Below are 72089 nucleotides of genomic sequence, written 5' to 3' on the forward strand. Positions count from 1 at the left end.
ATGGGGTCCATATCATGTTTTAACTCATTTTGGGCATAGATATTTTCTAACCCTTGTTGATGATTATATGCGTTTTACATGGGTGTTTCTTATGAGGCAGAAATCTGATGCTAGGGTCATCATTCCAAATTTTTTCTCTATGGTTGAAACTCAATTTAATAAGGTGACCAAGAAGTTTAGATCTGATAATGCTCTTGAATTGATGTTTACTGATTATTTTGCTTCCAAATGTGTTATTCACCAGTTTTCTTATGTAGAAAGACCAAAACAAAACTTGGTAGTTGAACGTAAGCATTAACATCTTCTTCATGTGGCTAGGGCTTTATATTTTCAATCTCGAGTACCTATTAAATTTTGGGGTGAATGTGTGCAGACTGTCACTTTTCTAATTAATTGGACACCAACACCAATTTTACATAATCAATCTCCATATGAAAGGTTGTGTCATACCCCTATGAATTATGCCTATTTTAGGGTTTTTGGGTGCTTATTTTTTGCCTATATTTTACCATCACATAGAAACAAATTTCATCCTAGAGCAAAGCCTGTGTTTTCATTAGGTATTCTCCAAGCATCAAAGGGTATAAGCTTTATGATCTTACTACTAAAATGACTGCACTCTCACCCTGCAATTAAAACACAATAAAAACAAATCATAATAAAACTTTTATATTTTTTTTATTTTAGTGAGAGGTATATACTCGCCAGTGTACGAGTGCAGTTGTAGTCCAAATTTAAATTTATATTTTCTGGATGAATCCAGGTCGTCCACTGAGAGATTTATTTATGGCAAAAGAAAAAGAATGTCACACACACGCACACGCATTTGGACAAATTGACAACAAGATTTTTTATGGTTTTGTTTTTAGACAACAGATACTAGAAAATAAAGTAAAACATTAAACGTAAAAATATGAATTTGGATAGTGCTTGAGTTAAGACAATTTCAGTACCAACCCGTTGATTCCCAAATTTTAGCATATAAGATTAGCAACATTAATTTAATTTCAGATATGAGGGTTTGTTATTAAATGCAATTAGAGATGATGATAGTTCTAGGTTAAGCAATCCTCATACATGATATGCGGGATTCTAATTTAAGCAACTACCATAAATCCAATTACAATTAATATACAAAACAACTAAATTAATCATCCGAGTTTGGGTATGATAGCGTTTCCAGTTCTAGTAACTCTCATACATGGCATGAAAGCTCTAAGTTAGGTTTACGCTCCAATCCAAACCTAGTGATTTTTTAATAATTAATACACACTCATACTGAAATTTAAATTAATGTTACTTATTTAAAGCGCAGCTTTCTTTGGGAATCATTGGCATTGGACACTGTCCTTGCCTTAACCCAAGATTAGATTTAACTACTCATTTTTATTTGAAAGTTAATTGACAGAAATTTAAATGACGTAATTTAAATAACAGAATTTAAATGACAAGAAATTTAAAAGCATAAACTAACCGGCCATTTAGGCGGTGGATAATTAAATGACAAGAATTAAAATTGCAAAAATTTAAAGTCATAAACTAACCGGCCATTTAGGCGGTGAATAATTAAATGACAAGAATTAAAATTACAGAAATTTAAAGGCACAAATTAACCGGCCATTTAGGCGGTGAATAATAAAGTAATAATAAATGACATAAGAATTTAAAAGAAGAAAGAAAAAAAGTAAGATTATAAGAGAAAGTACTAAAGAAAATGAGAAAGAATAAGAACAATTCTCAAAGAGAGAATTATAAGGAAACAACTAAACTTTTATTCAAGAATAATAATCACACTTACAAATGCAATCAAGTGAGCTATTTATAGGCCACAAGATGCAATACAAACCACACAATTTCAATTATTCAATTAGACATAATTATATCTAATGGGCACTCACACACTTAAAGTTAAATGGATTTTAGCTATAATACACACCTAATATTAAATGGATTTTAGCTAAAATACATACCTAATAAAGCACTCATAAAGTTAAATGGATTTTAGCTATAATATCCACCTAATAGTTAAATGGATTTTAGCTAAAAAACACACCTAATAAAGCTCTCACATAAAAAATAAAAATAGATTTCTATAAATTGGTTTTTAATCTTCATTAGGATTAAAAATAATCCTTGGGCCTTCTCCAAATAATATTTTCCATGGGTTGCTCAAATTGGGCCTTAATTCTTCATGGGCTTGAATTCTTCATGGACTTTAATTTTTCATGGGTTTGATTTCTTCATGGACTTGATTTCTCCATGGCTTTGATTTCTTCATGGACTTGAATTCTTCATGGACTTTAAGTCTTCATGGGCTTGAATTCTTCATGCCTAAAAAAAAATAAAAATAATTTAATGTTATTAATAAATTATATATTATATATATGTATTACACATGGCACATATATATATTAGATTATATTATATATATATTACATGCATGCATATAATGATATATATGTATTATATATAATTTTATATATTATTATTATTTATTTTAGAACTTCATTTCATTCATCTTTCAATTTAAATTTACATATAACCATAAAATATATATTAATATCTAATTTAAACCATATTTAAGATCGAAAGAAGGGTATAATTATAACAAAATTTTTACAAAATTAACCACTAATCATAAAACCATGTTCATCTCTCGGGATGTTGTCTTTCATGAGCATCTCTTCCCTTTTCATTCAGTTACTCTAGTTGACGAAGTGTTGGGATCCTTTCCCTGATCTTATTTTACCTAACTATGGTTTGTCACCTCATGACCCTTCTTCTGATATCATCCTTGATTCTTTTCCTAGCAATCCTAAATTTGTATCTTCTATTGGTCTTTCTGACCTTCTAATCCTGTCCGCAGGTCTGTTAGAGTCACAAAACCTCCTTCATATCTTCCCGATTTTCATTGTAATCTCTTTACAAATCAGTTTTCTTCACTCGCTAGAATACCTTATCCACTGGATCATTACATATCTTATGATAAACTCTCTACATCCCATAGTTCTTTCCTCCTTATCGATCCTCTACACTTGAACCCCAACATTACCATTAGGCTGTCCAATATCCTCATTGGCAGGCTACTATGGATGCTGAACTTGAGGCTATGCAGCAAAACAAAACTTAGTCTGTGATCACTCTTCTACCTACTAAACATTCTCTTGGTTGTAAGTGGGTTTACAAAATTAAATATAAGTCAGATGGGACTATAGAATGTTACAAGGCTCGTTTAGTGTCAAAGGATATACTCAACAAGAAGGATTGGATTTTTTTGACACATTTTCTGCGGTTGCTAAAATGGTTATTGTTAAGGTTTTACTTACACTTGCTGCCATTAATAATTGGTCCCTCATCCACCTTGATGTTAATAATGCATTTCTTAATGAAGATTTTTTTGAGGAGATGTATATGGATCTTCTTCCTGGTTATAAGCCTCAAAGTCGTGTTTTAGCTCAGGGAGAGAGGTTAGTATGCAAACTCCACAAGTCAATATATGGCCTAAAACAGGCTTCTCGGCAGTGGTTTTCTAAATTTTCTTCTATACTTGTCAAGAATGGTTTTCATCAATTTTTATCAGATTATTCCTTTTTTACTAAGGGCACTGACAGTTCATTTGTGGCACTTCTTGTTTACGTTGATGATACAATTCTTACTGGTCCTAATGTTGCAGCCATAGAGTCTTTAAAGGTATTTCTTCATAACCATTTTAAATTGAAGAATTTTGATCGATTGAAATATTTTATGAGATCGGAGATAACACAGTCTTCTAAATGTATTTTTCTATCTCAAAGGCATTATGCACTGCAACTTCTTGAAGATACCGGATTTCTTGCTTGTAAGCCAGCTTCTTTACCTATGCTTCCTAATTCTAAGCTATGTGCTTTTGATGGAGAATTATTACCTAATCCTTCTATTTATAGAAGACGGTAGGTTGTTGTATCTTATTGTGTCTCGACCTGATATTACCTTTGTTGTACATAAGTTGAGTCAATTTGTATCTCAGCCTAGACAACCTCATTTAGATGCGGCACATCATCTTCTCCAATATCTTAAGTCATCCCCAGGTCAAGGATTATTGTTTTCATCTTATTCTTCTCTTTAACTTAAAGCCTTTTCTGATTCTGACTGGGGTTCTTGTTTGGACTCACGAAAGTCTACTACTAGATTCTACATTTTCTTTGGAGATTCATTGGTTTCTTGGAGAGCTAAAAAGCATAGCACCGTCTCTCACTCCTCACCTGAAGCTGAATACCGGGCTTTAGCTACTACTGCAAGTGAGCTTGTATGACTCACTCAGTTGTTGCTAGAATTTCCTTTTAATTATACTGATCATGCCCTTCTTTTATGTGATAATCGACAATTCACATCGCCACTAATCCCGCCTTCCATGAGCACACAAAACACATTGAGTTAGATTGTCATTTTGTTTGCGAGAAGATTACTGCTGGTACAATTAAATTGATGTCTATAGTTGATCTATTTACTAAACCATTGCCTGCAGCTCAACTATTTCCGCTATTATCCAAGATGGCCATTCTTAACATACATGATCCATCTTGAGGGGGTGTATTAGACTGTATTGATATTTTGTATTGTTATTAGTTAGTTTGCTGTTGTTGTTTGTATTGTTGTTAGTTAGCTTGTTATATTGTGTGCTGTTATTGTGAACCAAGGGTATTTCTATAATTAAACAATGTAATAGTTTTAGGGTATTTAAGGTTGAGATCTGATTAATGAAGAGATCAATGAAGTTATTATTTCTCTAACTTCCCTCTCGTGTTTTTACTGTCTAAGAATAAGTTTAACTTAGTACCACACTTTTATCAATATATAAATAACAACCATATTAAAATACGTAAAACAATTTATCCATTTATTAAAGTTTTAGTACTAATGTTTATGGGGTAGTCTTTCTTTTATAAGTACTATAGGTATAGTTCACTAGTTAGTTTGCTTCAATGGTCTTCTTTTAGCTGACCTAAAGCATTGCAGTGCTCCAAGCCATCAGAGTTGGTCCAGTGAATGCTAGAAGCAGAAGCAGCCGCAGCAGTTATTTCCCAGCAAGGATTACAGGTTTTTTCTTCTGGTTCATCTTAATTTTCACTGAGCTACGTCCATCTCAATCGACATTGTCACTTGGTTTCACACAGCTGCTGCAACTCCATCTAATCAACCAGCCCGTAGCAATGCATCCTTCGAGTAAAAGGTGATTTAAGAACAATAACGAGAGCCTGAGGAGAGATCGGCCTTGGAGCTACGTTCGAACGAATCCATATTTGTACACTGGATATATCGGTCGCATCTACTCTTGACTAAATCTAACAATTGACATGAATGCTACACGGAAAATCGCATAAATTAATATCCACAATTACAAGCTTAAAGACCATTCATTTGTCATTCCAGTTTTACAATTCTAGACTCAATGTTTTGAGTAAACTTTATAGAAAGGATTCGGATAAAAATTGAGAGGTGTCACTTGCATTCAAAATGCATGCATGTATAATATGTGTAAAATATTTATATGTATGTATGTATAAATATAAATATATCAACATAATATATATATAAAGATGAACTTATGTTAAGGCTCCAAAAGTCATGACTTCTCTTATATTTTTAAAACCCCCTTTATTCTATACTAATAAAAATTTGAAAGTTTATTAATATTGGCTCACTAGATTTAAAAAAAAAAATCCCATTTAGTATATAATAAAAATAAAAAATAAGAATAATATTATTATTGACTCTTAATAACATATTATGAGAATCTAAGACATAAATATTCTAATTTTGACATTCTGGCCCTCCAACCTTCCATCTTGCACTTTCCCATGCACACAGGCGTGCGTATATATATATATATATGCACATATACTTACACACCCACATATATATTTCAAGACGAGCTAAAAGTCGTGACAATTGATGATAAATCACCATCTATGACAAAACTAATGAAGGAAGAATCCCTACAAAAACAAAAAAAAAGAACTTAAATCCTAGGGTTCTTCAAAAATAAAAATAAATCATATGTGAATTTTAAGCAAATGACATAACTCCAATAAGAGGCCTATACCCACTTTACCCTTCTTATATATATATAATATATATATATATATTATGTATGTATGTATACATATACATGAAGAACTTTAGTATGGAAAAAAATGAAACAAAGATAAAACATATTGTTTTTTGTGTAAAACACTTTGCATTAAAAAATATTTTCTGATGTAAGATGTCTTACATAGAAACAAACTGAACCATAGTGTGACAAATAGTTTTCGTCACTAGAGTTCAATAGACCAATGTCGCGAAGGCCATAGGAAAAGGTGAACACTTTACACAAACATTTTATTACCTCTATGTAGACACCTTGCTTAAGGTTTGAATAGCCACATCTCTTTACAAGGAGAAAATGAAATTATACATTCCAAATTCCCCCAGTGAGTTGAGTAAGCATGGTAAAAGCTGCTAATCACATCCACTCCACTCACCATTTAGTCGATTGACATTTAGCAGCTTGTCGCCCTTCAGCTAAGTATGGCCTAAATGTTCGAATAACTTCCTCATATGTCGGCCTCTTGTAGTCCACTGCCTGTAAACAGTTGCATCCAAGCTCCACAAAGCCTTTCTAACTAGAATACCAATAAATTTAGAATTATTCGTCAAGGAACTTTGCAGCATACCTGCTCAATGACTTCTTCGGGGCTAGCCCATTTCCAATCGGAGAACTCTGGGTCTGCTTCACCACTAGCTAAGTTGACCTCACTATCATCTTTTGTCAATCTCATAAGGAACCTGTCAATTGACAAATTGAGAATCTAATGTTCAGGAATTCTTTATGCTTCTTTTTCTGATTTCAGAACTGATGAGCTATGCACAGTGTAACACCCGGTGTAACCGGTGTTAAGAGAATAGGAAAGGAAGTAAGAAAACTTTCAAAAATACCCTTGAAAAGGTGATGGATCCTTGAGATTGAGAGTGCCCATGAGAGGGGTATTTTGATAATTTGGATAGAGAAGTCCAATAAAAGGTATTTTGATAAATTAAAAATAATTCCTATGTGGTCACAAAGGGTATTTTGAAAATTTTGAAATTTATTTCCATAAAGGAATTTAATTATGGAAAATAGGGAAAATGGAGAATATGAAATTATTGGAGGAAATAATTATTTTTCCCTAAATTAGTGAATAAATGTGGTAATGCCATATGGATGGAGGAGATTAGAACTTGGAAGCCAAGGTTAGTGTCTTGTTATGACACTTTGACATTTTGTGGTCCAAGTTAAATGAAGAGATTAAATTAAATGCAAAAGAAATGCTAATTGGCCTTTCAAGCATTTAATGAGAGGCATTATTATATGGATTAAAGAAAATGGTAAATGGTCACCATTAATGCCTGAAAAAATATGAGAGTTATTTAAATACATAAGAAAGTATTTATGTCTCTCAAATGTGATGGGGTGAAAATAGTCCCATTAATTTAAATGGAAAAAAAATGAAAAATTGGAAGGATAGATTGATTCTTAGAATTGGAAATGATCTAAGGGCCACCATTTAGTCTTGAAAGTTGGCAAGGGTTGCCAACATATTAATGATTTAATTTAAAAACTAATTTTGGATGGCTAAGATGAATTCTTTGAAAGGCATATGGATTGTGTTTCCTTTTAAGGGTGGAGATTAAGTCTTGTAAAGGCAAAAGTAATCCAATGGGTGAGATTTAAAGGGAGGAAATGGCATGGATTGTGTTTCTTCCAAGAGAGATGTATTTAATCTAAAGAGATGGATGGTTGGGATTTTCTCTCAAAAAGCAAATGGAAATCAAAGGCTAAGATGAAGTCTTGAAATGGAGATTTCAAGACGAGTAGTATTTAAAGGGAAAGTAAGCTTTTGTCTCAAATTTTGCCATTTCAAAGAGAGAAAGAAAGTGAGAGGAAGGAAAGAATTGTCTTCCAAGGAGAAGAAAAGAGAGAAGAAGATGAAGGAATCAAAGTAAGTTTATTTCTTCCTTCTCTTTACTTTAATATGTTAGTATGTAAAGTAAGTGGCATGTTGGAATGTCATCCTAGATGGGAGAAGAGGATGGGGGAGCTCTCTTGAAAAGAGGATTTAAAGCTTCAAAGAGAAGAATGTTAAAGTAAGGGATGGCCCCATGTGGTAGAGGCCTTGCATTGTATTGTAAGTAGGTTGCATAAATTTTTTATGTATCTCTTTGCATGCTTTACTTGTACACGAGACCTATGGCCATGGGGGTGGGAAAGAAGCGGTAGGTTGATGCCTCAAATCATGTTGGGTTGTAAGGATGGAATAACCTAACCATGCTTGCATGCATTTGCCATTACATAGAGTTGTTATGCTTGTATTTACTTTGCATATGCACCCTTACTGAGCTTTTGAGCTCATGAGATTTTATCCTCCCCTTGTAGGTTCTTATGTCAAAAGTCAAAAGAAAAAAGGGAAAGTGGCAAGCTTGTGGTAGGAAGCTCTTGGTGAATATTTCTTTGTTTGTTGTAAAGTTATGGCTTAAAGAAACCTAGGTTTGTGGTATTTAATTTGTGGCTTGATGGCTTAGGGAAGTTTATTTATTGTAAGTGCTTCATATGATGTAATTTAATAGTTTGCAATGGCTTGTGAAGGCCTAAAACCATGGATGTAATTTATTTGGAATAAATCATGAGGTTGGAGAAAATGATTTTGTTGGAAAATAGAGACAAAATTTGGATGAAAGTGAAGTATTTTATTTATTTTATTTTTCTGGAAAATATGGGTTTAAAAGCCCAAAGAAAAAAAAGAAAAGAAAAGAAGTGAAGAGGTAGCAAGCAGCAGCCCTGCGCGTGCAGGCAGGGCCGCGTGCAGGTGAGCGGCAGCGGCTGCGCGCGAGCAGCGCCCAGCAAGCCAAATTTTTTTAAAAATTTTGAAATTTGGGGATTTTGGGGGCAATTCTTATTTGATTTTGGGCCTGGAGGAATTTTCAAAATAAAAGGGATTTTTTCGGGCATTTTTTGAGAATAATGCCGAATTTTTGGAAAATTGAAAATTATGCGTTTTTTCTCCAAATTTGGTAATCAATCAATGAATTGATTTTAATGGTGATTTATGGAGTCCGGTAAAATTCTTGGTCGGAAAAAGAATTTAAAATAATTGAGAAAATGGCGATTGGGCGTCTGAATGAGATTTTCTTTATAGCCAATGCGGTGTGGTTAAAGCCCAATTCTGCTAGTGAATCTTGGAATTCAAGGAAGGGAAGGACGAGCCTAGTTTCCACCTAGGGCATTTCTTCTTGAAACATAGTCCACCCTTCACCTAAGACTGGGCAGGTGGACAATTTGGGTAATTGTTCACGAGTAACACCCGTAAGTGGGAGCGGGGCGTTACACACAAGCATGTGATCAGCATAGAGTTGAACAAGACATGCAAATGAACATTTAGAAATGACATTAACAAATTAACCTACATTTTCCAATTATGGGAATGCAAATGAACCATCAGAGATATGAACTTTCTTGCTAGGCAAAAGTACGAGCCCTTAAGAGAGGTATTAGTTGAAACTGAACCAGAAGTATGAAGATGTATAAATGCTGTCAACGGGGCCAACTCAAAATAGGTGCTGTCGTTGATCAGTGTCCCAAGTTACATAATGTTCTATAATACTTTCATGTACTAAATTTCTGAAATCAACAACAATCATATCTCCAAATTGACTTAAAATTTGATATAGGTCACCATTTTTTACTTAAAATTCAGCTAACGCTTTGATATGTGATCAAGTCCAACTTCATCTTACTGAGAAAATCTAGAAAATTCTACATTTGATTGCCTAAAGATACAAGTTTCTCTAAATTCCATGTAAACAGAAGTTATCCAGCAAAAAAATCAGCAGCACTGCGCAGTTAATGTGATGTAAGATAAAACTTGATAATGAATCTCAAGCCCTAAAATGTTATTGAAAATGAATCTTAAAACCTAACACTAAGAACAAACCTCTATTTGAGAACAAGACTCTATCAATTCAGTAATCAATACAAAGTTATTTTCAGAACACAACAAGAAATGTGTACATGGGGTGTCAACAGATCCTATTTAAGAAAATAAAGCAATTAAAATTAGGTAGTAGAACTAATCAAGATATACAATCAAATTTCAATCTACTAATTTCCTAATTTATGCCTCGATTTAATTTTTCCTAACATCAAGATTCAAGAGTTGACTGTCTTAAAAATCTCAAATCCCTAGATTTTGGTCCTCCACCATTCTCTCCTAGCTGAAAAGAATTCAACTCTAGTGGGTCGGAAGGCGAGTACCTCCCTGAAATCCTAGATGTCAAAAGTTTGTTGTAATGAACCAAACGACATATAAATCCAAACGGCCTTTCCAGTTGACTAAGAACCGCTACCATGAGAAGAAGCAATAATTTCATCATTGAGCACAAACTTTAATGACATCCTTGTGCAGAAGCAAGGATCTAAGAGTTTGATGGCCTGTAGGAATACAAGTAGGCAAAAAATGAACAATGCTACATAAAGCACTCGAGGATTACTCTTGCTTTGGCTACATAAAAGGATAATTAGCAACTAATTGCCAGACAAATGTCAGGTGGTCAATAAATGTAAAAGGACAACCTTAATTTTCATATTTCTGGGAATGTATATAATAATCAGACTATATTTCTCATCTTATGTTTCATAACATATCAGAATATTAGTATATTATGTTTTCAGTTCCCTCAAGTTGAGTAAACAATTTATTGCAAAAGAAGGTACATCATATATTCATATCTCAAGGAAGCCAGGGATAAAGATCAATTGATAAGACTTATCAAAGAAAAAGATAAATAAAGAAATAAAGAAAAATAGGCTGAAGGGATTCAAGAGGTTTAAAGAAGCATATGAAAAAGGAGAATCAGAACTAGCCAAAAAAAAAAAACAAGAAAAGTAGGATGAGAAGAAAGACAAAAGGAAAAAAAACAAACAGAAAAGGAGCAATAAATTATATGCATTTCATGCTATTAACTGAGATTGAGAAGACTATTTTGTCTTCTTCGGTAACAAAGACAATATTTTGTTTACTACCATCAGATGAGTAATGGAATTTTAATGCCATCATTCAAGAATAAACTGGCCATGGCACATTAGCTTTTACACAACTAGCATATCTAGAAAGTAAAAGGAAAAACAAATATATACTGCTCACCATTTTTGTGCCTGCCCATGCCATTCACCTCTCCACAGACGATTCACTTTGGTCTTCACAGCAGGTGGGAAGTCATAAGTCAACCATTTTGGAACCTGTCAGTTTAAACTTTCTGATGTATTTTTCATAGAAAAAAACAATCCTCTTTGTGTAGGTCTAAGAATTCTGGAAACCAACACTAATAGACCAGATTAATTGCTTTGGACAATATTCCTCACATCTACTACAGTTCATTTTTCCCTCCCCACCCACCTAAACCACCACCCTCTTAACTTTAACAGTGATTTAAGGAGCACATTGACTCAGAAATAACCAATTTATCTGTTAAATTAATTCTATTCTTCTCTCTCTCCCCCCCCCCCCCCCCCCCCCCCCCTCCAAAGTAAATAACACAACTTTGAATTCATACTATATAATTCAGTATATACGCAAACAAATGTACAGCAGTCTTAATTTCTGTGCCATCATTTGCCAAACCATTCACAGATATTTTTCTGATTTTTCCTTCTCATACCTTTTAGGGTTGATTACAAAAAAGTACTGAACTTTCACCAAGCTTTCAGTTGCGGACTGTATGAGAAAGTAAAAGCAGCATATGAGAAAGTATGTTGTAGGGGGGTTGTACCAAGTTTGTTGCTGCATTAGCAGCTGATACATTCCCAGCACATGTAGGCGGTTAACCACACATGGGGGAGGTTAGGATCAGCTATAAAAATCGCTGACCTCCTTCCACGGATGTTATGAAATTCTCAAGTAAATTCTGAATTTCTCTTTTGCCATGGCCGATGGAATAAGGATGAAACAAATGGAGTCCCCGTTGCAGCAGGTTATTGTCGCGATGGTGGAGATGCAAACAAGGATGGGGACTCTAGAATCCTCTATCAGAGCAGGGGTGGATACCCGGATTAACCTGGCGATGGAGAGTTGGCGTGAGGAGAACCAGGAACAAAGTGCTCTGCTAAGAGAACAAGTGATGGAGCAAGTTCACCAGTTCATGAGGATGTTTGCATCCCAACAACCAGTAAGACTCTCAGCTGAATTTCCTCCTAGGGAGAAGTCGAAGCCAATCCTTCCCGGAGTGGGAGTGGAGAACCGACTAGTAGGGTCGTTGAAATTTGAATTTGAATCGGAAATGGTAGGGGAGAATACATGGGAAATGAGGCCAGGAGCTTAGGCTAATCGTAATCAACTGAGCTTCCCTGTGCCAAAATTGGAGATTCCACTTTTTGATGGGGAGAATCCGAGATGGTGGATAAGGAGGTGTGAGAGGATGTTCTCCCTATACCAAGTATAGGAACAACAGAAGATCACTCTGGCTTCTACTTACCTGAATGATATAGGAGACGCTTGGTTTCAAGGGTGGATTACTGTTAAAGAAGGAAGTTCATGGAATGTATTTGCTGACGATCCCTGTGAGAGATTTGGGGATAGGAACATGAGGGATGTAATTGAAGAGTTTAACAAACTCAAGCTAGAAGGAACACTGCAGGCCTATTAGCTCAAGTTTGAAGAGCTAAGGTCCTTAATGATAGTACACAATCCCCATTTGTCCGAGGAGTATTTTTTTGTCGAGTTTCATTAGTGGCTTAGGGGATGAAGTGAGGCTAATGGTGAAGATGATGCAGCCTCAGATAGTTAAGCAGGCTGTTGAGAGTGCGAGGTTACAAGAATTGACCATTGAGGCTTTGATGAAAAAACGGAGGGGTAAGGCGAAGGGAGTAATCACAGGGGGTTGGCAGGCTGAAAACAAAGTGTTGGGAAAGGATATGGGGCACAATGGTAAGGGTGTATTAGCCCTGCCCTCTACTACCCCTATTCCTACAAATGGAGGGAAATTAATGGAACAAAGGCGTCAAGCTGGGCCATGCTATAGATGTGGAGACAAGTATTTTCCAGGGCATAGGTGCAAAAGGCAGTTCATATTGCTAGGAGGAGAAGATGATGAAGAAGAGGAAGGAGGAGAGCCTTCTAAGATTGATGGGGAAGATAGGGGAGAAATCTCGTTGCATGCCTTAAAAGGAGAGGCCAACAACAAGATTATCAAGGTGGAGGGAAGAGCAAACAATTGCCCTATAATGGTATTCATTGCCAGCGAGAGTACCCATAGCTTCTTGGATGAAGCTATGGCAAAGAGATTGGGGTGTGAGATCACTCAATCTCAACCCCTATCGGTAACAGTCGCTAATGGTAGCAAAGTCTTAAAGTCAATCCTCGTGCAAGGGGTTATGTTGGGAGATGAATGGAGGGGATTTCACAGTTGACTTGAGGTTGCTCAAGTTAGGGGGTTGTGATGTGGTGCTTGGTGTTGATAGGATGAAGGGGGTAACAATTAACTTCGATTTTAATAAAATGGAGGTAACTTTTGAGAAAGATGGGAGAAGAAGGACCCTAACGGGTAATCGTGAGGTGGGGGTAAGCAAGATGATTTCTGGGAAGAAACTCCAAATAATGTTCAAGAATAAGTTCTCCAAAGTGGCACAACTATTCTCCATTCAAGCCATGGAACCTACAGGGGATAGTTCAGAACAAGAAAGAGAAATAGCATTGACTGTGAGCAGCCACTCTCAGGCCCAAAGAAAGGTACAAGAGACTGACTCTCTTAATATGCTTTTAATTGAGTTTAGGGACCTCTTTATGGAACCCAATTCCCTTTCACTCGAGAGACCTTTTGACCACACTATAAATCTTAAGCTAAATATAGAGCTTGCCAATGTAAAGTCCCACTGTTACCCACCAAGGCAAAAACTGAAATTGAAAGACTCATTAAAGACATGTAACACAAGTCTATTATCCAACCAAGCCACAACCCTTTTGTTGCACCTGTATTACTTGTCAAAAAGAAAGATGGTTCATGCCATAACCATCAAAGACAAGTTCCCAATACCTATTGTGGAAGCCTTGCTTAATGAGCTCAAATATGCTATTGTTTTTACCAAACTAGACCTTAGGTCAGGCTATCATCAAATTCGAATGAGGCCTAAAGACATTCACAAAATAGCCTTTAAGACCCACTAAGGGCACTATGAATTCCTAGTTATGCCCTTCGGTCTCACCAATGCCCTAGCTACTTTTCAAGCGTTGATGAATCGGATATTTGAGCCCTATTTGCGCAAATTTATCCTAGAGTTTTTTGATGATATCCTTATCTACAACCCATCATTTGCTAAACATCTTGACCACCTAAAAACTACTTTTGAGGTCCTTAGGCTCAATCAATTGTATATCAAGGAGTCAAAATGTGCCTTTGCATAGGGACAAGTGGAGTACTTAGGCCACATTATATCTAATGTAGGGGTAAGTACTAACCCTAACAAGGTGGCAACAATGGTTAATTGGCCAAGACCTCAAAATGTCAAAGGTCTTAGGGGATTCTTAGGACTAACTGGTTACTATCGTTGATTTGTTAAGAATTATGGCATTATCAACCAACCCCTAACGAATTTGTTAAAGAAAGATGGGTTCCATTGGGATTCGAAGGCAGAGGAGGCTTTTTGTGAGCTCAATAAAGTTATGAGTGAGGTACCAACCCTAGAGCTGCTAGACTTCAATAAGCTATTCATCCTTGAGACAAATGCTAGTGCTAATGGAATTGGGGTTGTGTTAGTTCAGGAGGGTAGACTATTGGCTTTTCTTAGTGGGGCACTAGCCCCTAAGCATTTGGCATTGAGCATCTACGAAAAAGAACTATTGGCAGTGTTGGTGATTGTGGACAAACGATGCCATTATTTGGAGGAAGGTAAATTTGTGATTAAAACAGACCGTGAAAGTTTGAAATTCTTGCTATAGCAAATGTTGCATACTCAATTGCAATAGAAGGGGATGACAAAGCTAATGGGGCTGGATTATACAATACAATTTAATATAGGAAGGGAAGAGAAAACCTAGCAGCAGATGCACTGTCCAGATGTTATGAGGAGGGCAATTCTGCTGCAATAACCACAATAATCCTAGATTGGTGTCAAGAAATAGTTTCAAGTTATGAGGCAGATGAGGAAACCAAGGAGCTTATGCAACAATTGGTGGTGGATCCAACTTCAAGGCCTAGGTATATACTGACTAATGGCTTCATCAAATATCAAGGAAAGCCAGTTATGGGGGATGATGAGGGAGATGATGAGGGATTGAGGGGAAAGATAATAGAATCCCTACATAGCTCTCCCATAGGTAGACATTTGGGTATTGTGAACACCTACCACAAGGTCAAGCAACTCTTCCATTGGCCAGGGCTAAAAAAGTATGTAATGGAATTTGTGTTGGGATGTGATACTTGCAAGAGGTGCAAGTCAGAGAATGTAGCTCTTCCAGGGCTATTACAACCTCGAGAAATTAAAAGAGGACCTTGGGAGAGCATATCAATGGACTTCATTGAAGGGCTTCCAAAATTAGAAGGGAGAGATTGCATCATGGTTGTAGTGGACAGATTCATCAAATACGACCATTTTATTGGATTAACTCATCCCTACACTGCCCAGGAAATAGCTAAGGTATATTTGGATCAAATAGTGAAGTTGCATGGGGTACCTAAAACTATAATATCTGACAGAGACAAAATTTTCACTAGCCTACTATGGAAAGAGCTGATGCAGTTATTGGGGGTCAAGCTTAACATATCCACTGCCTACCACCCTGAATCGGACGGCCAAACCAAAAGAGTTAACTAGTATGTGGAAATGTACTTGAGGTGTTCTTGTTTTCTACAACCCAAGACTTGGCACAAATGGCTTGCTACGGCTCAATGGTGGTACAACTCCAACCACCATAGCTCCATAAAGAGATCTCTTTTTGAAGGCTCTTTATGGCTACAAGTCTCCTTTGCTACCAGCCTTGGGAGACTCTTCGACAGTTGCAGCCCTCGATGCCTATTTACAACAAAGGCAACAAGCCCTACAAGTACTTAAGATAGAATTGGCCAACTCCAAGAATCGTATGAAGCAGTTTGCAGACAAAAGGAGGAGTGAAAGAGAATTTCAAGTGGGGGAGGTGGTGTACTTGAAGCTTAAACCAGGCCATTTGAGGTCCCTACTCCAGAACCCTAACTCAAAGTTAAACCCAAAGTTCTATCGGCCATTTTCCATTACAACAAAGGTGGGAAATGTGGCCTACCGGTTGCAACTAATAGAAGGCTCTAATATCCACTCGGTATTCCATGTCTCACTTCTCCAGAAGTCAATAGGAGCACAACCAATGAGCTTAGAGATAGAGTAAAAGAACCTACAACTATCGTGGATAGAAGGGTACTCTACAAGCAAGGGGCTCCCCTCACTCAAGTCCTCATCCAATGGTCTAATCTTCACTAGGATAATAATACCTAGGAATATCTTCTAGATATCCTCAAGCAATTTCCTAGAGTGACAAGCTTCCTTAACATTTCTAGAGGAAAATAAAATATGAGAAAGTATGTTGTTGTAGGGGGGTTGTACCAAGTTTGTTGCTGCATTAGCAACTAGTACATTCCCAGCACATGTAGGCGGTTAACCGCACATGGGGAAGGTTAGATTCAACTATAAAAATAGCTAACTTCCTTCCACGGATGTCATGAAAATTCTCAAGTAAATTCTGAATTTCTCTCTCTCTCTCTGCATTTTTTTCTCCCTAACTTCTCTCTCGATTTCTCTCTTTCTCTCGATCCATCTATTGATCGAGAACTACTTGTCAAATCCTTAGGGAGATAACACGGACGGACTTTTAATTTTTCCAATAGTAGTGATGTAGGACAGTAAAATTTGCAGAAAGTAGGAAAAAAGAGAGAAGTGATTATGAAGACGACAAAGAAGAAGAAGCTTGAGAAGAAGAAAAAGCAAGAGTGAGAAAAGAAACAAAGAAGAAGAGAAATCTTCAAAGAGGGGAGGTCAATAATATTCAATCATCAAGTCTGCAAAAAAAAGGTTACAATGTGTTGCCTATTTTTAGGCAATTAAAAAGATAACCTATCTAGAAGATAACATCTAATCAAAATAAAAAATAGCCGTATCTAATCCATAAATCCAATAAAATTCTATCATCTAAACAACTATGATAAATCAAAATAGAGCAAGATAAAACCTAATCTAACTCTTATTTTAAAATCAAAATCAAAATAAAATATCCTTATCAAGTAGTATTCTACTTCTATTTAGTTTCAATTAAGGACCGCCTTCTATCCCCGTTAAATTTGACCATTAGAATATAGCATGGCACGCTTTGCCACATCATTTCTCTCCCTTTTCTTTCCTCTCCTCTCATCCTTTCCCCACCTGCCACCTCTGCCCCTTTGCTGGAAGCCACCATTTCCAACGAAGACACCCTCCATCACATCTTGAATCTCCCTCTCCAAAATAAAAATAAAATATTCTTCCTCCAATCCACCTGTCACTTGATCTTTCAACTTCACATAAACCCTTTTTGGTTTCTCTTTCTAAGCGTTTACACAGAAATTTCTCAATATTCTTCCAAGCCAATGCACAATTCCAACCAGGAATTGTAACTCTCAATTTCTATGTTCTCAACTTACCAAGCTGAATACTAAATTCAAAAGAGTTGGCAACAACAATTACCTCAGCTAGATTTACAGAAAAGAAAAAACGATTACCTCAGCTAGATTTCCCGATAGCTTTTCTAGAAAATCTTGAATCACCTCTTGCACTCCAGCGGCTAGTTAAACAAATCTTTGATCAATGATTAAGATTTTCCACATGGCAATGCTCGTGGTAGTGAAGTGGCTGGAGGGCAACGAGACAAAGAGGTGGGGATTAGGTGGAGATGAGATGCAGAAAGGACGGTAAACCCTAAACCCCAATTGAATAACTTGCAGACAGTTTGGTATCAGATGATCTGAGTCATCTGACAGAGAGGGAGGTTTGAGAAGATATGATAGAGGGTGCCTTGCGGCAGATGGAAAATCGGCAACACGTCTTATTGCTGCTGACTGGTCATTTAAGTTTGCCCCCTAAGCATTTAATGGTCAAATTTAAGGGAGATGGACTACTACTTTTAAAAAAAAATTAAAGTTCTGTCCGCAATTGAAAACTAGGTGAAAGTTCAGTATTTTTTTTTGTAATTAACTTAAATCCCTTAAAAGTATGTGGAAAAATATCAAAATTTATGACGTAAAAGTTATGATAAATTTATATCATACAATTAACTGACTATTAGACCTTAGTATTTTTTCACAAGTCACACGTACAGAGAACATCTTACACATTTCATGTCCCTCTAGCTTAGCCAGCAATTCAATACCGTGAGATCACAAGTTAAGAAGTAATTTATACCAAACCTCAGCAATTATTTCAGCAGAAGCTATCCCAGTTTCTTCTCGCAGTTCCCTTATTGCTGCTGACATAGGTTCTTCACCTTCTTCGATACCTCCCTAACATAAAGGCAATAGAGCATTCAAGTTAGCCAAAATAAGTTGTCCAAAGAAATGAGTATGTGATGCAGGAACATATTCTTTGATTTATTAGTGTGCTTATTTTTCTTATTTGTGTAGCTTGTGGTCAGTATTTTCATCGTTAGTAGCATGTGAGTTTTCAGTAAAGATGAATAGCTAGGTATCATGACCCCAAGGATACAATAGTAATTGTAGTTTAATTGCAATTATTATTTACAATTAGGAGCAATTATTTGTATTGGAGCAATTATGAAGTAGTGTCGAGTTCAGGAATGAATTGTCAAGAAGTTATTAAAGTCTCTCATTTCCCCCTATTGTTCTCTCTATTTCTCCTTACTTTCTGTCAGCTTTTCTCTCATTTATGTTTGATTCTCCCTATTATTTTGTCTGTTTCTCCCTCAATTCTTCTCATTTCTCTCTCAATTCCAATTCTATCTTCAAAGAAAACATTAGTTAGGACTGGATCATCAAACCCATCAAACAGAATTGGTTGAGATGGAACATATATGATAGGGATAAGTTTCCTATTTCGGTTTTAGATATTAGATTTAGATTAAGATTTATTTTGTTATCTTGTTATTTTGACTTGTTTCCATTTTTGTTAGATGGTTACAGATATTATAGGATTTGGATTGGGATCATATTAGAATTTAGATTCCTAATCATACTATAGTTACGGTTCAGTTTTGGCCTATAAATAAGGCTGATGATATAACCTTTTATTCAGTTCTTGATATTAAATTTCTCTCTTGGCTATTCTTTCTCTTCTCTTCTTCTTTTGGAATATGGAATGGAATGGAATTAAAACCCTTTTGCAATTTAGGAGTCCAAGACTAAATCCATACTCAAATTGATAAGCAAAGGAACATGCAACCCTAAGTTTTGCAATCTTCATTTCCCAAATTGGTAAGGTGGACACCTTCTCTACTATATGTCCACATCTTAAAACATATTTGGCCAATAATTATGATCAACCACCACCACCACCATCATCATATCCATTACCATGAAGCTCCCTAATAACCCGTTCACCTAAAGATCCCTCTGGAATGCAAAACTGATTAACCTTTGAATAAAATAGCCATCACCTAACCTGTAGGGAACCATTTCTACATTGAACAATCCTCATAAATCATCAGCAATACAAGTAATTAGGGTAGGCCAGCATTGAATTTCAACTCTTTGAAGCTCGTAACTTGCATGCTCATCACCATTAAGAGTAAACATTGCTTGCTCAAAACATCAGCCATAATATTAAACTCCTAAGATTCATATTTCAATGAAAAATTAAACTCATCCAGAAAGGAACTCCCAACTACCATGACTCTCATCAAGCTTTTATGGGACTGTAAATATGACAATACTTGATGATTCAAACAAATTGCTAAGTCCGAGTAGGCCAAATAATGTTGTCAATTGTTGGATCAGATAACTTGATGAGGTCTAGCCTCTTTCAATTAGAATTTATAGTATGAATGTACAAAAGATATTCCTGAAATTAAGGCTAAAGGTACTCCTAGAATTAAGGTCTAGTTGTCTACTTGTTTACTAATCATAGCTAGTCTAATAGCTAATTGACAACTAATCAAACATTTATTCCAACACTCCCTCTCAAGCTGGAGCACATAGATCATATGCACCAACCATGTTACAAATAAAACCAATATGAGGACCCCAAAGAGACTTACTGAAGACGTCTATCAGTTGATCGATTGAATTGACAAATCTAGTAGCAATACATCCAGATAAAATCTTTTCTCTGATGAAATGACAATCAATTTCTATGCGTTTGATCCTCTCATGAAAAACAGGATTAGAGGCTATATGTAAGGCGGCTTAATTATCACAGATTAATTTCATTTGTGTCACCTTGCCATATTTTAATTCTTGAAGTAGTTGTTTCAACCATATAAGTTCACATGTTGCTAAGGCCATAGCACGGTATTCTGCTTCGTCACTAAACCTAGCAACCACATCTTGCTTCTTACTCTTCCAAGATACCAAGTTCCCACCAATTAGAACACGGTACCCGGAAGTAGAGCGTCTATCAGAAGGAGATCCTGCTCAATCAGCATCAGAATACCCAATCACCTAAGTATGACCCTTATCTTCATATATGATATAACAATCCCTAACCTGGTGTGCCTTTGATATATCTGAGAATGCAAATGGCAGCATCCCAATGATTATCACATGGAGACTATAGAAACTGACTAACTACACTTACAGCAAAAGAGATGTCTGGTCGAGTGATGGTGAGGTAGTTTAGCTTTTCGACAAGTCGGCGATATCTATCAGGGTTAGATAATAGCTCCCCCTGTCCTAGTAAAAGCTTGATATTTGGGTCCATGGGAGTATCAATGGGTCTACAATCAAACAAACCAACCTCCTCAAGAATGTCTAAGACATATTTCCTTTGTGAAATAACTATGCCGCTTTTGGACTAAGCTACTTCAATGCCAAGAAAATATTTCAACTTACCCAAATCTTTAGTCTAAAAACGATTGAAGAGATGTGTCTTTAGTTGAAAAATACCATCTTGATCACTTCTAGTGATGACAATATCATCCACATAAACCACTAGATAAATGTATTGACCATTTGATGAGTGGCGATAAAAGACAGAGTGGTCGGCCTCATTGCGATTCATACCAAATTCTTGAAAAACTGTACTAAACCGTCCAAACCAAACTCGCGGAGATTGTTTCAACCCATAAAGAGAGCAACAAAGTTTGTAGACTAATTCAGACTCCCCTGAGCAACAAAACCAGGCGGTTGCTCCATATAGACTTCCTCCTGAAGATCCCCATGAAGAAAAAAATTCTTAATATCCAACTGATAGAGAGGCCAATGATTCATTGCAGCAATGGATAAAAACAAATGCATGGAGGCAATCTTAGCTATCTGAGAAAAAGTGTCATCGTAATCCAAGCCAAAAATTTGAGTGTAGCCTTTGGTGACCATACTTGCCTTAAGGCGATTGACCTTCCCATCTGGACCAACCTTAACATTATATACTCAGCGACAACCAACAGTAGATTTACTCGAAGGAAGAAAAATCAACTCCCAAGTGCCACTAGAATATAGAGCATCTATCTCATCAACCATGGCCTGACACCACCCTGGATCTAAAAATGCCTCACTGGTAGTTTTAGGGACATTAATCGAAGATAAAGTGGACACAAAAGTATAATAGGGTGAAGCCAAGAGATGATAGCTAAGGAAGGTGTAGATGGGATAAGGGTTACCAATAGAGTATATCTTTTCGAGTGGCAATACTTGATGATTCAAATAAACTACTAAGTCTGAGTAGGCCAAATAATGTTGTCAATGATGAATTGCTCATGGCGAAGCATAAAACTCCAAGTCATAAGTAAAGTACTATTGTTTAGACTCAGATAACTTCTCAGTAAAAAATCTTATTGGCTTCCCATCTTGACTAAGAACTATGCCAATAATTGTACCCAATGCATCACATTCAATGACAAACAACTGTCCAGAATTTGGTACTGCAAGCACCAATAAGTCATAAACGCTTTGATTTTATCAAAGGTCTCATTAGGCCGAATTTGGGCACTCAGAATCATTCTCCTTCAAGCATGGAGTAATAGGACACAACTTCGGGCTGCCAAAAGGTGAACTTCTACAGGCTTATTATAAAGTTGCTCCATGCGGAGTACTTTTAATACATAATACAAGTTATTCAAATACTCCTTTAAGTGTGACTGTAGATCAACATGCCATCAAAATACATGGACTTTTGTTGTCTCACACTAAACCCTTAGCAAGCAACTCCTCAACTGGTTTATGTGTGCCAACTCATTGAATAGAAGGCGTTTATAGGCTAGATATTTGGGAAATGGTGCTCCTATGACTGATATGTGTTTCTTATTTTAATTTGTGATTATTTATTTATTAGATTTTAAATAATTTTACTGCAGCTCTTTATCACTTTCAGTAGTTAGAAGATTTTGAATTATGTTAACCTAGTGTTAAGGGGGATTAATCTCCTGTTATTTTGTTAGGAGTGGATAATGATTCCTGTAGCTTATTTCTTATTTTTGTGGTAGTTAGCTGTTAATGTACTGCAGACCTCTATAAATCTAGGGAAGTTATGAATAAAAGATATGGATTAATATGTCTTCAACACTTGTGTTGACCTCTATAAATCTAGAGGTCATGGATCCATAATCAACCTAAATTTTTTTTACTGTTCAATTTTCATTTGTCTATCACAATTGGTTCCAGCAAGCTAAAGAGGAACAATCCTTTGTGTTGGTTTTAGACAGAAAAACTCCTCATTTTATTATTTGGATTGGAAAAATTTATACACAAATGGTAACTGTTCACATGGTGGCAGTTACACAAAAAAAAAAAACTGCCATTTAGAAAATTAATAAATGTATAATAAATAAAAAATTGTCCTTATAGTTTGCCTAACTATCTAACTATCTCTATTTCTTGTACACGATTTTTTACATGCCCCCTTAAGCTGGGTTGTAAATATTAAGGAAGTCCAGCTTGGATCTTTATATCTTCAAACTGAGTCTTCGGTAGGTAGTCTTCAATAGATCCTTGGTATGTAAGAAATTCACCTTCAATTTTTCTTTTTATGAAGTACCTATCTATTTAGGTCACTTTGAACATGTCGAGTTGCTGCCAATATTTTAGTTAGACAACTAAAGTCTAACTAAAATATTGGGCGTTTAAGAGATCTCCTTGACAATGCCTCTATTGTGTCTTTAATCTTGATATACTTCTCCTTTGCGACATCCCAGATTTCTTGTGCCATCTCACGAAGGATGAAATTTACTCTAATTTGATGTGTCTTTAAGGTTGGAATACTTTTTCTTTGTGGCATTCTCTTGTGTCATCTTGTGGAGGATGAAACTTACTTCCACTTCATTAGTCATGGAATTGACAAGCCATAACATTACCATATTGTTTTCTTCCCTCCATTTCTTGTACTTAAATCTGTTGAATTCGATTTTATTTTATTTTTTTATTTTTATTTTTTTTAACATAGGAATCGGAGGAAGCCTTGATAGATAAGCCTTTGGCAGAGACCATTACCGATACATAAGCCTGGTAGAGACCGTCACCTTCTCCCCTATAACCTATGGGCCCAGCCCAAACCGGGCAATCAGGTTGGTCCAAGGCAAGTCCAGGTCGAGACCCGTGCCCGTGGCCCCCCGTGTAGATAGGCAATACCTACCGCATTGGCCAGGATTCGAACACACAACTTTGGCATACCCAGCACTGGAAACCCATGCGGTCAACCACTTGAGCTACCCCGGGGGGTGTGAATTCAATTTAGGGGCTTCACAATTAAGATAATCATCTTTTCCTCTATTGTTTTAAGAGCATCATAACTGAATACCCGTTAGAACTGGGAACAACAGGTACTTGAGAGGACGAAGAAAAGACTGTTGTGGTGAAGGACGCCATTGGGGCGATGGAGGAATTTTCTAATCAGAAATACTTTCATACCATGTTGATTTTAGACAGAAAAACTCCTCACTTTATTATTTGAATTGGACAAATTTATACACAAATGGTAACTGTTCATATGGTGACAGTTACACACAGAAAACACTGCCACTTAGAAAATAAATACATGTGTAATGAATAAAAAATTGTTCCTATAGTTTGTCTAACTACCTAACTGTCTCTATTTCTTATACATGGTTTTCTACACTTTGTATATACCAAGGACCAACCAATGGCATGTTGGAAATTGGATGCTCCTCATACGTTGCATCCTCACTAACTAATTCTGCAAACTCCTTAAATAATTTCCGAATTTCAAAAAGGATATTGAGGCTGTAGTGGAATAAATTATTCTATATTTCTCAATGTATAATACAAGATATGTATACAAGAGTATATTAAGTACCCTAATTACATTAATACCTTTACTTATAGATTTCTACACTTCAACACTCTCCCTCAAGGTAGAGCATATATATCGAGCATGTCCAACTTGGTACAAATGTCACTCACATGAGGACCTCTAAGTGACTTAGTGAGTAAATTGGCCAATTGATCATTGGAGCTGTCAAATGTTGTAACATCATCCCTAGAAAGTACATTTTCTCTAATAAAGTGACAATCAATTTCAATGTACTTGGTTCTCTCAAGGAACACAAGATTAGAAACAATGTGCATGGTAGCCTGATTGTCACAATTCAACTGCATAGACTTAAATTGACTTTTCACTTCCTCAATTAATTGTTTCAACCACACTAACTCACAAGTTGTTAGGGCCATTGCTGTATATTCAGCAACTGTAACACCCCGCCTAACAGGGCATTAATATATGCTAGGATTTTTTTTTTTTTATATCAAACATAAACCAACAATAAATCCTCAGCATAACCTTTATACATTAACACTCCCAAACATGGTGAAGGAGTGATACACTTTAAACATAAGCGGAAGCAAGATCAGAACCTGCAAGAAACCTTGAAAACATACATACGTGGGTACATACACATCGTTCACCCAACCTAATATTACAAATATTGCTAAAACCTTAAACAATGCAACTGAATGAAATAGATGGTCCTAGCCCCACATGGGGGCCACAAATTTCCGTCAAGCTCATGCCTCCATCACTTCCTTGCCCTTCCGGCTGCTTGTCTCGTCTGGAATGTGGAATATTCCAGGGACATAGTCCAATATTAGAAGATGAAATCTTCTAAGTGAGGGTTAATAAGTATGAATGAATGAATGATGCATGGACATTTATAAACAAATACCCTAGTGTAACTTCCCTAGCCCACTAGCCCGGCACGAAACCCTAGGCAGAATCCTGAACCTTTGCAGGATAATCCTAACGTTGTTCCATCAATTGCCCTTGGGGAATTACGGCTACACTCTTAGGATGACATCCCAATCCCATGTACGAGTTTTAATATGACAATAATATTATGTCATGCATACCTCACGACTTTTCATACAACAATATATGAAAATGATCATAACATACGTAGATATCATGCATAGAAAGGTAATCATATCGTATATGAGTTATAGGGACAAAACCACTCACCTTAAAACAAAAATTCGACTTGCCTCGATTTGCGTGTCAACCTCAAAAATATTACAAATTGTCAAGATCCTTGGCCAAATCACTTCCTGGCCAATAATTTTCAAGAAAAATTAATAATCTAATTTTTCTAGACTATTCCTTATTTTTTCTATTTTTCCTCTATTTTTTTATAGCCATAAATTCTTCCAAAATTACTAATAAAGTATTTTCTTCAATTTTTTCCTCATGAAAATTCATACAATAAAATTTATAATCTCCATAAATTGTTTTGGAATTTTTCAAAACCTCTTCCTATTTTTTTCTAAATAAGTTTTCTTTCGAAAATTCAAAATAATTCTTTTATCACGAAATTTCCAAAATAAAAATTCATAAAAGTAAACTATTCTTTTTTCCTGTATTTCTGGATATTTTTTTCCATAATTTTATCCATCTTATTTCTATTTTTACTCTATTTTTCTTTATTTTCAGCATTTAAAAATAATAAAAATTATCTCCGGTCATCTTCTCCAGCGCCAGCACACCAGAAAATTAAACTGACTATACCGAAAGATAGCTTACCTTGAGTTGATCACTCTGACCAAATTTGAGGTTGAAACAACACTTGGAAGACCTCCCTCCGAGCAAAAATCAGTCCGGCTCCGGCAAGATTCAATTTTTCCGGTGAAGCTCCGATCACTCCTTAAATGAACTCCAAAATTCCTCAAACTTTCCAGAAATGATCCTCACCTCATGGGCAACAAAAGCCCTATGGTTTGGTGCCTCAATTTGTTCAAAAATAAGGTCGATTTGAATCTCAAATCTTATAAAACTCTAGGCCACCATATCCTCTATTTATAGGCGATTTCGGGCCCATAAATGACAGATCTCGCTTCAATCAAGGCCTCTGATGTCCCCTTTTGCCCTTAACAAGTCCAAAATCCACCAAAAGAGCTCCATTTTCGTGATCTAAGTGGCCAAACTTCCGGCCACTTTTTCTTCAATTTTCGGCCATCCCATTGCTTGTTGTCAGCCAAGCCCTTTACAAAAGATGCTCCCTGAGCAACCCTCGTGCCATCCCTGTGGTCGATTTCGGTGATTTGATGGGTTGGTCGGCCATGGTTGTTTGGAGGTTTTCTTAAAATTGCACTTTGGCCCCTCAAACTTTGGCTCTCTCACTTTGGCCCATTTCACCAAGCCCCTCGACTTTTAATAATTGCCTATCGGTCCCTCAAGTCCTAAAATATCATTTTAACCCTTGAAGATTCCAAAAAAATATCGTTTCGGCCTCCCTCTAGCAATTTCAAAAAACTACACTTAGGCCCAAATCTTCGTTTTGGCCCTAAACCTTTTCGTTTCTTCCTGAAACCACTGAAGGGTTGTTCTACATACTAAATATGAACTTTCTTGCAGTTCCGTTGACCTCTCAAAGGTCTCCTGCATTGATTCGGTTTTTCAGTCAAAATCATAGCTGTATTTTTAGCTGTACCGAAAATCATTCCTAATCTAATTTCTTTCGATGCTAAAAATCATTTCTTGAAATTCTTAATAGGTATATGCCTATTTCTTTAGGTATATGAGCCCCCAGGCGTTCCCTTTAGTCGATTCAGATATTTTCTCAGGCTCTTCTGATACCGATTTCCTTTGAAACCTCATATTTCTTACCCGAAAGTTTTTCGGGTATTACATTCTTCCCCCCTTTAGGGAATTTCGTCCTTGAAATTTTTCTTTTGGTCTATCAAATTACTGACTCGATACATTAATCATAAATCATTACTAATAGTCTTTGTAGTCATCCAAGTTCATATCATTTTACGAACAATATCAACCAGGTATGCCATGTCTTTCACGTAATCATACATAAAAAAATTTCTTTATTTCACAAGGTTCTTGATAACATCTCTTAGAAATCATAAAATATGCTATTCTATTCTATTTCCTCGAACAATTAGGGATATTTTCCCTTAATCGTATCTTCGAGCTCCCACGTGGCTTTTTCCTTGGTGTGATTCCTCCATTGAATCTTTACTAATGGAATGACTTTGTTCCTCAAGATTTGGTCGCGACGGTTGAGGATCCGTTCAGGCAACTCTGGATACGTCAAATTGTCTCTTAGGTCGATCACTTCCACCCGAATTTCCTGAGTGAGGTCTGGTATATGCCTTCGAAATTGAGACACATGGAAAACATTGTGGATGTTGGACAAGCTAGAAGGAAGTTCTAAATGATAAGCCAATGGTCCAACTCGCCCTATTACTGGATAGGGTCCTATAAATCGGGGTCTTAACTTTCCTTTCTTCTTTCCTCGAGTTGCTAAATGCTAAGGCGATACCTTTAGATACACATGATCTCCCACTTCAAATTCCAAATCCCGTCTTCTTTTGTCCGCATAAGACTTTTGCCGGCTTTGTGTTGTTCGAATTCTCTCTTGAATCTTCCGGATCTTTTTCGAAGTTTGTTGTACCAGCTCGGGTCCCAATATTTGTCTCTCTCCTACCTCGGTCCAACAAATAGGCGAGCGGCATTTCCTCCCGTATAGAGCCTCATAGGGTGCCATTCCTATACTGTTGTGGTAATTGTTATTATAAGCAAACTCCACTAAGGGTAGATGCTCTTCCTAGTTACCCTCAAAATCCAAGGCACATGACCTTAGCATGTCTTCTAACGTTTTAATGGTTCTTTCAGATTGTCCATCGGTTTGCGGGTGATAAGTTGTACTAAGATTCAATTGCGTCCCCATGCACTCCTGCAAGCTCCCCCAAAATCTTGAGGTAAACCTCGGATCCCGATCGGAGACTATGCTTACCGGTGTGCCATGAAGTCTAATTATCTCTCCAATATACTGCTCTGCAAACTTTCGGACTGGCCTATCCATCCGCGTAGGCAAGAAATGTGCCAACTTCGTTAGCCTATCTATGATAACCCAAATCACATCGTTACCTTTTTGACCCCTAGGAAGACCTGTCACAAAATCCATCGTGATATGCTCCCATTTCCATTCTGGGATATCTAATGGTCTCATGAGACCAGTTGGTTTCTGGTGCTCGATCTTTACTCTCTGGCATGTGTCGCACTGCGCTACTTTCCTTGCCACACTTGTCTTCAATCCTGGCCACCAATAGACTTCTCGGAGATCTATATACATTTTTGTGGCTCCTGGGTGTACTGTATAACGAGTTCTGTGAGCTTCATTCAAAATTCTTTGCCTCAAGTCTTTCAGGTTTGGCACGTAGATCCTTCCCCGAAATCTTAGTATGCCATCATGCATTTCAAAATCGGATCTCTTAGGCTGGCCATGCTCGTCCACCCATAGATGTATTCGCTTATCATCCACATATGCCTCTCATATTTCGTTCACTAAATCCAGTTGAACTACCATGCCAGCGATAAGGACGGATGATTCCTTTGGCACTACACTCACTGTCAGTTGGCTAAAAGCCTCCAACATCTGCCACTCACGGGCCATCATCCCAGCCATAGAAATAGGCACATTCCTACTCAGTGCGTCAGCCACCACATTGGCACGTCCCGAGTGATACTGTATGGTGCAGTCGTAGTCCTTAAGAAACTCCATCCACCGTCGCTGCCTAAGGTTCAACTCCTTTTGCGAGAACACATACTTCATGCTCTTGTGGTCTGTGAACACCTCAAAGGTTTCACCATACAGGTAATGTCTCCATAGTTTCAGAGCATATATCACGGCTACCAGTTCCAGATCATGAGTCGAGTAATTTACCTCGTGCTTCTTTAACTGTCGTGACCTATACGCGATCACTCGACCATTTTTCATTAACACAGACCCAAACCTATCTTCGAGGCATCCGTGTATACAACATATCCACCTGGCCCTCTAGGCATTGCTAGAATAGGTGCCGAGGTTAGCCTATCTTTGAACTCTTGAAAGCTTTCCTCGCACTTGGCAGTCCATTCGAACTTGACGTCTTTTCGTATGAGTTTTGTCATAGGCGCGGCTATCTTCGAAAACCCCTCTACAAATCTTCGATAATAGCCTACCAATCCCAAAAAACTTCATATCTCGGTTACACGTGTTGGTTGCTTCCATCCCTGAACAGCCTCAATCTTGGCTGGATTTACCGAGATTCCCTCGGTCGATATCACATGACCTAAGAATGCAACTTGAGACAACCAAAACTCGCATTTCGAGAACTTGGCATATAGTTGATGTTTCCTAAGAGTTTCTAGCACTGCTCTCAAGTGCCCTTCGTGCTCATTCTCGTTCGAGGAATACACCAATATATCGTCTATAAACACGATTACAAATTGATCTAAGTAGAGTCTGAACACTCTATTCATGAGGTCCATAAATGCCGCTGGGGCGTTCGTTAGTCCAAATGGCATCACCAAATACTCATAATGGTCGTACCTTGTTCGAAATGCTGCCTTCGAGACATCATCCGGCTTGATTCTCAATTAATAGTATCCAGATCTCAAATCAATTTTTGAGAACACCTTTGCTCCCTGTAGCTGATCAAACAGCTCATCAATCCTTGGGAGTGGATACTTATTCTTGATTGTGGCCTTGTTTAATTGACGGTAGTCGATGCACATCCTCATACTACCATCTTTATTTTTTACAAATAATACTGGCGCGCCCCATGGTGACGTGCTTGGCCGGATGAATTCCTTATCGGTTAGCTGCTGAAGCTGACTCTTCAATTCCTTCATTTCTGCCGGAGCCATCCGATATGGTGGAATTGATATCGGTTGGGTTCCTGGTACTAGCTCAATCGAGAACTCGATCTCTCGAGGTGGAGGTAATCCCGATAGGTCTTCTGGGAACACGTCCTCGTACTCTTGCACCACTTGCACCTCGTTGAGTTTTGGTAATTCTCCCTTTTCTAATCGAGCATAAGCTATATACCCATGAGCTCCTTGGCTTATTAATTTTACTGCTTTCATAGCTGAAATCATTTTTCTAATCTTGGGGTCACCTTGTCCCCGAAATTTGACCCATTCCCCTTCGGGTTTCTTTATGGTCACTATTTTTCTTCGACAATCTATATTGGCATCATATCTGGACAAGAAGTCCATTCCCAAAATTACGTCGAAATCATATACTTCCAGCAAGATTAGATCAACCTGGAATCGAGCATCACTTAAACTAATTTCGCATTTTTCTCTCACTCTTGAGGACCTTGCACTTTTACCCATGGGCGTAGAAATTATTATCGGAGATTCCATAGGTTTAGTCTCTACCCCCAAACTCCCAGCTAGTGTATATGACATAAATAAATGCGTTGACCCAAGGTCTATCAATGCATGCACAGGGGTATCCGATATAAAGAGCGTACCTTGTATGACTGCCGGATCTGTCCCATCTTCTTTGGTGAGGTTGTAGACGTGTCCCTGACAAGTCCAACGAGCCTTTCCTGCTCTTTCAGCTGGTCCATCTGCTTGTCCGAGTTTCGGCTTCTTCGGACAGTTCCTTGAATAGTGCCCTAGTTGATTGCACTGAAAACACACCACCTTTGTTAGATCTTTCACTGGAGGTGTTTCTTTTCTTTTGCGACAGTCTCTACTTATGTGTCCTTGTTCTCTGCACGAGTAACAGCTGGATGTCCCTGCCAAGCATTTCTTTCCCAGATGGTTCTTCTTGCATTTGGGGCATTGCTTGCTGTTTTGGGAGCTTTTATTTCCCGATTTCTGTTCCGAGTTTCCCTTCATTTCACCAGACCTAATGAGCTTCACTTGAAGAAGATTCCTTTCTGTTATCAAAGCTTTACTCAAGGCTTCTTCATAGGAATCGATCGACCAGGTGCTCAAAGCCTACAACAACTCTACTCGAAGTCCTGACATAAACTTCTGTGCCTTTTGCCATTCATCGGAGTCATACATTGGCACATATTTAATGAGTTGGTTGAATTTGGTGTCGTATTGCGCCACCGTCATTTCTCCGGTCTGCTTTAGGTTTTTAAACTCCCAGCTCTTTTCCTGCTTCCAGCTAAGAGGAAAATACTTATCATTAAAGGCTTTCTTAAATGCCTCCCAGACTGATACTGGAGTCTCATCGGATTCTGATCCTTGTCTCGAGTAAGATCGTTGTAAAGCTCGTTCAGCTGTCTGCCACCATCTTCCAGCTTCTTCCTCCAACATGAAAGTGGCACAATTCAATTTGTCCTCATCATTATACTGCAGATGTCGAAGCAACTTCTCTGTTTATTCCAACCAGTATTCGACCGTGCTGGGGTCATCATGGGGTTTTCCTTTGAACGTTGGTGGTCGCTGTCGCCGATACTGTTCTAGCACATTATCAGTGTGCTTGGCCGGTTCTCCCCTAGTTGTGTGGGTTACGAGATTTTCTAAGATCTTCTCAATCCGATCCAATCGTCCCTCGGGGACTGCTGATTCTGTCTCTTGTTCCTCAGTTCGGATGCTACTACTATCGTCACGATTGTAGCGGCGATTTCTACTGCCTCTGACATCCTCGATTCCCCGATTGGGGTTGACAGGAGTCATGTTCCTTTGTTGTCTCGTGATTACCATCTGAAAGAAAAACAAAATCTCATTCCACAAGAATTTCTTCAAATCGGAATTTCATTTCAGAACACGATATATAACATCATTTAAGAAAAGCACACAGCACACATCTGACACACTAATAAGCGAAATAAAATCGTCCATGATTCTTTCTATGGGTTGGCTGACTTCCAGACCCAAGCATCATCAATCGCTGTGTCATCTTCAGACTCGACCTCGGGTCCATCAAGGTCGTCATGTACAGTTGCTTCTTCATCTTCATCATCCGACCTAAGGAGGTCAGCATACATTTCATTAGCCATGGCTGCCTCTTCGGCGTCCCATTCTCCATCTAAGTCTAACATTTCGTCTCCCTCTACTTCAATCCCCTCATATATGTTGGCGGCGTGGTTGCGGAACTGTTGGCAATAAAAGTATAAGGATGCGTAATTGCCTTCAAGGTGAAGTCCTTCAGCTAGGTCTCTCCAAATCCCTTCCATGTGATTTATCAAAAATTCCACCTGGGCTTGCATTAGGGTTGGCCGTACAAAACTGCTTGGCGGCACATCTCTTAGTATACCTTCGAGGAGATCAAGGCGATCGAAGATGTCTACCATTATTGGTTCGTTGTCAGCCCATTGGCTGATCCAATGGGTCACCCAGAATTGCTCAAGGTAATCTCCTTCCATTCTAAAATTGAAAAACCGATTAGATTTCCATTATTCACCGGGAATAGTAGACACATAGTGCATGTACATGAATAGTAAACACATACGAGTGATCAATGATATCAACGTGTATTCATGCATTTCATAGTCATGTCATGTATGCAGTCTACGTGATGAATACATTTCAGGGCATGTCAATATGATGAAAACATTTTCGAGGAACATAAATCACTTACAAACCAAGCATTTTTCATAAAACTAACTTTAATTGGGGAGTACCAAACTAACTTTATATCCGAGAAAATATCTGAATCGACCAAAGGGAACGCCCGAGGGCTCATATACCTAAAAAAAATAGGCATATACCTATTAAGAATTTCAAGAAATGATTTTTAGCATCGAAAGAAATTGGATCAAGAATGATTTTCGATACAGCTAAAAATACAGCTATGATTTTGACTGAAAAACCGAATCAATGCAGGAGACCTTTGAGGGGTCAACGGAACTGCAAGAAAGTTCATATTTAGTATGTAGAACAACTCTTTAGTGGTTTCAAGAAGAAACGAAAAGGTTTAGGGCCAAAACGAAGATTCGGGCCTAAGTGCAATTTTTCAAAATTGCTAGAGGGAAGCCGAAATGATATTTTTTTGGAATTCTCAAGGGTTAAAATGATGTTTTAGGACTTGAGGGACCTATAGGCAATTATTAAAAGTCGAGGGGCTTGGTGAAATGGGCCAAAGTGAGAGAGCCAAAGTTTGAGGGGCCAAAATGCAATTTTAAGAAAACCTCCAAACAACCATGGCTGACCAACCCATCAAATCACCGAAATCGACCACAGGGATGGCACGAGGGTTGCTCAGGGAGCATCTTTTGTAAAGGGCTTGGCCGACAACAAGCAATGGGATGGCCGGAAATTGAAGAAAAAGTGACCGAAAGTTTGGCCACTTAGATCACGAAAATGAAGCTCTTTCGATGGATTTTGGACTTGTTAAGGGCAAAAGGAGACATCAGAGGCCTTGATTGAAGCAAGATCCATCATTTAAGGGCCCGAAATCGCCTATAAATAGAGGATATGGTGGCCTAGACTTTTATAAGATTTGAGCTTCAAATCGACCTTATTTTTGAACAAATTGAGGCACCAAACCATAGGGCTTTTGTTTCCCATGAGGTGAGGATCATTTCTGGAAAGTTTGAGGAATTTTGGAGTTCATTTGAGGGGTGATCGGAGCTTCACCGGAAAAATCGAATCTCGCCGGAGCCAGACTGATTTTTGCTCGAATGAAGGTCTTCCAAGTGTTGTTTCAACCTCAAATTTGGCCAGAGTGATCAACTCAAGGTAAGCTATCTTTTGGTATAGTCAGTTTAATTTTCTGGTGTGCCGGCGCCGGAGAAGATGATCGAAGATAATTTTTATTATTTTTAAATGCTGAAAATAAAGAAAAATAGAGTAAAAATAGAAATAAGATGGATAAAATTATGGAAAAATATCCAGAAATACAAGAAAAATGAATAGTTTACATTTATGAATTTTTATTTTGGAAATTTCATGATGAAAGAATTATTTTGAATTTTCGAAAGAAAACTTAATTAGAAAAAAATAGGAAGAGGTTTTGAAAAATTCCAAAACAATTTATGGAGATTATAAATTTTATTGTAGGAATTTTCATGAGGAAAAAATTGAAGAAAATACTTTATTAGTAATTTTGGAAGAATTTATGGCTATAAAAAAATTAGAGAAAAAATAAGAAAAATAGAGAAAAATAAGGAAAAGTCTAGAAAAATTAGATTATTAATTTTTCTTGGAAATTATTGGCCAGGAAGTGATTTGGCCAAGGATCTTGACAATTTGTAATATTTTCGAGGTTGACACGCAAATCGAGGCAAGTCGAATTTCTGTTTTAAGGTGAGTGGTTTTGTCCCTATAACTCATATACGATATGATTACCTTTCTATGCATGATATCTACGTATGTTATGATCATCTTCATATATTGTTGCATGAAAAGTCGTGAGGTATGTATAACATAATATTATTGTCATATTAAAACTCGTACATGGGATTGGGATGTCACCCTAAGAGTGTAACCGTAATTCCTCAAGGGCAATTGATGGAATAACGTTAGGATTATCCTGCAAAGGTTCGGAATTCTGCCTAGGGTTTCGTGCCAGGCTAGTGGGCCAGGGAAGTTACACTAGGGTATTTGTTTATAAATGTCCATGCATCATTCATTCATTCTTACTTATTAACCCTCACTTAGAAGATTTCATCTTCTAATATTGGACTATATCCCTGGAATATTCCACGTTCCAGGTGAGACAAGCGGCCGGAAGGGCAAGGAAGTGATGGAGGCATGAGCTTGACGGAAATTTGTGGCCCCCATGTAAGGCTAGGACCATCTATTTCATTCAGTTGTATTGTTTAAGGTTTTAGCAATATTTGTAATATTAGGTTGGGTGAACGATGTGTACGTACATGTATGTTTTCAAGGTTTCTTGTAGGTTCTGATCTTGCATCCGCTTATGTTTAAAGTGTATCACTCCTTCACCATGTTTGGGAGTGTTAATGTATAAATGTTATGTTGAGGATTTATTGTTAGTTTATGTTTGATATAAAAAAAAAATCCTAGCATATATTAATGCCCTGTAAGGCGGGGTGTTACAGTCATTGGAAACAACATTTTGTTTCTTACTCTTCCAAGAGACTAAATTGCCACAAACAAATACACGGTAACCAAATGTGGATCGTCTTTCAATAGGAGATCCCACCCAATCAACATTTGTATATCCCACAATCTAGTTGTGTCCATGATCTTGATACATCACATTACGACTAGGGGCGCCTTTATTATATCAAAGATTATGAATCATTGCATCCTAGTGACTATCACAAGGTGAATCTAGGACTTACCACTCTTAACAAATGAGATATCAAGATGAGTGATTGTGAGATAATTAAGCTTGCCAATTGATTTATAATAGCACCTGGGGTCAAATATAAGCTTCCCTTATCCTAGAAGCAACTTGATATTGGGGTCCATAAGGGTAGATTTAAGCTTACATCCAAGTATCCTTGTCCTTCAAGCATATCCACGACATACTTACTTTGAGAAATATGGATTCCTTGCTTTGACTAAGCCACCTCAATATCAAGAAAATATTTCAAGGGACCCAAATCCTTGGTTTGAAATTGTCGTCAAAGTTGAGCTTTCCACTTGGTGATACCAACATCATTATTTCTTGTAATAATTATATCATCAACATATATCACGAGGAGAATATGACAACTAGATTGAGAGTGATAAATGACGAAATGATTAGCTCCACTCCGAGTTAACCTAAACTCTAGGACAATTGAACTGATTGAACAAACTAAGCTCGAAGAGATTGCTTTAAGCCATATAAGGATTTTTGCAAGTGACACAATAGGCTAGACTTCCCCTAAGAAACAAACCTAGGAGGTTGCTCTATATACAACTCTTCCTTTAAATCACCATGAAGAATTCTTGATATCTAACTGATGAATAGGTTAATGAAACATAGCAGCAAGAGACAAGAGAGGAACAACGAATATCTTGCCAATAGGAGAAAGGTGTCTTTGTGTCTCCATAATCAAGGCTAAAAATTTGAATACACCCTTTTGCTACAAGGCAGGCCTTGAGGCGATCAATGTGGCCATCAAGACCAATCTTAATAGTAAACACCTAACAACATCCAACAATAAACTTACCCTTTAGAAGAGGTACCAAGTCTAAAGTTCCATTGGAATATAAAACAAACATTTTTTCAACTATAGCATCTTGCTAGCCTGGATGGGATAGGGCTTCTGCAATAGTTTTAGAAAGAGAGACAAAAAACAAAGAAGAGACAAAGACAGAATAGCCAGGACATAAAGAGTGATAACTATTTGTTGAAATGTTTGCCTAAGGATTAGACACAGTAGAGAAAGGTCGGTTAGAAGGCAGTAGATTAAGTCTTAGAAGCCTATTAGTTACGGGTAATTTTGCAACTGCAGGTGGTTAAAATATTTCTTTGTAAATCCCGCCCTCTATAGTCTATAAATAGAAGGGCTCGGGGGTCTCGTCTTTTATTCTGTTTTTGCAATCTATCTTGTGGGAAGAGAATGTGTTGTGTATGTACGTGAGATTAAAGCGTTACTTTGTAATCTTCGGGTAGTGCTTAGTCTGGTAATAGGGCTGAGAGTGAGTCAACAATGCATGTAATCTTGTGTTTGTGAGTCAACAGTGCATGGAATCTTGTGTTTCCGATTTCAAGATAGTGAAGAGCAAAGTCCCATCAGTCTGGATGTAGGTTCTCCTTCAAGGAGTTCTAAAAACCAGGATAAATTATTTGTCTTGTGTGTGAGTGCTTTGATTCTGTGTTAATTCTTGTATTCCTATTTCTGTTCTAAATCATGAGTGAGAGATTGTGTTTGTCGTGAGAGGAAATCGAGTGTGTGTGTTGTCGAGAATTATTACAACACTATCAAAATGTGAAATGGGGTGTTGAGTAGTGTAGCACTAAGTACCTGTACGAAGAGTAATAGGCAAGTCAAGATCAAGAATAATGGGAGAGGAACCAAAGGTGGAAGGCCAATCTGCATGAAGGATGAGTCAAACGACGAGCTTTGTTAGTGGGTTCACATGCTGAGGATACTGTTGATAGGTTTTAAGATCAGGGCAATCAAGGTAAGATGAAGACAAGGGTGGAGAAGGAGAAGGAATATCAATAAAGGGAATAAACCAAGGTAGGCTATTTGACACATACTTGGGCAACGCAAAAAAGAAGAAAATAAGATGACTCAAAAAAAGTAACATCAACCAAAACAAAATAGCGAGCTAACTTGGGAGAGTAGCAACTATATCCTTTTTAAAAACATCAATAACCAAGAAAAACACATTTGAGAGAACGCGCTGACAACTTACCATGAATAGGAGCAAGCTAATGTACAAAACAAGTACACACAAAGATACGAAGAAGGAACTTGATCATTAAGGACAGATGAGGGAATTTGGTTAATCAAGTAGCATGTTGTTAAGACAACGTCATCCCAATACTAGAGGGGAACATGCATATGGAGGAGTGTGCATGCAGTCTCAATTAAATGACGATTATTTCATCCAAGAACTCCATTTTGATGTGGCGTGCCAAGACGATAGGTTTGGTGAAGAAACCATTTTGATGCCATATAAGATTTAAAGGGTGATGACATATATTCAAGAGCATAATCACTATGAACAACTCAAATAGGCACATTAAATTGAGTTTGAATTCAGCACAAAAGGCAATAAAGACATAATACAATTTGGAAAGATGCGTCATTAAATATAACCATGTAGTGTGGGAAAAATCAACAACAAAGGTTATAAAACAACGAAAATATTGTTTTGAACTGACACGACTAGGACCCCATACCCCAAAATGGTTAATTGAAAAAGGAGAACTAACATGCTTACCAACTCGAATTGGGAAAGAGCTATGACTATGTTTTTCAAGTTGACAAGACTCGCTCTCTAAAGTAGGGAGACTAGACAAACTAGGACCCATCTTCTTGGAACAAGATAGAGACTAGTGCCTTAATCGACAATGGATGTGTAGTGGTAGTTGTGCAAGCCACTAGTGAAATAGGTTGAGACAAATAGTAGAGCCCCTAAGACTCATACTGCCAATCCTTTGTCTGGTCCTTCGATCCTTAACAAAAACAAAATCAAACAAAAAGGTGATGGCGCAATTAAGATTATGAGTTAGTTGACTAACAGAAATAAATGAAAGAGACATGGTGGCAAACGTAAAACAAATGAAGTTGATGGCAATCTATGAGTGGTGATGGTGAAGTTGACGATGATGGCGATACTAGTTAGGGTTAGGGTTTGGAAGTTGGCTATGATACCATGTAGTGGAATAAAATATTCAGTATTTCTAAGTGTATAATACAAGATATATATACAAGAGTATATTAGCCTTACTTGTATACTTATACACTTCAACAGAGACAAATTTTCAACTTGGTCACTCTTCACAATCATACCTTCCAAAAAAATATATTACTCCAAGTTCTTTCCTCTCAACTTGAAATTTTTGAGCATATAAAAACCAATTGACTTTTACTGCCTTTACAAGACAAAATAGGTTATTCTATAACTTCTTTCTTAAAGGATGTGAGGTATAATTCTTAATGCCGTTACAAAAGGAATAAGTATTGCATTTGGTGTGATGATCCATATCATGATCATATAACAAGGTCTGCTTAAAAGAATGTGACCGACATTCATGGACACTACTTGCACAAAGCTTCATCATCCAAGTTCCTGCCCATGGTAAATTTGACCAAACATCAGGATGTTACCAATATCTTATTTCCTTTTTCAGTGTGCAGCTTCAATTCTTTTAAAACAATATTCTCCATGCTTCTTCCATCACTAACCAAGCCACACGCTTTACCATAACAAAGAACATGCATTTGGAAGTTCGTATGACGTATCTAATCTTCACCAGCAAGATTCACCCTTTATGCGCACAAGCATAAGAGTTATGGCCCCTCTCAAACAGGTAAAACATCTAATTTTTGAGCCATTGCCAGTTTTTAAAATACCATAAAAAGAGCTGGTTTGGCCCCCATAATGCATAATATTCTTCCCTTCATTTACCTTCATTCACGATAACTGCTTTGTTGGTTGTGACACTCCCTTGACTACTCCAATGGGCCTTTTGATCATTCTAAGCACTCTGAACAATGTTGGGATCACTGCATGGGGAAACTCTCTTCTCAGCCACGAAGGCATATTATCGAGCATCTTAAGCTTATATAAATGAACTGCCCCCATATCATCTCTTATGGATTTAATCAACCAGCAACATAACGGGATGGCATTTTTTTGTTAGAAAGATTCTTAAATTCAGAAGTATACTCCTCTAGCCTCAATCCATTTTTCTGAAATGAATGGAACTTCTTGTACAACCCAGGTGTAATCAGCTGGCAAGAAATTCTTCCTCATCTTGGCTTCTATGTGCTGCCAAGTGCTGATTTTTGGCTTGTACAACTCTCTTTCATCATTAAGCAGTGCCTTTGAATTTAAGATTTATAAACACCACCCTTTAAATGTATAGCTGAGATTAGTGATTTATATCCATTGTAAGCCTGGTATAAGTTATCTTCTCAGGCACTTTGTTTGTGGCCTTATTATCCTAATTCAATATTTGAGGTTTTTTCAAACCCAAAAATATCATATTGTCATTCCAGTGTTGATTATGCATTGCTTCTAGTCCTAATTAGGAACTTGTTTTTCTGTCTCTTCGTCCGCACTACACAAGTACGCAATAGGCAAAGCCCCCACAAACATTGTTATAGGTAGTGCAAGACGTGGCTTGAATAGCTGCTTATTCTTGGTGCAATGGCAAAATCATATGGTATTATTTGCTCAAAATTAACACCACACTCAGTAAAATGTAAGACTCGGAAAAGAAGTCAAGAAAATCAGTAAAGATTTCATGCAAGAGCAAAACACTTTCATCAAATAAATGTCAATAATAGTAAAATTTTGACATTACATTGCAAGATCATATATCTATACCCCACTAGGTATTTTCAAAGAATAACAACCAATATGCTCAATACATTACAAAAAAAAAAAAAAATCACACCAAGGATGTAGAAGACTTAGCCTTTAAGCAACCACTCCTACAATAGGAAAATTTTGGGGAAAATAAATGGCTTGCATGACTTGGTAGTAATGCTAACCAGGTTTGTTCAGGTTTTCATGTACCTAAAACTAACTGCTAATTGATGTTCCCTGAGAAGGCAAGCCCTTGAGATTTTGACAGTTAAGGGTTCTTAAAACATGTAGTGAAGGTGCCTGGATTGAAATTCTCTAATAGAGGGTGAAAATGAATGCCACCTTATTGGCATCCTAGTAGAACACAGTTATGAATTTTGTCCAATCCTTAGCATTATTACTTGTCTAATATGAAGAAAATATAATAGTAATAAAGAAATCTTTCATAGCAGTATCACCTGGGGCATCTGCCATGCTCCTGGAACATTCAATCTTGAAGCCACAAAAACCTGCAAGTTACTCAAAGAGGATTACCATCTCTTGACATGCATCTATAAAGTTGTAATAAATTGAAATAAGAGGAATGTGGACTCTAGGTAACAAATAAATCTAATATACTTCATAACCCATCACCCTCCCTACTTTCCCCCCAGCCTCCATTGATTGAACCCCCATAGTCAAGACATGAATATAATATATTATCAGGCATGAAAGGAGAAAGAAGACATTAGAAGGCTGAGGTATCCACATATTTGGGTGTCCTAGATACAGTTTTCTTGACCAAAATTTCAGTTCTTTCTGACAATAGAAAAAAAAGTAGTTTAAATACACTTCAGAAATTGTGCACCATTAACCTAATTTTTGGGCCTTTAATCAACAAGTGCAACAAGTGGTTCCTAGATATTCTCTCAGACAAAATGAGGATTGAGGATGGCATCAACCTGTATATATGTATTTGTGGGGTTAATATTGAAGAAATTCAAAGTTGGTAAAGTGTGCCAAAACTAAGAGATTCATGCCTCTTTGCTTCAGAACTATGCAGGATACTACTAAAGAGAAAAAAAATTGCAAAAGAACAACATCAAGGGCCTGTTTAGATGTAGAAAACATTTTCTCTCCAATTTTCTATTGAATAATTGAATCTCCAACTGTAAAATAGAAAACTCAATTTTCTAATTTTTCAATTTTATACTATGAATTGGAAAACATCAAAAAGATCGTCTAAATTTTCTGGAAAAGAATGCTATTGCTTTTTGAAAAATGAAATGTTAGAGCATGTTTAGTTGTAAAATTGGAGTTGAAAAATTAGAAAATATTTTCTATAACCGAACATATAGTGTTTATAGATCTAGAAAAGGCCTATGATAGGGTCCCTAGAGAAGTATTATGGAGGGTTTTAGAGAAAAAAAGAGTCAAAATAGCCTATATACAAGCCCTTAAGGACATGTATCATGGTGTAGAGACAAGGGTCAGAACATGCGGAGGGGATACTGAACCATTTACAACTACAATAGGACTGCATCAAGGTTCTGCACTAAGCCCATACTAATTTGCCCTAGTAATGGATGAACTCACTAAAGATATTCAGACAGATGTGCCATGGTGTATGCTATTTGCAGACGACATAGTGTTGGTGGATGAAACAAAAGACGGAGTGAACACTAAGCTTGAGTTGTGGAGAAACAATTTAGAATCTAAAGGATTTAAATTAAGTAGAAAGAAAACAGAATATATGGAATGCAAATTTAGTAAAAATGCAAGAGTGGATGATGTTATAATAAAATTAGAAGACCAAATCTTACAAAGAAAAGACCATTTTCGATATTTGGGATCAGTGATTCAAAAAGATGGAGAAATCCACGAGGATGTCGCACATAGAATTAAGGCAGGTTGGCTAAAATGGAGAAATGCATCGGGGGTGTTATGTGATGGTAAAATCCCATTAAAATTGAAAGGAAAATTTTATAGGACAGCTATAAGACCAGTCCTGTTGTATGGCTCAGAATGTTGGGCAGTCAAATACCAACATGAGCAAAAGACGAGTGTAGCGGAGATGAGGATGTTAAGATGGATGTGCGAACATACAAGAAAGGATAAAATTAGAAATGAAGTTATTCGTAATAAGGTAGGAGTAGTGCCAATTGTGGAGAAGATGAGAGAGACTAGACTAAGATGGTTTGGTCATGTGAGAAGGAGACTAAGAGACGCTCCTGTGAGGAGAGTTGATGAAATGGAACAATTAGTCACAAAAAGAGGTAGAGGTAGACCCAAGAAGACTTTGAGAGAGACATTAAAATTTGATATGAAATATATGGATCTAAATGAGGATATGACAAAAGACAGAAATACATGGAAGTCTAGAATTCATGTAGCCGACCCCACATAGTGGGATAAAGGGTGGATATGTTGTTGTTGTTGTTGTTTTCTATAACTGAACAGACCCTAAGATTCCAATTATGTCACAAAAACCATTTCATAAACAACTGTTTTAGTTTTGGTAAAAGCTTTGGAAACAATTGACCAATACTTAAAATGGATGATAGGAGCTTAAATGAGCAAGCATGTACATGCAAATATAGGCACCAAGTGAACACACACACATATATATGCCACTGTATAGATATGCAGCAGTGCAGCCAATATTTTCTCAGACAGATCAAAGTATCATCTCATTATTTATTCACCGATTCTTCTTCCATTAAATTCAGGAGTTCACCCCATATGCAATCATGCCATTTCTTTTATATGGAATCACAAATTGATTCCAGGAAACACATTTTAAGACTGATTCCAAAAAAATATGACAGTATCACCCCCACTTTAAATGCAAATAAATGAAATCTTCACCAAGATGACATAAATCAGATGACAGGGAGATACATAAAGATAACCTATCAATTCAAGATGCAGCATTAATGAAGCACACATGCACGTGCATGAAGAAAGGGCATCAGGAATAGTCCTACTCCTAGCATGTCCAATGGGTACCCTGGTAACCTTTTTTTTTTTTTTTTTGTGATACAAGAAAGGGTCAAGGAAAGGCCAATATCTATGTTTAAAAACTTATAATTGGCATATAATCTAAATACTTGATTTGATAAAAAGTAATAAGGATCTTCAAACAACTAAAATTTTACTAAGCTGTATATTTAGACTCAATACTTAATGGATCTATTGACTAAAGAATGATAATGACTGCACTAATTAATCTCCTTTATTTTCAAATACTAAAGATTGAATCAATCTATATTGCTAAAAAATTATAGTTTAGAACTTTTCATGTATTGACTGAAGAAAGTTGACAACTGCCCTAGCAAATCTCTCTCTCGCTGTGCGTGCAAAAACCACACAAGGACTTTTTAAATGCAGCAACTTAAAAGAAAAGTATGTCGGAATTTTTTTATCAATGTTAGTTGAAGAAGATTGACACCCTTTCACTCTAAAATCTAACTTAGAAAATCATGAAATCATGAAAAAATTTCAGTTTACATTTCCTCTCCGCACACCCCCCCCCCCCCCCCCCCCCCCCCCAAAAAAAAAAAAAAAAAAATGGATTGGTGTCAAGTAAGCCCACACAAATCCATGTACTCTGCCCCAGTAGGTATAGATACAGCCATGTCTGCGAGAAAAATGCAAATAAACATGGAGATTTAATTTATGAAAAATCAAATGGCCGAAAATCCTAGCAAAAAAGAAAACTATAAATAAGGAAAGAAAGAAAGCAATTATATGAGAGCCAATAGACCGCTTGATTGTCATAAAACGATCGCTGATTTTTCAAACAGTTGATCTGGTTGAAGGACGTACTTCAGAAAGAGGTCCAAAGATTATGCACGCAACATGAGGCGTCAACAAGCAAATTCAACAAACAAAACAAACACAACTACAACTAATTCAGGCAAAAAATAAAAAATAAAAAGAAACCATGCGGCTTAAGTAAATACTTAAAACCAGAGGGAAAACGGGGCCTAGTACAAAAAACTCGAAACAAAGTCTAGGGTTGATGTACCGCAGAGAGAGAGAGAGAGAGAGAGAGAGAGAAGGGTGTTGGTAACGATTTACCTGATTGTCAGAATTGATGAGGCAGACTCCGACGTTGGGACGATAACCAGAGGGCAGGTCCTCCATTTTCTGCTCGCACAGAAAAAGGTCAGAATAATTGAGGAGGGAGAGGAGAGAAACAGAGAGGGTCACTGCGAGTCTGCGATTCGAGCACTATCACCAGAATTTAAAAGGTCCGATGCTTCTGCATATATAGCGTGACGGTGACGACGGCGATGCGTTCTATATTCTAATTGTATATATTGCTGATATTCACTTTGTATATACTACATACACTGAAGTGGAGAGACTCACCACTCAGGGCGAGGTGGCTTCACCCCCTGTTATCCTGCGCACCATCACTTCTCGATTGCAACTTATTGAGATCGATTCCGTTAGTCAAACTTCGAGGTGTTGAAATTAGATGAATGAAATTAGGAAGCCGTCAGGCTCACAGTCTTCCCATGCACCCTCATTTCATGGCCAAGCGGCTCTCTTATTCGCAATTGACTAAATAGGATATAGATAATTGGCCAGTTATAATCTTTATATATATAAAAGTACGGTGGTTTGAAAAAAAAAAATTCTCTCAAAACTTGCATTAATAATTTGTATTTAATAATTTATATTAATAATTTAAAATTTTTAATTACTTTGAAATAATAAATATTAATTACTGTAAAATTAATAATGAATCTTAAATACATGAGTTTTTCAATGTTAATAATTAATTTTTTAATATATTATTATGTGAATATTAAATATTTAATTAATTCATCAATCAATCAAAAATAAATACTATTTATGAGGAATGTGAATAGATATTGTCGACGTTCGAAATTAGTCGACTGTGATTCGATTTGCCCATTCTGAGAAATGAGCGAGAAAAGAGAAAAAATGATACGCACCAGAGAAATTTGGATGGTTCAGTTAGCATTCCGACGGCCAGCACCTGCAAGCACTCCGACGTTCAAGTAAGTAAGGGAATAAGTTGTGTATTACCAAGTCAGATAGTGAAAGCGTATCTCGGCTTTGAAGAGAACCAGCTAAATATAGAAGGGGATGCCTTCTCTACATGTACTGTGCTTTTGCATATGATGGGACTGAATACTAGCACCGGTGAGGTTTTCTAGGTAGCAGCATGGCGTTGACTGGACCCTTATTAATGCTGATGGGATCCAAGACGAGCGCACAAATACCCAGTAGAGATTGCAATGATGCTGCTGCAGATTAGTATAGGGCCAGGATAGGACCATCATAGGCTAAGAGATGGGTCGAGAAAGAAAATAGATTGGGCCCGAACAGTCCAGCTAGAATTAGAGATGGCAAAATGGGCTCGGCCCGACGGGCTGGCCCGTTGGGGCCCGAGCTAGGGCCAGCAGTTTGCTGGCCCATTTAAGGCCGGGCCGATTTGGCCCGGCCCGCTTGGCCCAGCGGGCCAAATAGTGGCAGGCCGGGCTGGCTTGCTTGGCCCGCCGGCCCGTTAATCGCCCACAAAACCCCCCACCCTCAGCCTCGCCTCTCGCCCTCACCCTAACTGATGTGTGATTTTATGCACAATTAATTCGGGCAAGTGTACCTTAGTCAAATTTGCATATAGTGATGAAAAGATGTCGATCTCACGAGGACTAGATCACAATACCAAAACGATTCTAAATTAACCTAAGTTGAACCAATTAATTAATCAATGAAGAAAAATGAAAATAAATGGAAAACTGGATTCTTTGTGAGAAAAATTAATTAATAAATGCACTAGGGTTTAGATTTCATTTAATCTAGGTTATGGAATTATCTATTCAATCCGATTCAAAACCATAAATACATTTATAGTATTTTATAATTATTTGCATGTGATGGTGGATTTCCCTCAATTAATTAATAAGCTTTCTCAAGTCATAGTAATCCTTTATTAATTCAATTTCACTGTCAGATTTCTGAGCAGATATCAACGAAATAAATAAGCATTAAGTTCTTTGGAAACCTCTAATCTCGGAAGGGGATTTGACTCACTAAGCTTCCTCAATTCCCACACATGAGTTAATCATCTTTCGATCTCATAGTCAAACATGTGATTTATATTGCCTATGGATCTAATTTATAACAATCCTTTAGTCAGTCATGCATAAATCATTAAATCATTAAAAGGTGGCCAATCTTTTAAAGCATTAAACACAACAATATAAATTCCTCACACAAATAATAATTGGGTTTTGAATCAAACCAAACAAATACTCACATAATTCCAGAATTAAAATCCATCCAAACCCTAGCTAAAATAAATTAACTAGACATTATTAACATAAAAATAAAAACAGAAATTAAATGAATGAAACAGAGAGGCTCCCTGTCCTAGATTTGAAACAGATCTGGGCACGGCTGCTGGCTCCAATCTTTGTATTGTTCGCGACTTCAATTTCCCCTTTTGTGTCCGCTACTTCTCTTCTTCAATCTCACTATGCGCGGCTTCCCAATTGCTTCGCTGTGCGTAGTTCCAAGCCTCTTTTGTTTTAATCTCCAATTCCTTTCAATCGTGTGCGCGGCTGCTGGCTCCCTGTCCCATGTTCACATATTAATATATATATATATATGTATGACATGGGCCGCCCTAGCCAAGCCCAATTCAAGCCACTGCCTTTTATTTGTTTAATAATATATATATATATATATATATAAAAACATGCACATGGCATTCACGCCACTGCCAATTAATATATATATATATAATAGTTATGTTATTATAATATTATATATAAATAATATAAGATAAAATATAATATATATAATATTTAATATACTATTAAATATAATAGCTTTAATTATATTATAATATTAGTTATTTAAAATATTTATTTATTTTTTTAATTTATAATATTAATTATAAAATTAACTTTATAATATATATATTTTTTCTTTTTATGCCCAAGTCTTCAAATTTATTTCCTTTGCTGGATTCCTACAAAACAAGATTAAAACAATGTAAAATTCATATAAACACACATTTATGTAGGAAAAATAGCACAAGATTAAGATAAAAAAATAAATAAAAATATGTATACAATTAAGCCCTATCACTAACCCTCTGCCTCGCCCTCGCCCTCACCCTCGTCTCGCCCTCTGTCATCCTCACCCTCTGTCGCCCTCGCCCTCACCCTCTACCTCGCCCTTGCCCTTACCCTTGTCTCGCCCTCTGTCATCCTCGCCCTCGCCCTCGTCCTCGCCCGCGCCCCTCGCTCTCTCCCTGGCTCGCCCTCTGTCTCGCCCTCACCCTCGCCCTGGCCCGCGCCCCTCGCTCTCGCCCTCGCTCACCCTCTGTCTCGCCCTCGCCCTCTCCATCACCAGCGCCCCTCGCCCACGCCCCTCGCCCTCCCTCGCCGCCCTCGCCCCTCTGTCGCCCGAGCCCCTTGCCCTCTCTCGCTCACTGCCTCGCTCACGCCGCCTGCCTCTATTGCCTAGCTAAAGCAAGGTAAGTTAAGTTTTTTTGTTAATTATTTGCCTAGCTAAAGCTTAAAGTTTTGTGTTAATTATTTAAAATGAATTATTTTAATTATTTACAGTGAGGATTCTTCTGTTAGAAATTTAGAATGGATGGTGATGATCAAATTTCGAGAGGAATCCCTAGTAATGTTAATGAGGAATCCATCTCACAATCATAATCAAAAAAGCCTAAAATTTTAACCTCTGATGTGTGGAACCATTTTGTGAAAATTGGTGTTGGTAGTGATGGCAAACCAAGGTGTAAATGCAAGGGGTGTGGTAAAGAATATTCATGTCCATCTAAATCAGGAACCTCTCATTTAAGTCGTCATATTCCTAAATGTATGATGATTTCTAAGTATAATGATGCGGGAGATATGTTTATTGATTATGAAGGGAAGTTGAAGAGAAAAAAATTTGATCCTAAAGTAAATCGTGAACTTATTGCTCAGATGATTATTTCACATGGTACTCCCTTTAATATGGTTGACTGGAAGGGGTTTAGAAATTACCAAAAGTTTCTGAATGGACATTGTAAGTTCATTTGTAGAAATACTGCTAAAACGGATGTCTTGAGAACATATGAAATAGAGAAAGAGAAGTTAAAACAACAATTGGCCCAAATTCCTGGTAGAGTTTGTTTGACTTTTGATGTTTGGACTGCATGCACTAATCATGGATTTATTTCTCTTACTGTTCATTATGTTGATGGCAATTGGAAGTTAAATAGTAAGATATTGTCATTTGCTCATATGAAGCCACCACATAGTGGACATGAATTATCATTGAAGGTGTTGGAATTTTTAAAGGATTGGGGATTGGAGAAAAAAAAAATTTCCCTCACTTTGGACAATGCCACTTCAAATGACAACATGCAAAATATATTGAAAGAACATTTAAATTTGTCGAATACTTTGTTGCTTAATGGAGAGTTCTTTCACATTAGATGTTGTGCTTATATACTGAACCTTATTGTTCAAGATGGTTTGAAGGTAGCTAGTGAGGCATTGCATAAAATAAGACAAAGTGTTCATTATGTGAGGGGTTCAGAAGCTAGGATGAGACAATTTTATCAATGTATTGAGCAAGTTGGTGGAATTGATACAGGAATTGGGTTGAGACCGGATGTTGTCACTAGATGGAACTGCACCTACATAATGCTTGAGAGTGCACTCAAGTATCGTCGTGCATTTCATAGTTTAAGCTTATGTGATAAAAATTATAGGTGATGTCCATCAAGTGATGAGTGGACAAGAGGGGAGATAATTTGTGAATTCTTGAAGCCATTTTATACTATCACTAATTTGATTTCTGGATCCTCTTACCCTACATCTAATTTGTATTTTGGGGAAATTTGGAGGATAGAGTGTCTCTTGACATCTAACTTGGAAAATGATGATGAGTTGATTGCAAGTATGAGTGCAAGGATGAAAGAAAAATTTGATAAGTATTGGAGTGATTATAGAGTGGTTCTTGCATTTGGGGCGATTCTTGATCCAACCAAGAAGTTTAACTTTTTGAGGTACACTTATTCAAAACTCAATCCTTATAACTATGAAGAGAAGTTGGAAAGGGTGAAGACGGCTTTGTATAGGCTTTATGGTGAATATGTTAACAATGGTTTATCAAGTTCAAGTTCAATGCCTTCCTCAAATGTTAGTGGATCACAAATTTCCATTGGAGGTGAACAAGCAAAGAAGTCAAAAAATATATATGATGTAAGTCTATATTTTTTGAAAACACTTGTTCATATATAATTGATATAAATATTTGCTTGACTATTTTTTTGATTATTTGATAGGATTTTGAAGCATTTGATTGCCAAGTTTCTAACGATGCCGAAAAATCCCAACTTGATATTTATTTGGAAGAGCCAAGGATTCCAATATCGGGAGCATTTGATGTCTTGACATATTGGAGAGAGCGAGCTAATAAAGGGAAAATTATTGCAAAGATGGCTTGTGATATATTGAGTATTCCGATAACAACCGTAGCATCGGAGTCCGCTTTTAGCATTGGATCTCGTATTTTGAACAAGTATAGAAGTCGTTTGCATGATGAAACAGTTCAAACTCTCTTGTGCACACGGAGTTGGTTACATGGTTTTGGAGGTAATTTTTTTTAAACTTTCTAATATCTAGGATTTAACATAATATTAAACATTTCTCTTATATGATAAATAATTAACATATGTAATTTTTTATTATAGATGATGATGAGGAGGAGGAGTCAAGCATTGATGATATAAGACTTTCTAAACAAGACTCAAATGTTGTTGTTGATGAAGAGGATGAAGATTAGAGGCATAATTTTTAATTATTTTTTTTCTTTTTATTTGTAATTTAGCATCTAGAAATGACTTTTTGAGCAAATTATTTTTCTTCAAAGTGGGCTAAATGGCCAAATATGGTATCAAAAAAAAAAAAATGAGCGGGCCTGTTTGGCCCGCGAGCCCGTGGCAGGTCGAGCTAGGGCCAGTAATCTGCTGGCCCATTTTTAAGCGGGCCGATTTGGCTTGGCTCGCGGGCCACTTGGTGGCAGGCCGGCCCGGCCCGTTTGCCATCTCTAGCTAGAATGATGTGTAGCCCATCATTACTCCACGGTCTTCTCACTCATGTGAGCTGAAGGATCAAGCGGTCCGTGAGTTGAATGATCCCGCGGTCAACGAATTGAGAGTGCCGCTGGGAGCTCGCTTGGTCTGTGGTCTACGAGCTTAATGTGTTGATGGGAGCTTGCCTGGTTCGCGGTCTGAGCTCGGAATAGGTGACGTGCGAGCTGGTTCTGACGATCTTGGCCTTGGGCCTGTGTGGGCTTCAGGAGACTTGGGTCGACTTGCAAGGTCGAGTTCAGCCCACTTAGTTTTTTTCGAGAAATACCCATAACAGATACTTAAAGTATTAATTAAGTCACGGATATTTATCCATTAAATAAAATCTTATTTTTATATAATATAATAATATTTAATATATTATATTAAAGTATAATAGTTTGTAAATTTTTTTCCCTCCAAATCTGCCAAGTTATTTTTGCCTCTAAAATTTATATTAAATTTGCATGGATTTTCTAAGAAATATTAATAGACAATTTGAACTATTAATTAAGTAATAGAAAATTATCAATTTATTTAAAATTTTATCGTTATATCTTTATTCTATATATATATAATATTAAAATAGAATAGTCAGACAAAATATTTTGACAAGTGTCAATCAATGGTGAATTTTTTCCTAAAAAACTTACATTAAATCAAATATTGTGCTTAATTATTTATTAATTTTACTTTAATAATTATATTATAGTATTAAAAATGTGATATCTTAAAAAGTTCATAAAAAAATATTTAAAGTTGTCAAATGTTTGGGTTTTTCAATGCTAATTAATATTTAAGATATCATATTTTTAAGACTATGGAAGAAATCAAAATTAATATTTTTAAAGTTTTGTTATTATTGAAAGACTTATTTTTACTCATATTTAAGAATTTTAATCTATATTTATAATATAATAAATAGAAAATAACTAAAGGATATATTATAAATTTTATAATATTTATTTATAAATAAATATAATATAATATAATAAATAAAAAAATTTATAAATATTTTGTCAAATGACCTACTTAATGTGTTAATTATTTTTTAGCACATTAAATGGTGGTACATTGAATTAAGAATGTTTTCTATTAGCATATTGACGAATAATTAATTAAACTTAAATTTTGATAAAAAAAATTGAGTATTAAAAGAAAAAAATTGTAATTATCAATTATGTTATAATTATTTAAAATAACTAGTTTAATTTTTTATTTTTAAATTAAACTACCAGTGTATCACACGAGTTTACCATTAGTTTGTATAAAATTAACATTATTCAATCATTTTTTATATCAAAATAAACAATATATATAAAAATAGAACATGATTATAAAAATATTTTATGATTATATTTTGATTGGATCTTATATAAAATTTCTATTATTAGTATTATTTTGTATTTAAATATACTACTAAAATTAAGATTTACGTATGAAAAGCGAGCGAAAAGAAAAATTAAGGGCATGTGGGAAGGAGTCGCTAATTTTTAGTTTTTGTTTTAATTTTTGTTTTATATTTAATTTCTATTTCTAGTTAAAAAATACAAATTGAATGCATTATTTGATAACACAATCAATTTTTGTTTTTAGGGCCATGATTGTTGTCGACCGTGATTCGTTTTGGGCTGCGGTGAGTCAATCCAAAAATATCGAGAAGAAAGGAAAAAACCCCCCAAAATTTCAAGCGTGTACACCAGAATCTTTACGTGGTTCGGCCAGAATGAAGCCTAGTCCATGACCGCAGTCTGATTATTCTCTCAGAGTGGCGGTATCTGATTATTCCTCCTGTCCCTGTCCCTCATGGTCTCTTTGACTCTCATTTATACTGAGGGGCTTTTACAATTCAGATAACATATAAAAATACAGTGATTGTATAATGGGGGACAAACAGTTCTTATCGCCTTCATAAGACTGGGAGTGGGATCCTCATTACGAGGGGCATGGGCTGTTACAGATAAAGTGATCGGACCCTACCTCTGACTTCTCAGCAGCTTTGCCACTCATGCGAGCTGGAGGTTTTAGACCGGCGACCTGGATGGTCCAGCGATCTAGAGGATATTTCAGGAGCTCATTAGTCAATTGCTTGGAGCTCGTTGGGGGATTATCGGGAGCTTGCCATATGCTCGCTTTACGAGTTCCAGATTTTTGGTGGAGACTGGACTTTCCTTGACGAGGTCATCCGGGCCTTCTTGGCCTTGGGTGATTGGGCCGGTCTATCGGACTGAGTCTGGCCCATGCGGAGTGATGCGGGAAATACATATAACAATTGCTAAATTAGTTTGACTCTAGATTTACAAAATTAGTCTCAAATAAGTTAAATTAGTTTATTTAACATGTTTGATAAGAAATAAATAATGATGATTGTTCAACATTAATGTGATTAATGTGAATGAAACATGAAGTAAAAATAAAAAAGTGAAAGCAAAACATAAAATTTTTGTGTGTTCAAAATTTGAAAATTTAAAAACAAAAATAGGTAATCAAATTGAATTTTTGTTTTTATTTATAAAATCTTAAAAATAAAATTATAGTAAAATGAGCCTTAATTTTCTTAGTTACATACATACATATAGTTGTGTATTTGTTTTTAGATAAATTGATCATATATTTTTTAAAATTTTAATTATTTAATTAATCACGACACTTTTTTGTTTTTAATAGTATTAAGTAAATTTACAGCACAATACTTGAATTTTAAGTTTTTAGCCTAAAGACCTCATAAACTTTGAGTCTATAGTTTTAACATTTATTAAATTTTTATTTTTTTTCAAAGTTAAATAAAAGATATAAAAAACTAATATAAAAGGTTTTACGAAAAGAATAGCTAAAGGTTTGGCAAGGAATACAAAAAATTGACAAAATTCAAGCTTAACCATTTTATCAAGTTTATCTAATGTTCAATTATACATGTTTTGTAAATTAAAAAGTGTAATAGAAATAAAAAAGAGTTCTTAAAGAGAGACTTAATTTAACATGAATTGAAATTAGAAGACGAATAAAAGTTTTAAAATCGAGAGTAGGAGCGGCAAGGGGCCGCATAAAAGGGATAATGTCAAGATAAATAAAAGTCAACACGCCACACCATTAGTTTATGAGGGCGCGCCCAACGTATCACTGCTCAGACTGACATAAAATGAAAGGGTTGGAGGCGCACGATAGCACGAGGGGAGATGACGTGGTCAATGATTGTACATACAGAAACTTGTATATGGATACATGAAAAATGTTTGGGAAATCACTTATTGATATTTATATATATAATATATATAAAGTACGGCGGAGATAAAAAGTTGCAAGAGGACAAAAAGGGGACCGAAGGAAGTGGAGGCGTTGACTTTGGGGCAGAAAGTGGAAGCATCTCATTGATGGCTGGCCGCAACAATACCATTATCTAATCTCCTTCAGGTGGGCGGATAAAAATATATATAAAGTAAACGTAAATTAAAAACAACAAAAAAATCCTATTCGCCCTTTTCAGGCTGTCTACATGAATTAAATATAATATTTTTCTTTGTTGATATTATTATAGTAGAGTTATTTTCATTCAGCATAGAATCTGGCGTCTGGGGCTACCTATGGCTTCAAAAGGTCAAAAAATATCAAATTTCGCAATAATAATAGCATTAAACTCCAAGTGAGTCCACTAGTTGGGAATCAAATACAATCAACAAACACTCCCTGGGTACGAGGGCCTTGGATTAGACTTTGTTCAACAAGACAACAAATAAAAAATTAACATTTTATCCTGTTTCCATTTTAAAATAACTCCATCAACAGTTAGCAAATGAGGTAAGATCTCATCATCTACCCCATCATTCACATAATTTATATAAATACAATTTTTACGAACAAATTCTATACGGAAAATTTTATATAGACACATTTTTAAATAGTACTTTGTGTAAAATGTTTTATAAAAATTATTATTATCGAGCATTTTGAGATTATGTAAATGAATAGCCCAGAGCACCTTATAAAATATTATGGGCTTCTATAAAAAAATTTATTGATTAAAAATTCTTAACTTTTTTTTTTTTTTTTATAAAAATTCTTGCCACTCCATTTCTTAGAAGCCCAGAGGACCCCCTAATCCCATCGCTGTTCACGAACTGGTGGGAAAAAATCTAAAAACTTTTTCTGGATTGAAGATAGTTTTTTTTTTTAATTAGTATTTATTATTACAAAAAGCTATATAATAATACTTGAAACGCTAGGAAAAAATGTAAATTTTTTGTTTCCTTTAGTTAGAACGATGTTTTAAAAGTTTCTTATTATTTTGAAATGATTTTTAACGCAAAGCCATATAGTATTACATGAAATAGCAGGAAAAAATGAAAAAAATAAGCAGTCATAGTGGGATTCACTAAAAACAACTAATTATTTTTGCAATGATTTTTTGCACTAAGTAATATAATTAATATAACTAAAATGATGGGAAAAAATGTAAAAAAAAAATTAGGAGTGAATCTCACATGACTACAGAAAACCATAGCTCACATCTCATATATATATATATATATATGTATGTATGAGATGTGAATTTTACAGAAAATCATTACTTCTTCACATTTATAAAAGTCAAAAAATCACATGTATAGTATAGCTCGTAGGTATAAAAATTTTCATGAGTGGAAAAGTCATTTTTTTAGAAATTCACAATCTCACATCTTGATGGGAAATGAGGGTTTGAAGAAGATAAATTTAATCACTACTTCTTGTTTCTTTTTATGGGGAAAGTACAAGTCGATATGGTTATGATTTCAAAAACTATTTTATGGTTTCCAAATAAAAAAAAAAATTGAATGAAGCATATTTGTTGAATTGATTGTTGAAATTGTTTTCACATAATTGACATGAAGATACTCTAGTTTTAAGGCCACAATAAAAAAAATATTTTAGTTGGTTCCAAAAATGGTTATAATAAGCACATGAAATTATACAAAAAAGAAAGGACTTTTTAAAATTTTAAAAACTTTTAATTACAAAATATGAAAACATGGTAACCATAACTAGGGGAGGCCTAAAAATTTATAGAATGAGAGGGCTCAGATACATCATACATGTAGGAGATCATTTTAGTTTATTTTGTTTTGTTCACCCAATTTTTAATGACACAATAAATAAAGGCGCACCATGTTACATGGTCAATTGTGTAAGTGGGTCATGGGCGGAGGATTTTTTGTGTGTAATTGCTCATCAATCTTTTAATAATGGTGTTTCCAAGGGTGGTTGTTGAACTCCTTATTTGGTTGAAGTGTTTGAAGGTCACCAAAAGTAAACAAGGTTTGGATATATTATTGCTAGACTGGTAAGATAAATGATCCCGTATAATTCACCGAATAAGTATTGAAGCTTCTTCATGAAGATAAACTGTCATGAATCTCAATTTTAACGTGTATTTGACCAATTAAATAAGACAAAGAACTCCCAAGAATGGTCACCCTTACAAAATCTCATAACAAATGTTTGGCCTTCACAAGGTCTCTGGAGAAGTAATGCAAAACCAAAGGTTTGTCCAACGTCAATCTTTGGGTTGAAACAAATCATAGATCACTCTGTCATGTGCTTGTTGGGGTCGCTAAACATAACATCAATTTTAAATGAGATATTGATGGCCAGATCACGTACTCGCAATATGCTACTGGATCTGCTTTGCTAAAAAATATGATTCTGTTATAATTTTGCTGTTTGTAGCTTTAAATCTCATACAATAACAATCTGATTGATCAAGACATAGTTTTTGTCCTCCTTCCATAAAAACATTCCAGAAAGAACCTAGACTCAAACAATATCGTATAATGACATGATTTTGCATTCAGGGCAGGCATAACTAACTTGTATCTGCTTTCTCATTTAGGAACAACTCATTTAGACAGTAAGACTTAACTGGGAAGGACCAAAGATGGTGAAGCGTGAAGCTAACTTACAAACTGTCCTGCTTCTTTGGATTTACCTTGTCTTGATCTTCCTATGGCCTTAAGCAAGCGTAAGGTCAAAGAAAGGGTAATTCTCTTGCCCTCAGGACACAACTCTGCTAGTAGAGGAAGAATTTCTTGGGGTGATGTTCTTGGCGTCCTCAGATTTTGTGTTCGAGCCCTGATTAGAGGAGGCATATCCTCGATTTATGTCTTCAGTGTAGTTTCAGAGACGAAATGACTGAAGACAATAATAATGACATATAATCCAAAAAAAAAAAAAAAAGATAATTGCTTCAACAAAAGGAGATGTAACTTGCATTGTACGAGAACACATGTAGACAAAAAAAAATTAGGACATTCACAAGCTATGAGGCAATTTTTCCTCACTTTTTCAGATAATTCATCTGCATGACAACACATGTAGACATAACAAACATAAAAAAAATCATGTATGTGGATATATCAACTAGTTCTTTCCTTCAAAGGTCAATTTCGGTGAAGTTCGAAGTGCTTTAACATTCATCACCTATCCCCCAAACTAGAAAGATTTGATGTTAGTAATACAACAACGACAAACTGAACTCCTACTTTCCTTTTATAAGAGAATTCATTGACGCCCCCAATGGACATAACTCACTGGTTGAGGGCAAGCACGAGTTGCTCTCAAAGAGATCTTAGATTGTAGACTATTATATAGCCAGTTGTAGGTTTCGTGTCCGAACCTTGGTCTTGAGTTCCGTAATTTAACCCCCTGTAGAAATTTTGGGGCTGAGTTGCGGGAGACCCCAAGGTGAGGGATTTCACCTTTTGCTCCCAAAGAGAATTCATTGACCAATAATAAACCATTAAAAGGACCATTGAGGCAATTCGTATCTCTTGATAAAATTTTTATTATTATTTTTATGACTCCCTCGCAAAATATTGCAAGAATTTGTAATCAACAATTGTAAGACAACATATTATGTATATGTATATGTGTATATGCATAACAACTATGTAGCCAACATATAGATGAATAGTACCACAAATGGTATCGTAAAATAGTACTATATAGATGAATAGTATATATATATATATGAATAATGCGTGAACAATTGTACCAAAAATTACATCGAGAAAAATCTCAGGAAAGACTGGAGGGGTCACAAGCAGTCCCACTCAAAACCTAGACTCCTAAGATAGATTTTTCCTAGACATGCATTTAATAGTACAATATATCACTAACACTACTACTGTTGTTGTCAAAATACAACAATATATTTTTAATTGTGGAGAATACAATTTGTGTGTAGTTGATCACAAGAGTCTTAAGAGTGTGGAGTCTTAGGAGTCTTGCAAGTCTCATCACCAAAGTGCCCTGAGAGTATTGGGTATGTGGAGTGATGGGAGACTCTTGTGATATTTTGAACGGGAGACCTAAAGAGCAAGAGACTTCTTTGGATCTGATGGGAGGCTTCTTGATGATCGAGTGACCTTTGATCACCGAGAGAGTCTTGATGACCGAGAAACCTGTAAGATGAACGCACGGTTAGGGGAACGGGTAGATGTCCCAGCGCAAACCCTCTGATGCTTAAGTCAGTTCTTGAGAGTCGGAGCGCAAAAATGTACACAAAAGGCATAAATTTCCCATATGGGGGAGGGTCCCACACAAAGCACGCAAAAATGATAAGTTCGACATTTAAAAATTCTTTTGAATATTCCAAGAAAATGATAGATAATTATCCATAGCAAATTTTAATTCTAAAATGATTATGAAATATTTGGATAAACATCATCCCTAAAAAATTTTATCCCTAAAAGGGACAAAATAAATATCATATATAAAAGGTACAAGTTATCTATATCTTAATTCTAATAGGTTTTAGAATACTAAGATAGATGTTATCTGCAGTTATCCTAAGGAGACATTTAATCCTAAAAGGGGAGGATGTCTTTGATACTAATTTCAATACACTTTCTTTCATCATACTCAGTGTCCAACTTAAGCGTCGGAGTGTTTGCGTGGGGACCTCCCCGTGTTCTTTGACTATTTTCTTATTTTTGCAAACTTAGATAGTTTGAAGACGACGTTTCCATTCTACAAATTTATTATTGTATCCAAGCAACAACAACTACAATTTATACTCGACAAAACTATTGAATATAGTAACAAATAGAATACCAGAATTTAACGAGATTCAACCAATTTTGCCTATGTCCTTAGACACCACAAAAAATACTTCATTAATTTTCAAAGAGAGAAATACAAATGAGAGAGGAGAATACAATTTGAGATGATTTACACAAGAAGGGGATGACTCATTTTATAGTAAAAGGAAAACCCTTTCCACATCTTAATGATGTGGGACTTGGGATTGAGCCACCAAGTTAACAAATCTCTACCTTCATGAATTTTCCAAAACCCAATCAAATTCCTCTATTTACAAAATTCTCACTAAAAAAGCTATCATCAGTAATGTATTTAAATACTAAGGATATTAATCAAGTCAAAACAATGTTGGAACTTGACCGCTATCATTACCTTAGTCATCATATTAGTAGGATTTTCAATGGTTAAGATCTTCTAAATTTGTATCTCACATTCTTCTAGAATTTCCCATACAAAATGATATCTTTTGTCGATATGCTTCGTCATTACATGATAAACTTGGTTCTTTAGTAAGTGAATAACACTCTGACTGTCACAATATACCTTAATGTACTTATGACCAATTCCCAATTCATCAAGAAACCTATAAAGCCAAATTGTTTCCTTCATGGCTTTTGCAACTGCCATGTACTCTGCTTCTATTGTAGACAGAGCAACTGTAGATTGTAAAATAGACTTCCAACTGATCGGTGTTTTTGTTAAAGTGAAAATATAACCAATCGTAAATCAACGTTTATCCAAATCACCAACATAATCGGAATCACAATAACCAACTATGTATTTACTCATTTTTTCATCTCGCTCAATACTAAACCAACATCTATATTGTTTAGAATATACCACAGAATTCATTTCACAGTTTGCCAATGTTCCTTTCGAAGATCATACATATGCTCACAACTCTAATTGTCTATGAAATATCGGCCCTTGTACACACCATAGCATACATCAAGCTGCTAACAACATTTGCATACAAAACTTTTGACATATACTCCCGTTTCGCAACACTTTTTGGAGATAAATATGCACTAAGCTTGAAATAATGAACTAACGAGGTACTCATAGGTTTTGACTTTTTATTCGTGCTAAAACGTTGTAGTATTTTCTTCAAATATATTTTAGAGTCAAATAAAGCCTTTCTTTTTTCCTGTCTCTAATTATCTTCATACCGAGAATCTTTTTGGCTTTGCCAAAATCTTTCATTTCAAACTTCTGATTCAGTTGAATTTTCAAATTTTCAACTTCTTCACTATTCTTTGAAACTATCAATATATCATCAATGTACAAGATAAGATAGATGAAAGATCCATCTTGTAGCTTGTACAAATACACACAGTAATCATATTTACTTATTGTGTACCTCTGACCCAACATAAACTTGTCAAATCGCTTATACCATTGCCTTGGAGATTGCTTCAATTTGTACAAAGATTTGTTTAGTTTACGAACCCAATTTTCTTTACCAGCAACCCTGAATCCTTTTGGCCGAGTCATATAGATTTCCTTTTCCAAATCACTGTGTACAAATATAGTTATCACATCTGTAATGCCCCGCTTTTTAAATATACAATGATGCTAAATATAAACTAATATCTTACACGAGCATTATGAAAATCCTTACCAACAGAAGTAAATGATCGAACTTGATAGCTAGCTAAAACTAGATAATAAGGATTTTTACTATAAAAACTTTTATACAAGTACAATCATACGTTCCCAAAAGTTGACAAATAAACCCTTATCATCACGACTGCTTCTCTATACAACATCTGTAGTGCATTATTCGAGATACACATAGTGATATAAATACAATCGTGGTACACAACATCAAAGAAACGAAAGCCATAAAGGTAGCATTTTTTTGTTACAACATCTAATTCTAAGAAATGATAGAAAAATCCAATGATTTACAATAGCTCTTTTATACAAAAATTTGTAATACACGAACAACAGAAGGTAAGCTAATCTTTAACCATCTCTTTGTCTTTTCTCTTACTTGACTCCGGGGTACTTGCCACGTTTGACATATTTGAAACATTGAATATTCTAGAGATATGAAACACCAAAATTAGATAATTACATATAGGTGAGTGATTTAGAAAAAGAAAGTTCACGCATGCAAAAACAATATGCAATAGGTAATATAAAATCTCCTCAAGATGTTGCTAGTCATCATGCAAAACTCCTTAGCCCCACCGAGGGCACGTGATTGGGTTAACTCCTGTAACATCCCTAATTTTGGGAATAATTAATGTATGAATTTTAAGGAGATTTATTGAGTTGTCTTTGTGGTTTTGAGAAAATAGACAATTAGGATAATTAATTATTTTATTTGAGAATATTTATGAAAATAATGAAAGAATAAAATGAATTGATTTGATGAATTTTACTAATATGATGAAAGAATAAAATGGATTTATTGATTTTATTTGAGGGTATGTGCGTTAATTTCTGAAAGTTACGGGGTCATAGTGAAAATCTCAAAAATGGGCTGAGAATTGGTTTAAATTTAATGGGAGGCATCATATAAATGAGTGAGCAGTTGGCGCGAATGGTCACGTGTGGGCGTGTGCAGGTGGGGGTGCGGATCGAACCGCGGCGGGGGCAAGAAAAATGCGTTGGAATTTTTTCAGCAAGCCCAGGCGCCAAATGACGCCTTTTTAGGACGCCCATGCGCAAGGGATCGCACGCGGGGCCTTGCTGCGCCATGTGGTGCCGTTGGGGCGTTTCCCAGCCACCCATCCTTCTTCTTTTACTGCCACGTGGCAGCTATCTGGGGCAGCCTTGGCCCCCAAGTTGTTCTCCCAATTTAGCTAGTTTCCTCCCCTTATTTAAGGCCGATCTTGGCCACTATTAAGGCATTGGGTTATGTTCATTCTCTTTGCTCTGAGAAATTAAATTACATAAAGATTCTGCTAGCTGTACGGGCAAGGAAGAAATATGTAAGTGATATATATATTTAATATTAATTTAATAGTATTTAATAGAATTACCAGCATGTCTTATTGCATTAATTTATGATATTTTATGTTAAAGGAATATTAGAAAATGATATTGGTGATTCCGATGTTATGGAGAAATATTGTCAGAAAAGCTATCAAGGTAAAATGTCGGTACGTTTAACGAGAATAGGCGGTTAATATTGAACTGGTAAGGGTTTAATATACTTTGTATGTAAATTTCTTTTGTCATGGTTTGCATAAGATGTCAAGAGAGTGTCCAGGCATGGGACAGTGAATTTTTAACTGAGGGTCCTAGGATGGGGTCATAGAGGGAAACACTTGGGGCCACTTAGAGCCTGAGATAGATGCGGTGGACGGGCTTGCATACACGTTGTACTTCATTTTTATCTATAATGTCATGCTCATTAATTTACTGTATTGCATATTGCTTTTACTGAATCCCCGGACTAACCCCTTTACTACCACTAACCCAATAGATGGCTCGGGGTCTAAGAAAGGGAAAACGATGTTGATGGAAGAGTCGTCAGTTAACAATAATTACGGACTGTGAGAATGTATGTCGTGTTTATGTGTCATTTATGCAATATATATGCTTTGTATTTGGCTATGGCAGACTGCTATAGTTTAAATAAAATTTAATTAAGATCAAGTTAAGGTTCCCGCTATGAGTAACTCAGAGTGTGTGTCTCAACTGGTCGGTTGCGATCGGGATATAGAATATGTTTAAATATGCTTGACTGTTGGAGTATTTTATCGAGCATGTATTTATTTATCTATTTGAAATTGGATTAATATTTTAAGGGCCTAATCAGGTACGAGAATCAGATGAATTTTCGTTGTCTATGCATTTTACACCCGAGTTCTGTTGTTTTACTTTTATATACTTAGTTTTGATGATGAAAAATAATATTTTATTTAATCCCTAAGTTATGAATCAAGGTTGTGGTTTTCAACATAAATCAATTTCAATATCAAGTATTATTTTGTGAGAATGAAAACCAAATGAATTTCAAGTATCGAGAATTCAAAGTCATATTTTTCTAAGTCTGGAAGGTTAGAGCACCTTATAAGGAGACATATATAAAAATGTTTTAGTTTTAGAAAACTAACTCCCGATAATTTAATAGTTAACATTCATTAGTGATAAAATGATTTTTAACGAATTTTTTAAGAAATAGAAAGTGTATATTTTAGAGGTGGTAAAATTGCAAAATCCTAAGTTCCTACTAAAATCCAAATTTTACTTTTTTATTCTTATGAATTTTAATTTTTTTGATATTTTTATTGAATCCAAATGGGGGGTACTTTCTTATTTACATTTATGTATTAAAGTAAATAGAAGGTAAAATATAAATTAAACAAAATGAGGACATTTACTTAAACTAAAGAAATGTAAATATGTTGTAATGTTTTCAAAATTCATTTTGTTGAAAATCTTCCTCATCTGTCGACTGTGTGTTTCAATCTGTCGACTATGCATAAGGATAATCGACTATGCTTGTTCAGTCTGTCGACTATATCTTGCATTTGTCGACTATTTTTGCATCTGTCGACTATGTTTGTTCATGAATTTCAAAATTTTCTTTGTAATTTTTGATCTGTCGACTATGTAAAAGGATCTGTTGATTATGAGATTTTTGTGTTATAAGATAGTCGACTATACTTTTCTGTCTGTCGACTATGGCTAGTTTTATTTGATAAAATAGTCGACTAACCTATTTTCTCTATCGACTATGTGTTTCGTAGAAAGCTTCCAACGGCTAGTTTTTCAATCTCCAACGGCTAGTTTCTCATTCTCCAATGGTCACAAACGGCTTCATTTCTCTTCAATCTTGTGGGAAGCTTATATATACATATCAAGGAGATCAAGAGAAGGCTAATGGACGGGAATGAATTAATTTGAGCTTACTGTTACTCTCGTTTGTATTTACAGTGATTGTGCTTCAATTTTTTCTCTCTTCAAGGCTTTGATTTTAACTTATATTAATTCATTCAAGCCTTGTTTTTATTGTGAGAGAACTTGTAACTAAGAGTGCCAACTCTTAGCATCTTGTTTACATTTGTATCACTCTTATTTTCCTAGCTTTGTGCTAGAAGACTTGCTCGTTAAAGCAAGTGGTTGTAATTCCTAGCTAGGTGCTAGAGGGCTTACTTGTATAAGCAAGAGGTTGTAATTCTTAGTCTTGGACTAGAGGACCTACTTGGTTTAAGTAGGGGGTTTTAGTGGATGGTTTGAAAAATCCTTAGTGAGGAGCTAAGGTAGTGGATTAGGCTTGGTTAAGCCGAACCACTATAAATCCTTGTGTTTTCTTATGCTTGTGTTCTTTGATACATTTATCTTTCCAAGCATTTCATTATTCCTCACTCGGTTCTCATATTTATCTTTGTTCATTTGTCATTTTTATGGTTTACACTTTAAAACTCTAAAACCTCAATCTGTATCAAAAAGTTTTCCTTTTTAAGTTTTATCAATTAAGTTTTTAAAATAACCAATTCACCCCCCCTCTTGGTGTGTGCCATAGCACCTACCTATTCTAACAAGTTCTCGACAGTCGAAGGCGGCGAAGCCTAGAGCCCACCCAGGGCATCCATATTATTTTAATATTTTATGTTGGTAGGGCATAACCATCATTCGAGATAGACTGGGGTTGTAACCGTGCGTTACGGTGGTACTCGGTAATAGAAGCCGAGGCGTCACAACTCCTTAACCTCATTGAGGGCACCGGATTCTCAGCCCCACAAAGGGCAGCAGATTTTCCTTCCCAATCACCATGATAACCACAACAACTAGCCACAAACTTCGTGATTATGTGTGCAAAATGGAGAAGACATGCTCGGAACAAGGGAAACATAAAATGTAAGCAATAAACCACACACAAATGAAACCAAGAATGATCAAGATAAAGCAAGAAGTATGCAAGAACCACTCATCTTGACTGTTTACCTTTTAGGTGTGCTATTCACACTTGTCGGTTTAGGTTTTTTTGCAAAAAACACGTATTTTTGTAAAACAAAACCCAAATATTTTTACATAACATTGTTCTATATCTTTTAAATTACTTGTGTCACACGCCCTCATGCCCTCCAAGAAGTAGGCTCACGTACCTACATGCGCAGGACAGACTGGTGTGTGCATTGCACGCGCCTGTTGTCTTCTTCGACAACGACGAACATGGATTGTTGCAGCCTCAGTTTTTCTGTGATTTCTCCCTTGTTTTAACTCCAATTTGACCTTCGTTTGAATCTACGACTTCCTCTCTTTCTCCTCTACAAGAATATAGGATTAAACGAGACTTACCTAGCTATTTTCCAGCAGCTTCGGTCAAGATTTCAGCAAGGCTTCGAAAACTCTGGCAAGGCTCGTTCTCTTTCATTTCTTCTCCAATTCCTCCATTTTTGTGTGTGCAGAATTTCCCCTTCTTTCTCAAGAATCCTTTCCCCTCATTTGGATCTCTCAATTTGGCAAAAAATTAAGTCGAATCTCACTTGGAATGCTTGATCTTACAAGCCAATGCCCCTTTTTATAGGTTTTTCGGTCAATCACGTTTCACCAAGTGTCCCGCCACCTAGCGCCGTAATTATTACATTGCTACTTGTCCTTGCCACCTCATGCTCCATTTTGTTAGTGTAGGTGCTCTAGACCCAATCAGATTGGGCATGTTGTACACTGACAATTGTAATTATGTTTATTATTTGAATAAGGAGTTGTTCAAATTCACAAGAAGTCATTCTATTAGTTTCTTGTTATTATTGTAATAACCGAATGAAACTAGATAGAAGTCCATATGATGTATACTGTGAATAATCTATAAAGATGTGAGATGATGCATCACAGTTTCTAGACATCATTAAACGTTCCAAGTCGTAGCAATGTCAAGAATGAACATTGACAATTGCGGTAAGACTTGTATGTGCTATGTTTTTGCTATGTGATAGCAATGGGGGTCTCACACCCATAGGCATGGGGATGCTTAGACAAGTACATAGGTGACCAATGTTGGAGAACGTATCACTAGACATGACTCGCCATGAGAATCCATTTTGGTTATATGTTGATGAAATTCTCATACGAGATGGGTGTAACTAATCCTTGGACCTGAGGTTGTCACGGTCATCTCATAAGAAGACCGGTATGCTTTGACATCGTTTCGATGGGCCTAGACAAAGGCTGCACGTGGGCGATCGTTGGGTATATCGTGAGGCTTATGGAGATGGGTGCATAACCAAGATGGGACTCGTCTATCCCTTGATAGAGGATGATGTATCTAAGGCGCCTTCGGTGGATATTCACTTTAAATCCATAGCCATGGTAAAAGAGATCAATAAGGAGTTATTGATTTACTTTCTATTAAGTGAAGATATCCAGAAGACCGAAGAAAACTCATGTGATTATTATCAAGCAACACATTGCCATACTTGAGATCACATAAGATACATTGACGAGAGGATCGAATTACACGGTAACCATGCTCGTGAAAGGTTATTTGCGGATTATGAATCCTTCTGAATAATTGGGTAGGCATGATGCCTTGCTAGAGGCCAATCTTGTCTTATGTGTTCGTACCGACACATTGCCAACATATTCGAAAGCCTAATGAGTCATACGCAATAGGCACGGTCCCTGGCTTAAACCAGGAGAGTGGACGTATGGTTAAGTGGGACACTTTGGCAAGAAGTTGTGCCGTCGTAGGTTCTCACGAAAAAAGAACAAATAGACGTAATGACGTCTATATGGCGAGGGGTCGTCATAATGGAAAGAGTTTCCTAAAATGGCAATTGATTAAATTAGGAAGGAGTTTCTAATTTAATAATTTTCTATTTGTTGGAGTGGCAAATAGGAAATAAAATATTTTTGGGCTTAAGTTAATATTTGGACTAAATTAGATTTGGACTAAATATTAAATTGAATATTATATTTGGACTAAATTGGATTTGGGCCAAATATTAAAATAAATATTATATTTGGACTAAATTAGATTTGGGCCAAATATTAAATATTATATTTGGACCAAATTAGATTTGGGCCAAATATTAAATATTATATTTGGGCTTGAATTAGATTTGGGCCAAAATATTTTATTTAAACCTATAAAAGGATTTGGGCCATTCAATTATATTTCTAGTTGGACTAGAATAAGCCCACTTAATATTCTAATTAAATTAGAATTATTGGGCTAAGCCCAATCCATTAGGGTTTTAGAAACCCTAGGATATTTCACTATAAATATCCCTTTATGGGTTGCCCAAAATAGTAGTATTTTTGGTGTCGTTTTTCAAGAGTTGAAAAACGTATTGCCGTTCACTCTTCCCGTTTCTTTTGGCATCGATTTGAAACGTGGGTGTTCTTTTACCGTCCATACACAAGCCACGCAAAGGAGAAGGAGCTAGCACTCATATTCCGCTCTCCTTGCCAATGGACGCGTGCCGCGTATCACGAGTTAGAGGCTGGACGCTTGAACGGCTCGAATCCGCAAACGACTGGATAATCTAAAGGTTAGATTTATTTATTTGTATGTGAATGATTTGATTTCGACGTTGATCCAATCGCCGGGATCAGGGTAAGTTCAAAAATTTTGAATTACGCTGTTTGCCCCGTAGCGATCTTGTTTTACTTTCACATTTTGCGTGCCTCGTCATGACTTCGAACGGCCCGTTCCACCAGTTTGTTTCTTTAATGATTCCGTTACGAGTTTTCAACAATTATACTGCATGCCCGAAGTTTTGTAGTATTATACTTTGGCCTTTGTGTTATCGCACATTGACCAAAACCTTTCTAAGATTGCATTCTTACCCTAAACTTTTCGAAAACTACACTTTTACTCGAACTTTAAAATTATGATTTTTCCCTTGAACCCTAGGAAAAATCCTAATTCCTCAAATATATAAATTTTACAAAAATCTCAGGTATTACAACATCTATCTGAACTAGTTCCAAATCTAATTGCACTACTAAGACCAACAAAATTCTAATGGAGAAATGTCTCACAATTGGAGAAAAAATATCGTTATAATCAATGCCCTCTGTCTAAGCATAGTCTTTAGCCACTAACCTTGCCTTATAACGAACATCATTATTATCAGGAAATCCTTCTTTTTTTTGCATATACCCATTTGCATCCAGTTGCCTTATTTCCCTTTTGTAAACTGACTAGCCTCTATGTCTCATTCTTCTGAAGAGATTGAATTTCTTCATTTATAGTTTTCCTCAACTTTTCATTTTCTGAACTTTGGACAGCTTCATTGTAAGTGATATGAATGTTATCATTTACAATTTGAGATGCATAGGCTACCATATCAATAAAACGAGCAGGTTTTCGAATCTTCCGTTGTGGCCTTCCTATTACAATTGATTCCTATTGGTGTGAAGGTTCTCGGTTCAAAACCTCTTTTTCATCTGACGACTCCTCTGCAGCATGAGCATTTATATCTGATCCATCAGTTACTATTGGATCAATTATTTTTCTATAAAACTCCACCTGTTGTGGATCATCATCAATTTGCTGTACAACTTCATTTGTTACCTTATTCAACATGACAAATTCATCAAATGTAACATTTATACTAAATATTATCTTCTTTGATTCTAGACACCGGAGTATGCATCCATTTTCTCTAGAAGTGATCCCTCTGAATAATGCTTTCTTTGCTCTTGGATCCAACTTGGATTCCTTAACATGGTAGTATGCAGTGGAACAAAACACATGTAAAGAATTGTAATCATCAAATGTAACATTCATACTAAAGATTATCTTTTTTTATTTTAGACACCAGAGCATGTATCCCTTTACTCCAGAAGTGATCCATCTGAATAATGCTTTCTTTGCTCTTGGATACAACTTGGATTCCTTAACATGGTAGTATGTAGTGGAACCAAACACATGTAAAGAATTGTAATCATTAGCAGATTTTTCAGATCACACCTCAAAAGGTGTTTTTCCACAAATAGCAGTCGATGGCAATCAATTAATGAGGTGACTTGCATATGCCACAGTCTTAGCCTAAAATTGTCTACCCAACCCAACATTTGACAACACACACTGAACTTTCTCCAACAACGTTTGGTTCATGAGCTCTACCATCCTATTTTGTTGTGGTATATCTTTGACTGTGAAGTGTCGAACAATACCTTCATCTTGGCAAACTTTGTCAAATAGATCATTTCTATACACATGACCATTATTTGTTCTGAGTCATTTGACCCTTCTACTAATATAAGTTTCCACCATGTTTCTACAATTAAGGAAACATCCCGACACTTCATCATTTTTTTTCAAAGTATACACCCATACTTTCTGGAAATAATCATCAATAAAGATAATATAGTAGTGTTTGTCTCCCATAGATGCTGTCTTGGAAGGTTCCTACACATCTGAATGAACATAATCTAGAATACCCTTGGTATCATGGATTGCAGTGCTAAATTTCATTCACATCTATTTCCTCTTGACACAGTGCTCACAAAAGTTCAATTTGCAAGTCTTGACACCAACAATCCTTGCACATTACAAGAAAAATCGTATTTAACGACGAAATTTTGAGACAGAATTATTCCGTTGCTAATTAGTGACAAATAACGACAGAATTTTCGTCCCTAATTTTCTAAAATATTTTTTAATTTAACTACGAAATTAGCGACGAAATACTCGTCACTAAATTTAGCGACGGAATTTGTGACGAAAATCCCGTCGCTAAATTTTAATTTTTTTTTAATTTTTAGCGACGGGAGTAACCCCGTCGCTAAATTTAAATTTTTTATTTAATTTTTTTTATTTTTTAGCGACGGGTCACTCAGTCGCTAAATTTTAATTTTTTTATTTATTTATTTTTATTTTTTAGCTACGGGAGTAAACCCGTCGCTAAATTTTAATTTTTTTATTTTTTAGTGACGGGAGTAACCTTGTCGCTAAATTTTAATTTTTTATTTAATTTTTTTATTTTTTAGTGAATTTGAATTTTTTTATTTAATTTAATTTTTATTTTTTAGCGACTGGATTGACCTGTCGTTAAATTTTAATTTTTTTTTATTTTGTAGCAACGGAAGTAATCCCGTTGCTAAATTTTAATTTTTAATTTTTTATTTTTTAATGAATTTAAATTTTTTATTAAATTTTAATTTTTTTATATTTTTTAGCGACAAGATCACTCCTGTCACTAGAAATTAAAAAAAAAATTAAAATTTAGCGAAAGGGTAAACTCTGTTGCTACAATATAAAAAGAAATTAAATAAAAAAATTAAAATTTAGCGACGGGATCACTCCCGTCCCAAAATATTAAAAAACAAATTAAATTTTAGTGATGGGTCAACTCGTCTCTAAAAAAATAAAAATAAAAATAAAAATAAAAATAAAATTAAAATTAAAGAATTAAAATTTAGCGACAGGGTCTACCTATCGCTAAAAAATAAAAATAAATAATTAAATAAAGAATTAAAATTTATCGACCGAACAAACCGTCACTAAAAAATAAAAAAATTAAATAAAAAATTAAAAAAATTACATTTAAACATATCACAATAATTTTTACTAACATTAATATTAGTAAAAATTAAACTAATAATTTTTTAAATATATTAAAATTAAAATAAAAATCAAAACATAATTTTTCACTCCTAATATAATAATTAATAAAGTTTTATTTAAATTAATAACGAAATAAAATTAAAATTAATATTCATTTCCGTTTACTAATATTAAATATTAAAATTAATATCATTAAATAAATTTGAGAAATTTTGGTGTATAAATATAATTATGAAATATTTGAAAGAGAATAGTATAAATATATTTTATACATATCAATGAACAAGAAGGCTTCCAAATCGGGTGGCTCACGCTCGAAACTTGATCATGAGAGGTTGGGGGTCAATCCCGTCGCTAAAAAATAAAAAAATAAATGAATTAAAATTTAGCAACGAGGTAGATTTAGTCACTAAAAAATAAAAAAAATTAAATAAAAAATTTTAATTTAGCGACGGGGTTAACCCCGTCGCTAAAAAATAAAAAAATTAAAATTTAGCAACGGGGTCAACCTTGTCGCTAATTCCGTCGCTGATTAGCGACAGATACAACTCCCGTCGTTGATTCCGTTGCTAAAATACTCCCGTCGCTAACCCTGTCGCTAAATTTCAACGACGCCCTTTTTAGCGACGGAAATGTGCCTGTCACTAAATTCGTCGCTAAATTTTTTAGTGACGATTTGTTTATGTTTTAGCAACGAAATTTTTCGTCACTAAAACGTTGATTTTTTGTAGTGGCATGGCTAGAATTTGCAAGGATTTTCCACCTGCATGTCCCAAACGCATATGCCAAAGTTTGGTTGCTTCTGTATCCCTGTCATCATTGAAAGCTACTACTGTTGTTATCCCAATAATTGCATTACCTTGATAGTAATATAAGTTATTATTCTTTCGAATACCATTCATCAATACAAGTGTACCAAAAATCACATTCATAACTCCATTTTTTGCAGTTACTTTGAGTCCCTTGAATTCTAAAGTTCTCACATAAATAAGATTCTTTGTTAGACTCAGCACATATCTCACATCTGTTAGTATTCTGGTCGATACATTATGATTTCTCAAATGAATTGTGCCAACTCCAGTTGTTTCACAAGGTGTGTCATTGGCTGTGTAAACAACTTACATCAAGTTCTTGAAAGTCAAAAAACCAGTCCCAATTAGGACACATATGGTGGCTGCAACCTGAATCCAAAAACTAAACACCATAATAGCTTGTTGAAGACGTAAGAATTAGTGAAATGTTTGAGCTTTCATCATCAAACCCAGCTACATTTGAGACCGCTTTCCCTTTGTTAGGCTTTGTAACACCCCACCTTCCGAGACATTAAAATATATGCTATGATTTTTTTTTTCATATACATCAAATATAAATCAACAATAAATTCTCAACATAACCTTTATATATATAACACTCCCAAACATAGCGAATGAATGATACATTTTTAACATAAGCAGAAGCAAGATCAGAACCTGTATGAAACCTCGAAAACATAACATGGGTTTACAAACATTGTTTACCCAACACGTCCTTACAAACATTTATTTAAAATATAAATAATACAGTTGAATGAAATATATGGTCCTAATCCCATATGGGACCCACAAAATTTCCATCGCGATCAGGTCTCGATCACATCCTTACCCTTCCGACCGCTTGTCTCGCCTGGAATGTGAAATATTCCAGGGACATAGTCCAATATTAGAAGATGAAATCTTCTAAGTGCTGGTTAAATAAGCATGAATGAATCAATGATGCATGGACATTTATAAACAGATACCCTAGTATAACTTCCCTGGCCCACTAGCCAGTCACGGAACCCTAGGTAGAATCCTGAACCTCTGCAGGATAAGCCTAACGCTGTTCCATCAATTGCCTTTGGAGAATTGTGGCTACACTCTTAGGGCAACATTCCAATCCCATGCACGAATTTCAATATGACAATAATATCGTGCCATGTGAATATCCCAACTTTCCATACAATAAAATATGAACAAATATGATGAAAATGATCATAACATACATAAACATCATGCATAGAAAGATATTCATGTCGTATACAGGTTATAGGGACAAAATCACTCACATTTCTCATAAATCAGGATACTTCAAAAAGCGTGTAACTTGTCTCATTTTTCATACCAATT

At 35.9% G+C, this 72089-nt stretch overlaps 1 protein-coding gene and 1 long non-coding RNA gene across 10 annotated transcripts; one reads left to right on the forward strand and one right to left on the reverse strand.

Moving 5' to 3' along the window:
* Positions 1-6185: 6185 nt before the first annotated feature.
* On the reverse strand, positions 6186-44777 carry LOC127798120 (nudix hydrolase 25). 9 transcript variants are annotated; one of them, XR_008022334.1, is made up of 8 exons: positions 44511-44522; positions 44351-44419; positions 40747-40797; positions 26177-32761; positions 25619-25704; positions 18446-18543; positions 11199-11293; positions 6755-6807 (listed from the first exon to the last, which is right to left on the reverse strand). XR_008022334.1 is itself a non-coding variant. In XM_052331447.1 (7 exons), the coding sequence occupies exons 2-7, from the start codon at positions 44414-44416 to the stop codon at positions 6500-6502; spliced, it is 522 nt and encodes a 173-aa protein (XP_052187407.1). In that variant the 5' UTR covers positions 44417-44534; positions 44645-44771; the 3' UTR covers positions 6186-6499. The 9 variants fall into 9 exon arrangements, 4 of the variants coding, with proteins under 4 accessions (XP_052187407.1, XP_052187409.1, XP_052187408.1 ...); XR_008022330.1 differs by adding an exon at positions 17767-17896 and having other exon boundaries at positions 6769-6807; positions 18451-18543; positions 44351-44638; XM_052331447.1 differs by lacking the exons at positions 25619-25704; positions 26177-32761 and adding exons at positions 6186-6604; positions 44645-44771 and having other exon boundaries at positions 6696-6807; positions 18451-18543; positions 44351-44534.
* Positions 44778-49810: 5033 nt separating this feature from the next.
* On the forward strand, positions 49811-50114 carry LOC127796618 (uncharacterized). The gene is made up of 2 exons (XR_008022038.1): positions 49811-49914; positions 50013-50114. It is a non-coding gene; the product is annotated as an uncharacterized LOC127796618 (long non-coding RNA).
* The last annotated feature ends 21975 nt before the right edge of the window (positions 50115-72089 follow it).

This window comes from Diospyros lotus, chromosome 3, assembly GCF_014633365.1.
Source record: "Diospyros lotus cultivar Yz01 chromosome 3, ASM1463336v1, whole genome shotgun sequence".
NCBI lineage: Eukaryota > Viridiplantae > Streptophyta > Magnoliopsida > Ericales > Ebenaceae > Diospyros > Diospyros lotus.

Excerpts from the sequence above, each read along its gene's own strand:
- LOC127798120 (XM_052331447.1), bottom strand. The coding sequence starts at position 44,416 with ATGGAGGACCTGCCCTCTGGTTATCGTCCCAACGTCGGAGTCTGCCTC. Across the intron at positions 40,798-44,350 it reads TCATCAATTCTGACAATCAG|GTTTTTGTGGCTTCAAGATT; the intron begins GTAAATCGTTAC and ends AGTAACTTGCAG. Across the intron at positions 18,544-40,746 it reads GAGCATGGCAGATGCCCCAG|GGAGGTATCGAAGAAGGTGA; the intron begins GTGATACTGCTA and ends CCTTTATGTTAG.